This window comes from Triticum urartu, chromosome 5, assembly GCF_003073215.2.
Source record: "Triticum urartu cultivar G1812 chromosome 5, Tu2.1, whole genome shotgun sequence".
NCBI lineage: Eukaryota > Viridiplantae > Streptophyta > Magnoliopsida > Poales > Poaceae > Triticum > Triticum urartu.
Window position 1 is genome coordinate 476,845,269 of NC_053026.1, and position 72,089 is coordinate 476,917,357.

The following is a 72,089-nucleotide window of genomic DNA, read 5'->3' on the forward strand; positions in this document are numbered from 1 at the left end:
GATCAGCCGTATCATACGCTTCTTCCTCCAGTCGGGGTAGTAACCTGTGCCTTGGGTAACTCTTGGAGGGGCGCTCGAGTTTATATTCCTCGGCCGCGAGGACTTCAGTCCATTTGTCAGCTAGCAGATCTTGATCAGCTTGAAGCTGCTGCTGCTTTTTCTCCAGGCTATTTGTTGTGGCCATAAGCCGGCGCTTGAAGTGCTCTTGTTCGACGGGATCCTCTGGGACGGCGAACTCATCGTCGCCGGGACTTGCCTCGTCTTCGGAGGGGGGGATGTAATTGTCATCCTCCTCCTCTCCATCCGCCGCTCTCTCAGCAGAGCTGGCTCCTTCCTCCTCCTGCTCTAAATCTTGCTGGAGTGGATTATTGTTGTCCTCGGCACTGTCTGGAGTATTATTATCTCCTGTGCCGGTATCACCACTTTTGCTTTGGCGGGACTTAGAGCGGCGCCGCTGACGTCGGCTCTTGCGTTGCTTCTTGGAGGGGTCATCCTCCGCTATCTTGTCGCTATTGCCTTCATTGGGTGTATCCACCATGTATATGTCATATGACGAGGTGGCTTTCCAGTGCCCTATAGGTGCTGGTTCGTGTTCGTCTCCTACATCCTCGTCCATACTGTTAATGTCTTCGGAGTCGAAGTCGAGCAAGTCGGCTAAATCATCAACAGTGGCTACGAAGTAGGTGGTGGGTGGGCGTCGAATTTCTTTGTCTTCCGCATCCCAATCCTGTTGGCCATAATCTGGCCAGGGCTCTCCTGACAAAGAGAGAGTCCTTAGTGAATTCAGAATGTCGCCGAAGGGCGAGTGCTGAAAGATACCCGTGGCGGTGAATTCCATGATCGGCGCCCAATCGGATTCGATTGGCAGGGGCGCGGATGGTTCGGAGTCCGGGAAAGAGTCTGGCACCTTGGAGTCACGGGCTGCGCAGAGGATTATTCTGGTGTTTGGCTAGATCACCGTCGAGACTGCAGCCCCTGAGGCGGTGTCTAGCCACCCGTCCTCGATTGGCGCAGTTTGTTCCAAGCTAAGGGTTAGATTTGATGCGGGCGTGGCCTCTGGGGTACTGTTCGGTAGCAGATCTAGGTCATACCCATCGCGATAGTGCGGCGTGCCCGGCTGTGGCTTGAATCCGTCGAAGATCAAGTGTCCGCGGATGTCGGCCGTGTAGTTCAAACTTCCAAATCTGACCTGATGGCCAGGGGCGTAGCTTTCAGCCTGCAGTGCAAAGCCGCCGAATACGAAGTTCTGTCCGGGGAGAAAAGTCTCACCCTAGACCGCATCACTATTGATGATAATAGGAGCCATCAAGCCTAACGGCGACGACACAGAGGAACTCTCAATGAAAGCACCAATGTCGGTGTCAAAACCGGAGGATCTCGAGTAGGGGGTCCCGAACTGTGCGTCTAGGACGGATGGTAACAAGAGGCAGGGGACACGATGTTTTACCCAGGTTCGGGCCCTCTTGATGGAGGTAAAACCCTACGTCCTGCTTGATTAATATTGATGATATGGGTGTTACAAGAGTAGATCTACCAAGAGATCAGAGAGGCTAAACCCTAGAAGCTAGCCTATGGTATGATTGTATGTTGTGATTGTGGTCCTACGGACTAAAACCCTTCGGTTTATATAGACACCAGAGAGGGTTAGGGTTACACAAGGTCGGTTACAAAGGAGGAGATATCCATATCCGTATTGCCTAGGTTGCCTTCCACGCCAAGTAGAGTCCCATCCGGACACGAGATGAAGTCTTTAATCTTGTATCTTCATAGTCTAACAGTCCGGCCAATGGAAATAGTCCGGCTGTCCGGAGACCCCCTCATCCAGGACTCCCTCAGTGGCCCTTTCCGCTGACCGGACTTTGAGCCCCTAAACCCGGCATTAACTGCCGTATTTTCGATGTTTTCACCATATTTGCGGCACTTGTGTTTGTTGCGTCGTGGTTTGCCGTTGCTATCCCTAGCTTCGGATATGCCAGGTTTGCTTGTTGTATTGGTACTATGAGCCAACCAGCCATCTTCGCCTGCACAAAAGCGGGTCATAAGTGTCGTGAGGGCTGCCATGGATTTTGGCTTCTCTTGGCCGAGGTGCCGTGTGAGCCATTCGTCACGGATATTATGCTTAAATGCCGCTAAGGCCTCTGCATCCGGAGAGTTGACGATTTGGTTCTTCTTGGTTAGGAACCGGGTCCAGAATTTCCTGGCTGATTCCCCTGGCTGCTGAGTTATATGACTTAAATCGTCAGCATCCGGCGGTGCCACATAAGTGCCCTGGAAATTATCCAGGAATGCCTCTGCCAGGTTCTCCCAACTTCCGATGGAGTTTGCTGGCAGGCTATTTAGCCAATGCTGAGCCGGCCCTTTGAGTTTTAATGGGAGATACTTGATGGCATGTAGGTCGTCCCCGCGGGCCATGTGAATGTGGAGGAAGAAGTCTTCTATCATACCATGGGGTCTGTAGTACCATCGTATGATTCAATGTTTACAGGTTTAAACCCTTCTGGGAATTCGTGATCCATTACTTCATCAGTGAAGCATAAGGGGTGTGCGGCGCCTCTGTGCCGGGCTATATCACGACGCGGTTCATATGAGTCTTGTCTGCCGTGTTCAGCTCGACCGGATTTGCTTTTAGTGTATCCGGCATGACGATCATCGTCGCATGTTGGTGCGCGCCCCCGTGATCCGTAGATCGATCTTGCATGTTTTGCCTTGTTTTCCAATACGTCTCGTAGGTCCCGCGTGTTGCCCCGGGCCTTGGCATTGTTGTTTGATTGGCGGCAGGGTGTAGGCTGGACTTCGAGCTAAAATGCCTCTCTGTCTCGGCCACAAGGTGGCCCGTCAGCCGCATCATACGCTAGTGATGTAGGTTTCAATGCTTCCTCCTCGAGGTGAGGTAGCAACCTGCGCTTTGGCTAACTCTTGGAGGGGCACTCGAGTTCGTATTCCTCGGCCGCAAGGAATTTGGTCCATTTGTCTGCTAGCAAATCTTGATCAGCTTGAAGTTGTTGTTGCTTTTTCTTCAAGCTATTTGCTGTGGCCATAACCCGGCGATTGAAGCGCTCCTGCTCGACGGGATCCTCAGGCACGATAAATTCCTCGTCGACGAGGCTCACTCGTCTTCGGAGAGAGGCATTTAATTGTCCTCCTCCGATTCTCCATATGCTGCCCGCTCTGGAGGGCTAGCTTGTTCACCCTCTCGCTCTGAATCGTGCTGGAGGGGGTTGTTGTCGTCTTCGGCACTCTCCAGAGTGTTATTATCTCTTGTGCTGGTATCACTACTTTTGCTATGGCGGGACTTAGAGCGGCGCCACTGACGTCGGTGCTTGGGTTGCTTCTTGGAGGGGTCATCCTCCACTGTCTCATCGCCATTGCCTTCTTTGGGGGTGTCCACCATGTATATATCATATGATGAGGTGGCGGTCCAGCGCCCTGTGGGTGGTGGATCCTGTTCGTCTCTTGTATCGTCGTCCATACCATCGATGTCTTCGGAGTCGAAGTCGAGCATGTCGGTTAAATTGTCGATAGTGGCTACTAAGTGGGAGGTGAGTGGGGAGCGAATTTCTTCATCGTCCGCATCCCATTCTAGCCGGACATAGTTCGGCCAAGGTTCTCCTGACAAGGAGAGAGACCTTAATTAATTTAGCACGTCACCAAAAGTTGAGTGCTGAAAGATATCCGCAAAGGTGAACTCCATGATCGGCGCCCAATCGGATTCGATAGGCATGGACGTCGGCGGCTCGGAGTCCGTGTCCGGAGACGAATCTAGTGGTTCGACAACACGGCTCTCGTAAGGGGTGAAGTCAATATCCGGCTCTATCGCCACTCAGAGTGCAGCCTCCATGGAGGGGTCTATCCACCCGTCCTCGGATGGCGCAATTTGCTCCAGATTGAAGGCCGGATTAGTTGCAGGTGTGATTTCCCAAACACTGTCCAACGATAGAGCTAAATCATGCTTGTCGTGATCGTGCGGTGCACCTGACATGGGCTCGAATCCGTCGAAGATCAAGTCTCCGCGGATGTCAACAGTGTAGTTTAAGTTTCCGAACCTGACCTCATGGCCAGGGGTGTGGCTCTCGATCTGCTCCAGATGGCCAAGCGAGTTGGCCCGCAGTGTGAAGCCGCCATATACGAAGATCTGTCTGGGGAGGAAAACCTCACCCTGGACCGCATCGTTACCGATGATCAAAGGAGCCATCAAGACTTATGGTGACAACAAAGTGGAACTCTCAATGAAAGCACCAATGTCAGTGTCAAAACCGGCGGATCTTGGGTAGGGGGTCCCGAACTGTGCGTCTAAGGCGGATGGTAACAGGAGGCGGGGCACACGATCTTTACCCAGGTTTGGGCCCTCTTGATGGAGGTAATACCCTACGTCCTGCTTGATTGATCTTCTTGATATGAGTATTACAAGAGTTGATCTACCATGAGATCGTAGAGGCTAAACCCTAGAAGCTAGCCTATGGAATGATTGTATGTTATCCTATGGACTAAACCCCTCTGGTTTATATAGACACCGGAGGGTGCTAGGGTTACACAGAGTCGGTTACAAGGAAGGAGATCTACATATCCGTATTGCCAAGCTTGCCTTCCACACCAAGGAGAGTCCCATCCGGACACGGGACGAAGTCTTCAATCTTGTATCTTCATAGTCCAACAGTCCGGCCAAAGGATATAGTCCGGCTGTCCGGAGACCCCCTAATGCAGGACTCCCTCAGCAAGCATGTTTTACAAAGTTCAGTCGGACCATCACACAGAGGCAGAATCGACTTGGGAACGAGATGAATTTCTAAAGACACATTATCTAGAATGGTTTTCCCAAGCAATCGAATCTCGAGGACGAGATTCATCCTAAGTGGGGGAGGTTTGTGACAGCCTGGTTTTTGCCCTCTTCTCTTTGCCTGATTTTCAGTTGGTTTGGATTTGAATTTGAAATTTTTGAATCACTTCAGATGGACTTAAACACTTGGGTACCCCCTTGACTTTCACCCAAGTGACTTATTTCTCTCCCTAAGCCATCATTTATTCTCTGATCCATTTCAAAATAATATTATGAATATTTTTCTAATGAAAAATATTCATTTTCTCTCTAAAACCCTAACTAGCACCTTATGTTCCAAAGCAACCCCAATTTTTCTTGCCCACAAAAATCTGAGAAAATTCCCAAATATTCTTTGAACCCTAGGGCACCTTCCTGAGCAAAAATATTTCCTCACTTTTTGGAATATTTTTGCTAAAGAAAATATTTTCTGTTCTGGACAGAAATGGTAGTTTCTACAGCAACTACAATTTTACTTGCTCATTTGTGGCTGAATTTTCTTGTGCATCATCACCTTAGTAGATGATTGCTAACCTCCAAAGCCCAGCTCCCAACTCTCAATATTTTGACCACGGTAAGCTCTCAAAGTTACTGTCCAGAAACTTACCAGGAAGTTGAAATCCATGTTACTGCGCCTGAGCTCAAATCAAAGTGTGATAACCTCTCAATCTACCACGGACTACATGCCAGACATGTAGTTTAGGCTTAGCTCGGCCTGAGGTCAGAGTTCACGCGGTGACCGCGTTTGTCCAGGCGTGTTGGCATACGGCCGACGCGCTCTTCGTCGCACTCGCACCTCTATTGCTTGCGTGATCGCTTCCCCGCCTGCCAAACCTCGCCAAACTTTGCCCCGATCATCGTCCCGACCCTCATAACTCTCTCCTGGCGCTCGCCGACGCGGGAGCTCGCTACAGCGAGCACGGGCGCGGTCCAGCCAACCCAACAGTGCGCTGCGCACTATGTTCGTCGCCACCCCCTCGCTCATGTGCTCGTCTCCGCTCGCCCATAGTGCCCGCGTGAGCTGTGTCGCCTTCCCCCTCGCTCACTGATGCCGTTCGTCGCTGGGCGCCGTGTCCAGGTGTCCTCCGGCGGAGCCCGAGCCCCTCTCATCGCTCGGCTATAAATAGAGCTCTCCCTAGCCTCCTCGAAAATCATCCACTCCTCACACACACTCCACCAACTCGTACAAAGCCGTAGCCCGGCCGGGCAGGACGCGGGCTGCCGTCCCCGAGCTCGAGCTCGCCGGCGATCCCCTTGGGTCGTCTCCGCAGCTTCAGCCCCTCCCAAGCTCGGGCCACCCTTCCAGGGCCTCTGCCGTGCCTCGGTGGTACCGTTCCACTCGGTTGGAGCCCATGGTGCTGCCTCTTGTCGCCGTCGTCTCCAACTCCGGTGACTTCTGCTTTCTATTGCGGCTGGAGAGGCCGTTTCCAATGCTGTCCGACCACCCCTAGCTAACCTACGGGTACGAGCAGGTGCGCTTCCGTCTCCTCTTTCGATCCCTCCCTCTAGTTCTGGCCAAGGAGCCCTCCTCACCGGTGTTTGCTCCGGCGGAGCCTCGTCGCCCTCTATTTCCCTCTCCCGCTCCCTCTCACCTGACTAGCGGGGCCCGCTAGTCAGCCACTCTATACGCGCCCAAAGGGGTACGAGTGGTGGCACCTGCGAGGTTTATGCCTTCGACATCACACCCCTAGTTCTGTTTATTTGAATTCAAAATTCAATATTATCTAGAGAGCTTCAAACAGCCAAAACTTTTTAACCATAAGTCCAAATGAATTGATTCTTTTTGGATTGTGTTCTTTATGAAGAAATGTAGCAGCTCACCAAAAATGAGTTTTTTCTCTATTGTCTAGATTTTCTAGTGAATTTCAAAAGGGTTCTTGATGTTTTCTTTTTGTGTTTATAATTGTTTTCAGAAAGTGAAGCTTGTCTCGAGGATCACCAGGAGGATTGTAAACCTCATTTGCACTAAGGCAAGCCACATCAACATTTTCATGGTGCCATTACAATATTTGTGATTTTTCAACTTGAATTAATGGTTTAATCCATGCATTTAAATCACTAGAATAATATTTATATTCTGTTGTTGCTTGTTTGAGTTGATATGCTTAGTTTACAGAAGTTTGAAGCTAATTTGGTCGGTTAAGTAACTAGAAGTAATATTTGTTAGGAAGAAGTAATATGGTTATGGATAATTAATTATTTTGGGTTATTTTATTAAATGGGATAAATGATAAATTTGCTAAGTAATGATTCTATCTAAAGTGATGATAAATCATAACCAGAGGGGTGTTATGAGCTGTTGATTTCTATGCTTAGTGTGGATATGGTTGACCCAGTTATTTCCGTTGATATATGATGCATATGTTTGTGATGCGTTTTCATGGCATATCATGACACCGGTTATTTTCACCTTAAGTTGACCTTATAATAACTCATCTTGAACATATCGTTCATCAGGTCATGGTGCCACTGAATCGAGTTTTCCTAGTGCAACCACATTTTCCTTTATGGGAAGGCCTTTATTCGGTCCGTTGTCATGCCTCTGGTCGGTGCCTCCAAGAATGAAGGTTATGGGCGTGCCATACCCTGGCCTGGTAAGCAGACATAACCTTGTGTGCCCGTTGTTGTTGTTATGGTACCTTGTCCCCGTTTGGGACTGTTTATGTTTTGCCACGATGGTGGCCGTTGGTGTCTTTAGTAGACACGGGGCCACCCAGGACTAGCCCAATGGTGAGTGAGTCGGAGTGGCCAGGAGAGTGTCATGGCAATGGAGGGGTTTCGTCGGAACACCATTGCTCCACCTGAAATGGGAGTGTGAGGCAATGGGTTCCGTGGTGTGGGTACAATGCGCTACCTCTCCAGAGTGTATTAAATCTATCGATAGCAGAGTCCATGGTTACGGACACGCTCAAAAGTAGGTCACACCATGGGTCAATGTTTAAATTATTTTTCACACTAAGATATGAATTTTGCACCGTTGAGAAGCTGATGTTTGGGAAAACATTGTGTTGACGGAGACCAAGATGATGGTCTGTTTGTGATCTCGGTAAGATCACCGTTTGGTTACGAGGTAACCCGATCAAAGACCAAGAGGTTGGTCCGTTTGTGATCCGAGAGCGATCACCGTTTGGTAAGCAAATCCGAGGGACTTTTATCACAAGATCATGATCACTGCATGTATGATATGATGTTGCATTAGTAAAGAAATTGGTTTAATATCATGATATTTCTTGTCATTATGTTTATGTTTGTTGTGAGCTTGCAAGTACATTCAATGTACTGACCTGGCGTGTCATGCCAGCTTTTAGGAAAGTCTCATTGGAAAGGAGTGCTGTCCGAGTCAAGATCGTGTCCACATCGGTGTCCCTGTGCTATGGAGTTTCGCTACGACATTGTTCCGCTGCCGCGTAGTTGTTATGATCGAGGCCCCATTTATGTTCACTAAATAATGTACATGTTCTTCAGCCGCACCGTATGTGCCGCTTGGCCTCGCCACCTATTGTAATATGAACTAAGACCCACTAGCATCAATAAAGCGGTTCTTTTTTGTACCAAGATGTTGTGTGTTTGCAGAAGACATGGTCTTTGGGCTGGCAATGCATGGTAAACATATTGGTTCCTACATATTCTATGAAGATCTTTATCGGTCAAATCGCATAACAACATACGCTGTTCCCATTGTCATCGGTATGTTACTTGCCCGAGATTCGATCGTTGGTATCTCAATACCTAGTTCAATCTCGTTACCAGCAAGTCTCTTTACTCGTTCCGTAATGCATCATCCCGCAACTAACTCATTAGTCACATTGCTTGCAAGGCTTATAGTGATGTGCATTACCGAGAGGGCCCAGAGATACCTCTCTAATACTCAGAGTGACAAATCCTAATCTCGATCTATGCCAACCCAACAAACCCCATTGAGGACACCTGTAGAGCACCTTTATAATCACCCAGTTACGTTGTGACGTTTGGTAGCACACAAAGTGTTCCTTCGGTATTCGGGAGTTGCATAATCTCATAGTCATAGGAACATGTATAAGTCATGAAGATAGCAATAGCAATATACTAAACGATCAACTGCTAAGCTAACGAATGGGTCAACTTAATCATATCATGCTCTAATGACGTGATCCCATTAATCAAATGACAACTCATGTCTATGGCTAGGAAACTTAACCATCATTGATTCAACCAGCTAGTCAAATAGAGGCATACTACTGACACTATATTTGTCTATGTATTCACACATGTACTAAGTTTCCAGTTAATACAATTCTAGCATGAATAATAAACATTTATCATGATATAAGGAAATATAAATAACAATTTTATTATTGCCTCTAGGGCATATTTCCTTCAGTCTCCCACTTGCACTAGAGTCAATAATCTAGTTCACATCATCATGTGACTTTAACACCAATAGTCCACATCTTTATGTGATTAGTTCACATCTCCATGTGACTAACACCCAAAGGGTTTACTAGAGTCAATAATCTAGTTCACATCGCTATGTGATTAACACCCAAAGAGTGATCATGTTTTTCTTGTGAGAGAAATTTAGTCAACGGGACTGCCACATTCAGAGCCATATGTATTTTGCAAATTTTCTATGTCTACAATGCTTTGCATGGAGCTACTCTAGATAATTGCTCCCACTTTCAATATGTATCTAGATCGAGACTTAGAGTCATCCAGATCGGTGTCAAAGCTTGCATCAACATAACTCTTTACGACGAACTATTTGTCACCTCCATAACCGAGAAACATTTCCTTATTCCACCAAGGATATTTTTGACCGATGTCCAGTGATCCACTCTTGGATCACTATTGTACCCTCTTGCCAAACTTATGGTGAGGTACACAATAGGTCTGGTACACAACATAGCATACTTTAAAGAACCAATGACTGAGGCATAGGGAATGACTTTTCATTCTCTTTCTATTTTATGCCGTGGTCGGGTTTTGAGTCTTTACTCAACTGCACACCTTGCAACACAGGCAAGAGCTCCTTCTTTGACTGTTCCATTTTGAACTACTTCAAAATCTAGTCAAAGTATGTACTCATTGAAAATATATCAAGCATCTTGATCTATCTCTATAGATCTTGATGCTCAATATGTATGTAGCTTCACCGAGGTCTTCCTTTGAAAAACTCCTTTCAAGCACTTCTTTATGCTTTACAGAAAATTCTACATTATTTCTGATCAACAATATTTCATTCACATATACTTATCAGAAATGTTGTAGTGCACCCACTCACTTTCTTGTAAATACAGGCTTCACCGCAAGTCTGTATAAAACCATATGCTTTGATCACTTGATCAAAGCATATATTGCAACTCCGAGATGCTTGCACCAGTCCATAGATGGATCGCTGGAGCTTGCTCACTTTTGTAGCACCTTTAGGATCGACAAAACCTTCTAGTGGCATCATATACAACTCTTCTTTAAGAATTCCATTAAGGAATGCAGTTTTGACATCCATTTGCCAGATTTCATAAAATGCGGCAACTGCTAACATGATTCAGACAGACTTTTAAGCATTGATATGAGTGAGAAAATCTCATCGTAGTCAACACCTTGAACTTGTCGAAAACATTTTGCGGCAATTCGAGCTTTGTAGATACTAACACTACTATCAGCGTTCGTCTTCTTCTTGAAGATCCATTTATTCTCAATGGCTCACCGATCATCGGGCAAGTCAATCAAAGTCCATCCTTTGTTCTCATACATGGATCCCATCTCAGATTTCATGGACTCAAGCAATTTTGTGGAATCTAGGCTCATCACCGCTTCCTCATAGTTTGTAGGTTCGTCATGGTCTGGTAACATGACTTCCAGAACAGGATTACCGTACCAATCTGGTGCGGACTGTACTCTGGTTGACCTACGATGTTTGGTAGTAACTTGATCTGAAGTTTCAAGATCATCATCATTAGCTTCCTCACTAATTGGTGTAGGAATCACTGGAACTGATTTCTGTGATGAACTACTTTCCAATTTGGGAGAAGGTACAATTACCTTATAAAGTTCTACTTTCCTCCCACTCACTTCTTTCGAGAGAAACTGCTTCTCTAGAAAGGGTCCATTCTTAGAAACAAAATATCTTGCCTTCGGATCTGTGATAGAAGGTGTACCCAACAGTTTCTTTTTGGTATCCTATGAAGACACAGTTCTCCGTTTTGGGTTCGAGCTTATTAGGTTGAAACTTTCTCACATAAGCATTGCAACCCCAAACTTTAAGAAACGAGAACTTGGGTTTCTTGCCAAACCACAGTTCATAAGGTCTCATCTTAACAGCTTTAGATGGTGCCCTATTCAACGTGAATGCAGCTGTCTCTAATGCATAACCCCAAAACAATAGTGGTAAATCGGTAAGAGACATCATATATTGGACTATATCCAATAAAGTACGGTTATGATGTTCGAACACATCATTATGCTGTGATGTTCCAGGTGGGATGAGTTTGTGAAACTATTCCACATTGTTTTAATTGAAGGCCAAACTCGTAACTCAAATATTCGTCTCCGCGATCAGATCGTAGAAACTTTATTTTCTTGTTACAATGATTTTCCACTTCACTCTGAAATTCTTTGAACTTTTTAAATGTTTCAGACTTATGTTTCATCAAGTAGATATACCCATATATGCTCAAATCATCTGTGAAGGTCAGATAATAACGATACCAGCCGCAAGCCTCAACACTCATTGGACCGCATACATCAATATGTATTATTTCCAACAAGTTTGTTGCTCTCGCTCCATTGTTCCGGAGAATGGAGTCTTAGTCATCTTGCCCACGAGGCATGGTTCGCAAGGATCAAGTGATTCATAATCAAGTGATTCCAAAAGCCCATCAACATGGAGTTTCTTCATGCGCTTTTACACCAATATGACATAAACGGCAGTGCCACAAATATATTGCACTATCAGTATCAACTTTGCATCTTTTGGATTCAATATTATGAATATGTGTATCACTATGATCGATATTCAATAAACCATTTATATTGAGTGTATGACCATAGAAGGTTTTATTCATCTAAATAGAACAACAATTATTATTTGACTTAAATGAATAACCATATTGCAATAAACATGATCCAATCATATTTATGCTCAACGCAAACACCAAATAACATTTATTTTAGGTTCAACACTAATCCCGAAGGTAAAGGGAGTGTGCGATGGTGATCTTATCAACGTTGGAATCACCCAACTCACATCATCACCTCGCCCTGAACTAGTCTCTATTTATTTTGCAACTCCCGTTTCGAGTAACTACTCTTAGCAACTGAACCAGTACTAAATACTGAGGGGTTGCTATAAACACTAGTAAAGTACACATCATAACATGTACATCAAATATACCTTTGTTCACTTTGCCATCCTTCTTATCCGCCAAGTATCTAGGGAAGTTCCACTTCCGGTGACCATTTTCTTTGGAGCAGAAGCACTCAGTTTCAGGCTTGGGTATATCTTTGGGCTTCTTCATGGGAGTGGCAACTTGCTTGCCATTCTTCTCGAAGTTCCCTTTCTTTCCCTTGCCCTTTTACTTGAAACTAGTGGTTTTATCAACCATCAACATTTGAGGCTTTTCTTGATTTCTACCTTCGTCAATTTCAGCATCACAAACAGCTCGGGAATCGTTTTCGTCATCCCTTGCATATTATATATAGTTCATCATGAAGTTCTAGTAACTTGGTGATAGTGACTAGAGAACTCTGTCAATCACTATCTTATCTGGAAGATTAACTCCCACTTGATTCAAGCGATTTTAGTACTCAGACAACCTGAGCACATACTCACTGGTTGAGTTATTCTCCTCGATCTTGTAGGCAAAGTACTTGTCAGAGGTCTCATGCCTCTCGGCACGGGCATGCGTATGAAATACCAATTTCAAATCTTGGAACATCTTATATGATCCATGGCGTTCAAAACATTTTTGAATTCCCGGTTCTAAGCCATAAATCATGGTGCACTAAACTATCAAGTAGTCATCATATTGAGCTTTGCCAAACGTTCATAACATCTGCATCTGCTCCTGCAATAGGTCCGTCACCTAGCGGTGCATCAAGGACATAATTCTTCTGTGCAGTAATGAGGATAATCCTCAGATCACGGAGCTAGTCCGCATCATTGCTACTAACATCTTTCAACATAGTTTTCTCTAGGAACATATCATAAATAAAATGGGGAAGCTATACGCGAGCAATTGATCTACAACATAGATATGCAAATACTATCAGGACTAAGTTCATGATAATTTAAAGTTCAATTAATCATATTACTTAAGAAATCCCGCTTAGATAGACATCACTCTAGTCATCTAAATGATCACGTGATCCAAATCAACTAAACCATGTCCGATCATCACGTGAGATGGAGTAGTGTTTAATGGTGAACATCACTATGTTGATCATATCTACTATATGATTCACGCTCGACCTTTTAGTCTCCAGTGTTCCGAGGCCATATCTGCATATGCTAGGCTTGTCAAGTTTAACCCGAGTATTCTGCATGTGCAAAACTGGCTTGCACCCGTCGTATGTGAATGTAGAGCTTATCACACCTGATCATCACGTGGTGTCTCAGCACGAAGAACTGTCGCAACGGTGCATACTCAGGGAGAACACTAATACCTTGAAATTTTAGTAAGGGATCATCTCATAATGCTACTATGGTACTAAGCAAAATAAGATGCATAAAATATAAACATCACATGAAATCAAAATATGTGACATGACATGGCCATCATCATCTTGTGCATTTGATCTCCATCTCCAAAGTACCGTCATGATCTCTATCGTCACCAGCATGACACCATGATCTCCATCATCTTCATCTTTATCAACGTGTCTTCACATGGTCGTCTCGCCAACTATTGCTTTTGCAACTATTGCTATCGCATAGCGATGAAGTAAAACAATTATACGACGCTTGCATCTAATGCAATAAAGAGACAAACATAAGGCTCATACCAGTTGCCGATAACTATGTTACAAAACATGACCATCTCATACAATAAAATTTAGCATCGTATCTTGACCATATCACATAACAACATGCCCTACAAAAACAAGTTAGACATTCTCTACTTTGTTGTTGCAAGTTTTACGTGGCTGCTACGGGCTGAGCAAGAACCGTTCTTACCTACGTATCAAAAACCGCAACGCGGTATAGTGATTGCTTTTTGATATTCAGAAAGAACCCTGTTCATTGAATCCGATTCAACTAAAGCTGGAGAAACAGACACCCACTAGTCACCTGTGTGCGAAGCACGTCGGTAGAACCAGTCTTGGGTAAGCGTACGTGTAATGTCGGTCTGGGCTGCTTCATCCAACAATGACACTGAATCAAGAATCAACTAGTGACGGCACGCAATATGTGTATACCCACGCCCACAACTCCTTTGTGTTCTACTCATGCATATGACATCTACACATAAACCAGGCTCTGATGCCACTGTTGGGGAACACAGTAATTTCAAAAATTTCCTACGCACACACAAGATCATGGTGATGGATAGCAATGAGAGGGTAGAGTGTTGTCCATGTCCCCTTGTAGACCGTAAGTGGAAGCGTTATGACAACGCGGTTCATGTAGTCGTACGTCTTCACGTCGACCAATCCTAGCACCGAAAGTACGGCACCTCCGCGATCTACACACGTTCGGCTCGGTGATGTCCCACGAACTCACGATCCGGCAGAGTGTTGAGGGAGAGCTTCGTCAGCACGACGGTGTCACGACGGTGATGATGAAGCTACCGGCGCAGCTTCACCTAAGCACTACGACGATATGACCAAGGTGGATTATGGTGGAGGTGGGCACCGCACATGGCTAAGGGATCAATGATCAACTTGTGTGTCTATGGGGTGCCCCTGGCCACGTATATAAAGGATGGAGAGAAGAGGAGGCCGGCCCTCATAGGGCGTGCCCAAAGTGTGGAGTCCTACTTGGACTCCCTAGTCCTAGTAGGATTCCACATCCCACATGGAATAGGAAAAAGGGAAGGGAGAAGGAGAAGGAAGGAAGGGGGCGCCCCTTTCACTAGTCCAATTCGGACTAGTCCATGGGGAAGGGGCGCAGCCACCTTGAGGCCTTTCTCTCCTTTCTCGTATGGCCCATTAAGGCCCAATACGAATTCCCGTAACCCTCCGGTACTCCGAAAAATACCCGAATCACTTGGAACCTTTCCGATGTCTGAATATAGCCTTCCAATATATTGATCTTTACGTCTCGACCATTTCGAGACACCTCGTCATGGCCCCGATCTCATCCGGGACTCCGAACAAACTTCGGTCATCAAATCACATAACTCATAATACAAATCGTCACAGAACGTTAAGCGTGCGGACCCGACGGGTACGAGAACTATGTAGACATGAGTGTGGCGCAATTTCGGTCAATAACCAATAGCGGAACCTGGATGCTCATAATTGGTTCCTACATATCCTACGAAGATCTTTATCGGTGAAACCGCATAACAACATAAGTTCTTCCCTGTCACAGCCCTAGAATTGTTTGCAGATAGTTGCATCAGTGAGCATCATGCACCTGTTATTTTCAAGAAACTTGAAATGAGGAAATTGAAAGCCTCAGAAATCATTTTAAAAGAAGGGCAAGAACCCTTTAAATTGCATTCATTGTTTCCAAAATGACTTCATAAATGTTTGATAATTTTGGCAAGGCTTTGAGACCAAACCAAAAATAGTGAACATTTTTGAAGGAATTAATTTGGGACTTTGAAATTAAATCAATAAGTATTTGAGTTTAATTCAAAAGGCCCTGGAATTATTTATGTGCCTCTGGAAAATTCCATAATGGCAACATAAAAATATTCAGAAGGTTTTTCCCTGTTTGAATTTATTTTGAATTCTGAATCAGTGGCAAAATGAATAAATAAAAACAAAACAAAACAGAAATAAAATAGAACATAACGTACCTGGCCTTACCAGTAGCCCAACTAGGCAAAGCTGGCCCAGCCCACTAGCCGTCCCAGTCACCACCAACCTCTCGCAAGAAGGACGAGAGGTGCGTGGCTGCCACGCACCGGCACGCGCCCGAGCCACCTCCTGTTTTCGCCGACGTTGGGGGGCTGTCTGGAGACGCCATGCAACCCCCCGACCCCACTGGCCTGTCCACTCCTCCTATCCCCTCCTCTGTCTCTCTCGCACGCAACCACCGAATGCCATCGCCGTCGCGCTCACTGCCACTGCGGCCACAACCATCCCCGAACCTCTTCGACACAACCCCGAGGTCCGAAACGACGTCTTCGTCCCCCCCGTCGAGCCACATGACGCCGGACGCCCTGGAGCCCCTCTCATCGACGCCATGTTCGTCCTCTGCACCGACGGCCCCCGTCGACCGATTCGTTGTCACCAAGCCATCCCCGAGCACGCTGGGATCACCGACGACCTTGCTGTGAGCTCCACTCCGTTTCCCCTCCTTCGTTTTTCTTGCTCCCGTGCCGTAGCACCATCGCCCACGTGCCCGAGCACTGCCGTGCGCCATGGCTGCCTAGCTTCCTTGACCCAAGGCCCTCTGCTCGAACCCGTGGCACCAGCGTGCTTCTGGTGGCCTGCGGATGCCACCTAGCCCATCAGCTCCTCCCCTAGGGCATCACAGCCCCGAACCCATCTGCTCCCGAACTCCGGCCACCGCCTCGCTCGCCACCGCTGACGCCACAACTCACCCTGGCTCCTCTTGCTTGCTCCTTTGGATGTGCGTGAAGCCGAGGAACCCGTATGAGCTAACGGCGAGGCAAATGGTTGCCCGTAGCTCGATCCCGATGAGCATCTGTCGTCGGATGTGTTCGCCGGCGTTCAACTCCGGTGAGATGACATGGCGTCATTAGCTTGAGCTAATTACTGCGTTAATCTCGCCCTGTGCCACTAACAGACGGCCCCACACCCTAATTAACCACGGGGTAAACCCCTATTTAGATTTAACCTAACCACAGTGGCCCACACGTTTGCTTTGACCATGCTGACGTGGCCATTGACTGGGCCCACAAGTCAGCGACCCTAGCCAGTACCGTGACACTGACCTGTGGGACCCACAGGTCAGGTTTGAGCCGGACCAGCCCCGTTGACTTTCTGACATCACCCTAACATTAGGCTGACGCAGTAATTCCTTTCTGGAATTTTGAAATAAATCAGAAATGATTTATTATTTTCAGAAAATACCCAAAACTTCTAAAAATCATATAAAATCAACCGTAGCTCAGAACGAAATAAATTATATATGAAAAATGATCAGAAAAATCCAAAGAATATGTTTATGGCATTTGCATGCATGTTAGAGAAACTTATATCCTCTGTTTAGGACAATTCAATTAAATGGCATTTAAGAAAGCACATATGGGGTTTGCATTAGTTCAATCAACAGCATGTTGCCATGTCATGAGCATGCATCATATTGTTGCATTGCATTGATTGTGTTTCCTTCTTTATTGTCGGAAGTTGTCCCCTCTCGATAGACGAGGTTTCGATGATGAGTTCGATGGCACCGATGAAGAGCTATACTATCTTTAGAAGTGCCAGGCAAGCAAAAACCCCTTGGTTCATTCTGATACAATCCCACTCTCTCGCTCCTGCTCTCTTTTATTGCATTAGAACAACAACGATTCAACTGTTACATGTTGTGGTAGTTGAACTCCTTTCCTCTACATGACTTGTCATTGCCACAGTAAATAGATGAAACCCACTAGCATGAGTAGGAGTTGTTTGAGCCCTGATGTGCCTACTCATTCATGCTTGTTTTTCATGCCTGCTACTGCTTAGAGTTGAGTCAGGTCTGATTCATCATGGATGAATTGGAATGGCGATGAACATGTCCTACTGTGTGTGAGCTAAGTGTGTGAACACGATTTGGTAAAGGTAGCGGTGAGAGGCCATGTAGGAGTACATGGTGGGTTGTCTCATTGAAACCGTCCTCAGGAACTGAGTTTTGTGTTTGTGATCCATGAACAGCTACTACCACTCATTGGGATCCTTAATTGACCCTCTCGACTTATTAACTGCCCTAGTCCTCTATCCAGGAGTTGCAACTAGTTTCTAGTGTTTATAGGATATGTGTTGGCGGTCGTGCGTAGCGCTGTGTCGGTGTTCTGTGAACGGGGGTCCCCAGACTTGCCTGCCTGCGGCCTGCAGCGTGGCTCAAAGGAGGCCCAGCACGGCCCATCTTCATCAACACAAGACTCAAGACCCTCGCGAGGGGCCAAGCCTCGCGAGGCGGACGACACGGAGCTTCCTCAAGCACGGCCTCGTCAGGCTGGCTCACGAGGAGGCGGAGAAATCAAGGCGGGGTACCTCGCGAGGTGCCCGTGATGCAAGCCATGACGACTCAGGGCGCCAGGCGGGTGCCAGCGCGCGCAGCGTCCTTCTTTCCTCTTTGGTGCAAAGGGGGCAAGCGCAGCCGCGGAGTACTGAGGCGTCAGGCAAAGGTTGCCATTTCGGTGCAATGAGACCAAGACCAGGAGGACTACGAGACGGAGGTCACCGTGGAGCCCAAGACGGCGTCATCACCAGAGCTTTGCGCAGGCGAAGACTGCTTTTGTCAGGATAGTTGATACTTGCTGCCCCCCTTCAAATTAGCCCGCCATTGTTGGCTCCTTTCCCACTCGATATTTTTGAAGAGGACCAGGGCCTCTATAAATAGGACCAGCCACCCACTCAGCAGGGGGGGGGGGGTCGACGAGTGAGAGTAAGGGGAAGATAGACGGTCGACAAGTGAGAGCAAGGCAGTGAGTGAGTTAGAGAGAGAGAGAAGGGTGACTGAACTCCTCCTAGCAGTTCATCGCCCCAGCCAAGAACAGACCCTCGCGAGGCTGTTCTTCCTTGTATTGTTCATCATCATCAGCCCCAAGAGGCAATCCACCCACCACACACTGGAGTAGGGTATTACACCACAACGGTGGCCCGAACCAGTATAAACCTTGTGTCTCTTGTGCAGTTCTTTCAGTACTCTAGATCTTTGCGAGACGGGGAGGTAGAAGGCGTAATCTCCGCGCGCACCCCAGTGTTCGAACCTTAAGGGTCAGCCGGAACCCGAAATCCGACATTTGGCGCGCCAGGTAGGGGTGCGCCGGAATTCGTCTTCCACCGCTCCGTGCCCCGTCGCGTCGTCATCACCGTGCCCGGTGACCAGGAGGGCAACCCCGACCCATGGGCTGCGTGGCCCGCCCGCGCGGAACCGCCTGCCTCGGGCGACCCCGTGCCCCAGGCAGCTCGCGGTCCGCAGGGCACTGCGGGCCGTGGGCGACGCGGACAGACTTCGGCAACTCTTACGCCGCGGCAGGCATGGTCGGCAGCAAGGGCCTCCAATCACGCCGCGACCACGACACCCTACACCCGCCGGGAGCAGGCGAACTCGAGGGCCATGCTCACGGTGGCCCGAGAGCTGCTGCGGTGCAGATTGCTGGAGGGCGGCCACGACGTGCTACTAGAGCGAGTGGCAAAGCTCCTAGGCTTCGCTGCCTCGGGGGCTCACCCCTTCTCCACCCAGCTCCCATCTCAAGCCCAGGGCGACCCGCGCGGGGGCTCCGCGCGCGCCCGCGGGCTCCAAGGCTACTCCGACGCCAGCGAAGCTGTCAGCACCGGGCCGGCGGCAGCGCTGCCCCCGCCCCCGGCCCGTGAAGAAGGACTCAACGCGACCCGCGGCCCCGGTGGGCGGCCGCGTTGCCACCCCGCAGTGGGCATGACAGGTGGGACCGCGTGGCATGCGGGGTATCACGGCGTGGCACTCGGGATGACGGCGACGGAGGAATACGTGCCCCTCATGATGGACCAAGGACACCCTCACGAGAACGAACAAGGCTCGCTCCTCGGCCCAAGCTGGGGGGACGAGGCAATGGAAGCTGAGCCTTTCCAGGAGCCCCGGGACGGACCCGCTGGCCACGCTGGAGGCAACGATTATCGGGCACCACTAATTCTTCAGGAGCTGGTATACGCTAACCATGGATCGCAGGAGGTGCAGGTCGCCGCGGCAAGCAGCTGCCCCGCTCCCACAGTCTCCTACCCCTCGGGAGGAGGGCGCAGGGGGCTACGGGAGAGGGGCCGAGATCCGACATCACCACCGCGTCGTTCGGAGCAAGCCGTTCTCAGGAGGTAGGCCCTCTGCTAGGGAGGTGCCTCAGGGCCTGCCCCTAGCGGAGGACCCATGGTCGTCGGGGGAACCGCTGGCGACCGCTCTACCCCATCGGGCGGCGTCCTGGGTTCCGGTCATTGCTGATGGCACTAGAGTGTGGCGCAAGGCGGGGCCTCGTCTGGCGATATGAAGCAAGGCCAGTACCTGTGAAGAAGGCCCGGTGCCTGTGAAGCTCGCCGCCCCGTGACACTCTCACGTAATAATGAGTGGGGCTGTACACGCCCCGAAGTCTCAGGGGTGCCAGCCTCAGGCCCTGGGGCTCCCTCCCACGCCCAGTGGATAGCACTTAGCTCCGCGCTGGTGAGAAGACGTCCAAGACTAGACTAGGTGCCGGATGCGGCCTTTTGTCTGCTTTCATTGCCTTTCTCTTTGGCTGTAGCTTTCCCCTCGCTGGATTTAAGTTGGATTTGAATTTGAGATTTGCGTGTGTTCGGGGAAGGGGTGCTTATTCTCGCTCGAGCATTTTCTCGCGTTCTGGTTACCGCTTTGCCACAGCTGCCTCCCCTCGAGAGCCCCTCGCGAGTCGGGTCAGGCCTGGCTCGTGCGCAACCCAAACTGCCGCTGTTGCTCCCTCTCGGGAGGATTTTCGGGTGCCTGCGGAGGTTGTCCTGTTTGGAAAAGGCCCAGAGCCTGTGAAGCAAGGCGAGTGCCTGTGAAGCTATCGCGCTCAAGGAAAGGCCCAGAGCCTGTGAAGCAAGGCAAGTGCGTGTGAAGCTATCGCGCTCAAGGAAAGGCCCGGAGCCTGTGAAGCAAGGCGAGTGCCTGTGAAGCCCTCGCGTTCAGGAAAAGGCCTAGAGCCTGTGAAGCAAGGCAAGTGCCTGTGAAGCTCTCGCGCTCAAGGAAAGGCCCAGAGCCTGTGAAGCAAGGCGAGTGCCTGTGAAGCTCTCGCATTCAGGAAAAGGCCCAGAGCCTGTGAAGCAAGGCGAGTGCCTGTGAAGCTCTCGCGCTCAAGGAAAGGCCCAGAGCCTGTGAAGCAAGGCGAGTGTCTGTGAAGCGATCGCGCTCAAGGAAAGGCCCAGAGCCTGTGAAGCAAGGCGAGTGCCTATGAAGCCCTCGCGTTTAGGAAAAGGCCCAGAGCCTGTGAAGCAAGGCGAGTGCCTGTGAAGCTCTCGCGCTCAAGGAAAGGCCCAGAGCCTGTGAAGCAAGGCGAGTGCCTGTGAAGCTCTCGCGTTCAGGAAAAGGCCCAGAGCCTGTGAAGCAAGGCGAGTGCCTGTAAAGCTCTCGCGCTCACGGAAAGGCCCAGAGCCTGTGAAGCAAGGCGAGTGCCTGTGAAGCTCTCGCGTTCAGGAAAAGGCCCAGAGCCTGTGAAGCAAGGCGAGTGCCTGTGAAGCTCTCGTGCTCAAGGAAAGGCCCAGAGCCTTTGAAGCAAGGCGAGTGCGTGTGAAGCTCTCTCGTTCAGGAAAAAAAAGGCCCAGAGCCTGTGAAGCAAGGCGAGTGCCTGTGAAGCTCTCACGCTCAGGAAAAGGCCCAGAGCCTGTGAAGCAAGGCAAGTGCCTGTGAAGCTATCGCGCTCAAGGAAAGGCCTAGAGCCTGTCTAGCAAGGCGAGTGCCTGTGAAGCCCTCGTGTTCAGGAAAAGGCCCAGACCCTGTGAAGCAAGGCGAGTGCCTGTGAAGCTCTCGCGCTCAAGGAAAGGCCCAGAGCCTGTGAAGCAAGGCGAGTGCCTGTGAAGCTCTCGCGTTCAGGAAAAGCCCAGAGCCTGTGAAGCAAGGCGAGTGCCTGTGAAGCTCTCGCGCTCAGGAAAAGGCCCAGAGCCTGTGAAGCAAGGCGAGTGCCTGTGAAGCTCTCGCGTTCAGGAAAAGGCCCAGAGCCTGTGAAGAAGGCCAATGCTTGTGAAGCTCCCCGTCAGCGACACTCTCATATCCAACGGATTCAACTAAAGAACACCAAGGGCGTCACGCCCTCCCACAGGCTGCTTCGGGGCTTGCGCGAAACAAAGGTTAACCAGCCAACCGCCCGGCACGGGCGCTCGTGCAATATGACAACTACTGATACGATGAACACAGGTTCTACATGAGGGGCTTCCCCTCCCAAAATGCTCTCACAGCCATCAGGTCAAAAACCTGAGTTCTATTCATGCAGGGTAAAAACGACAGGAGCGATACACACTCAATCGGACCAATCCCCAATGCGTCCCCGGAAGCACCTCCCGAGCCTTCGCTCGCCGCGCCGCCCTCGTCAGCACCCACGATCACGTCGTGATCGTCCGAAGCGAAGGCCCTGACAAGGGCGTCCACGTTGTCTTCCACCCAGTGTGCCAGGTCGCCTCGGACGGCCAGGGGAACTAGGGCGATGACAGCGTCAAAATCGAAGCGGGAATCCATGTTCAGGAGATGGCTGAAGACACGAGAGAAGGCGCGCCCGAGCAGCGCGCGGCTCCTCTCTTCCACCAACCTATCGGCCCCTGCCGACCGCGCCTCCAGCTGCGTCACCATGGCAGTGAAGAACTGAAGGTTGCCAACATAGTTGGCTGTGTGCGGCTCGCCAACAGCCGCCTCACAGATGTTGCCCAAGGCCGTGCTAGCTCTCTCCCGGAGCGTGGCGAGCATGGGACCCTGCACGTGCTCCAGGACCTGCCGCTGACATATCTCGTCCGCGTTCTGGCGCGCGACGCCCTCAGCCTCCTCCACCCACTGACGAAGACGGAGCATCTCGGCCTGGGAGGCGGCTAACTCCCCTTGCGCTACCTCAAGGGCGGCCCAGGAGGCGTCGGCCAGCCGCGTCGCCTCCTCCCGCTTGACCCTCAAGGCTGCGGTCCTCCCTTCAGCTTCGACCCGGATCAACTCCAGCCTCCTCTCGAACTCGCGCTCGAGGTTCGCGCGCCATCGCCACCCGACGACCGACCTCCTCCAGGACACAAGCCTCCAGTGCGGTGACTTCGTCCTCCGCCTGCGTCACCAAGCGCTCCCTCGTCTCCAGCCGCTCGTACTCGCGAGTGCGTTCGGCGGCTTCCAGCGTCAACGCTTCTTCGCGCTTTGGGAGCTCGGCGGGTCGCCAGAGGCCACCCGCATCGACGCAAGGGCCAGCTCGCGCAGCTCCACTTGCTCCTCCAGCGAGTGGCACCGGGCCAGGAGCTCGAGCCCGCTCCTCCGCCGCCTCTCGCCGTCCGTCAGCTCTCCGGGCCTCCTCGGCGGCCTGGGATCGGGCCACTCCGCCGCCTCTCGCCGTCCGTCAGCTCTCCGGGCCTCCTCGGCGGCCTGGGATCGGGCCACCCGAGAGGCCTCCAGCGACGCCTTCGCCTCTTCATCGTCAAGATCACGCTGACGGCGCGCGAGGGCGATGGCGTCCTCCAGCTCGCGCCTCCCTGCAGCCAGGTGCAGGCCCTCGGCCTCCAGGCGCGCGTCTTCGTCAGCAAGCTCCTCCCCAAGCAAGTTCACCGCGTCGGTCGCCCTTCGAATGAACCCTTGGCGGCGAGCGCGGCGCTCCCGGGCGCGCTCAAGCACGTCTTCCACACCATCATCCGCCCCAAGCAAGCGCCGGGGGCTGTGAATCATCGTTCCTCCGGGCAGGGGGCTGGGGGCTAGCGCCCTCGCGACGGCCGGGCGCGCCGCACCAGAAGCCCAGCCTGGAGCCAGCCCGTCTCCAGATGAAGGGCGCAGGGGGCGCCTCAACCCGTCGCAGTCCACGACCAGACGAGAAGCCCACGGCAGACTGGCTATTCCCCGAGAGGGCCCGCGAAGGAAAATCGGGGGGAATGAAGGGCCACGGTGCACCTCGGGATGCTCCACCCCTTCAGTCACCCTGACCACAAGGGCAGAGCTGCTCGGAGCATTTGAGGACGGTAGAGGGGGCGAAGCCAAAGGAGGAGGCACCTCTGCTACTTCCGCGAGCTCGGCCAGAAGGGGCCTGTGGAGCAAGGATTAGTGAAAGCAATGAGAGGATCAGGAGTCGGAAAGGGAGAAGACTTACTCCTCAGTGGCGAAGTACTTCCTGCGCTTCAGCACGTGACAAGGGAAGTCATCGCCCAGGGCCTCCCTTTTCCTCCAGAGGGCCTCAAAGTCCATGTGGAAGCGGCCCAAGAGAAGAGCACAAGGATCAACCTGCGACGAAGACGGAGCATCAGAGCGATCCGCGTCAGGGGAGCCTTCCTGGCTCGTGCCGTCCATCACCTTGCCAGAAGACATGGCTGGGGCCTCCGAGGCCTCAGCCCCAGGCGCTGGGGGCGACTGCTTGCCACCTTCAGCCACAACAGCATGGGTCCCAGGAGTTGTCCCCTCGCGAGCATCACCCAGCACTGCCACCTCATCAGGAGCCCCCTCGGCCTCCGGCGCCTCCTGCCTCCCTGCTCCGCCACTTGAGGAGGAGTCGCCTTGGCCGATTGGAAGGGCAGTCACCACCATTGGATTCTCGCGAGGTCCCTGGAGGCCGGCAGGGCGCAGCCCCCACTCGTCAAAGACGGGCATCTGCTTCACAAAGTCGGCCCTGCTCTGGCAGAGATACAGCAAGGCCCCTCCCTGCCGGACGTTGCCGGGGTTAGGGTCCCCGGCCAAGGTCAAGAGTGTCAACTTCAGCACCGTGGGAGCCAGGTCCTCTTCCTGGAGCCTCATGCTATCCTCGCGCCCATGGAAGGCCCACATCCGGCGAGAGTGGCGTTGAAGGGGAGCAACACGGCATAACAGAAACTCCTTCACCACCTTGGGCGCTGTCACGCCGAGCTTCCTCAGGAGCGTGAAGCGGCTCCAGACGAAGACGAGCCGGGGGCTCTTGAGCGTCTCCTGGCCCCAACCCGAATTGGGGGTAGCAGGCGAGGTCAGCTCCGATAGCAGGGGGCTGGGCACCCCTGCGTCCACATATAACCACCGCTCGCGGAACCCAACCGCGGGCAGGGGGAGTTTGAAGTCAATCCCAGAGGCCTCGGCCTCAGGCTCGGCAGCGAAGCTCACGCTTGCCCAGCATTGGGAATGGTCGACAAGGTGCAGTGAGAAGAAGTGGCGCAGCAAGGCAACCGAAGGAGGGATGCCCACCATGGCTTCGCAAACGAAGGCGAAGACCGAAAGAAGGGTGATGGACTCAGGACTTAGATGCATCATGTGGATCTGATAATGGGAGAGCACGGCGTTGAAGAAATCAGAAAAGGGGGGAACCAGACCCGCCCACAGGGCGTCGGTAAAACATGGGACCTCGCCTGCTGTCCTGTCGATGGAGAAGTGGGACGTGGGTCAGGCCGTCGTCCTCCCGCACTCATTGAAGACGGTGGCCAGAGCCAAGCTGTCCCTGCCCAGGCACTCTTGATTGAGTACGGTCGACTGGCCGACGGCAGGGGCGACCGATGGCGGCACACAAGACGGAGGCATGGGTTTCTCCCCTCTCTCCTTCCTCGTCGGAGTCATGGCGATGGTAAGGAGGGGGAAGATTCGAGATTGGATTGGAGGCGGGAGCATGCGTTCGAAGGAAGGAAGAACAGGGGATGCTCGAGCAACAGGAAGGGGAGCGGCTGTGTGCAACTACAAGTCTGCCTAGCAAGGCGCGGGATAAGGGGGGCGTGAGGGAACAGTGCCGCCCACGTCCCATCAACCGCCATGCGGCGCCCAAGGCCGCAAGCTGTTAGGGCCCGTGGCGCTTCGCCCTTGCCCTTTCGACTCTCGGCACGGCCGAGTCCGGGCGCGCCTTGGGCCCGGGGCTACTGTCGGCGTTCTGGGAACGGGGGTCCCCAGACTTGCCTGCCTGCGGCCTGCAGCGTGGCTCAAAGGAGGCCCAGCACGGCCCATCTTCATCAACACAAGACTCAAGACCCTCGCGAGGGGCCAAGCCTCACGAGGCGGACGACACGGAGCTTCCACAGGCACTGCCTCGTCAGGCTGGCTCGTGAGGAGGCGGAGAAATCAAGGCGGGGTACCTCACGAGGTGCCCGTGACGCAAGCCATGACGACTCAGGGCGCCAGGCGGGTGCCAGCGCGCGCAGCGTCCTTCTTTCCTCTTTGGTGCAAAGGGGGCAAGCGCAGCCGCGGAGTATCGAGGCGTCAGGAAAAGGTTGCCATTTCGGTGCAACGAGACCAAGACAAGGAGGACTACGAGACGGAGGTCACTGTGGAGCCCAAGACGGTGTCATCACCAGAGCTTTGCGCAGGCGAAGACTGCTTTTGTCAGGATAGTTGATACTTGCTCTCCCCCTTCAAATTAGCCCACCATTGTTGGCTCCCTTCCCGCTCGATATTTGGGAAGAGGACCAGGGCCTCTATAAGTAGGACAAGCCACCCACTCAGCAGGGGGGGGTCAATGAGTGAGAGTAAGGGGAAGAAAGACGGTCGACAAGTGAGAGAGAGAAGGGTGACTGAACTCCTCCTAGTAGTTCATCGCCGCAGCCAAGAACAGACCCTCGCGAGGCTGTTCTTCCTTGTATTGCTCATCATCATCAGCCCCAAGAGGCATCCACCCACCACACACTGGAGTAGGGTATTACACCACAACGGTGGCCCAAACCAGTATAAACCTTGTGTCTCTTGTGCAGTTCTTTCAGTAGTTTAGATCTTTGCGAAACGGGGAGGTAGAAGGCGTAATCTCCGCGCGCACCCCAGTGTTCGAACCTTAAGGGTCAGCCGGAACCCGAAATCCGACACGCTGACCCTAGGGGTGGGCTATGATGCGGTAGATACACCGTGGCACGGTGTACCGGGCGCCCATTTGGTGTCTCGAGAACCCTGCACACATCGTTTGGAGCTGTGAGCGAAACTCCGGCCGGATCTCCTCGCGGATGGAACCCGAATAGGCGATAAACCTGGACTAGAGACTTGTGTGGTTAGACAGGTCGTGTCCGACACCCTCGCCAGGCTTCCGCTTGAAGGTTGCCGAGATACATGACGTGTATATGGTGATAAGTGGTGGGAGTGTGTGTGAAGAAGTACACCCCTGCAGGGTTATCATTATCTATTCGAATAGCCAGATTCCTCGGATATGGAAACTTGGACCCCTTGCACAGTTCATGGAAAAGTGAAAATGGATACTCTAAAATGCGCAAGATAAGCGTGAGTGCTACGGATGGCGTTCTCGTAGGGAGACGGGAGCGGATCCATAGTGGTGTATTGATATGGTGAATATGTGGACTCGTGTGCGCCACCTCAAAAGAGTTGCTTGCAGTCGTAGTTCAGGTTAGCCACTGAGTCAAAGCTGGCTTGCTGCAGTTAAACTCCACCACCCCCTTTATTGATACCAATGCATATGTAGATAGTTCTGATGTAAGTCTTGCTGGGTACATTTGTACTCACGTTTGCCTATTTATGTTTTGCAGAGAGACGTCAGTCTCGCTAGTACTTCCGTGTGGACTTCGACGTTTATCTTGTTACCTCAGCTACGATCTTGTGCCCTTGGCAGGATCTGGTAGATAGTCAGGTTTCTCTGCCTTTTTCATTTGTAGATGTCTGTACTCAGACATGTTAAGCTTCCGCATGTGCTTTGATTTTTATGCTATGATTTTTGGGTCATGAGACCCATGTTTGTAATATCTCGCTCCTCGGAGCCTAATGAATAAATACTTTGAGTCGTAGAGTCTTGTTGTGATGCCATTTTGTATTTGCACATATCGAGCAAATTGTGTGTATGTTATTGAAATGCTTGGTATCTGTGGGATCCGACAATTTAGTTGTTTATCCTTGGTAGCCTCTCTTATGGGGAAATGCTCGATGTTGATTCATGTATGCCTGTCCCCGTAAGTTAGTGCCACTTTGGGTTCACGACTAGTCATGTCGGCCCGGGTTCTCTGTCATATGGATGTTAGCGACACTATCATATACGTGAGCCAAAAGGCGCAAACGGTCCCGGGCCAGGTAAGGTGGCACCCATGGGAATACCATGCATGAGGCCGCAAAGTGATATGATGTGTTACATGCTAGATCAGTGTGACTTAGGATCGGGGTCCTGACAGCTTTGGTATCAGAGCCTGACTGCCTTTAGGATTACCAAGCCAAACTGGTCGAAGTCGAGTCTAGAAATGCTTTAGTTATGTAAGGGAATTGATTGTGGAACGAAACGTAAGGTTCTTTTTACTCCTTTACCTTATGCCCTTCTGATCTGGGTCACCCTCTTCCTTTCTACGGGGATTAAGAACTAGGCCTTCCCATCTATTTATTAGGATGACGAGTTACTGTGATAGAGACTTTTAGGATTGTTGGTTCCAGGCCTCAATTCAGTTTCTACTACTTTTAGTATGTTGTCAGTTGAATCAGTACCTTGATATGATGTTGCTAAGTGACTATGCAAATCCTTGTGAATGTCTCAAATCTTTTTCTGAGCATTTACAGCCGTTATGCTGTCCGAGTCATCCCAGGTCTCTAAATAGTCTGATGCATTTGCAAATCCTTTCTTTCTGTTCACGATGTCCTTTTTGGTCAGAATAAGCACACTAATTGGTGAGTTGAGGTACTTTGTTGCCTCGACATATATGTTGGAGCTATTATTATGACCCTAGGTGTTTTAGGGAGTCACCTAATAATCTAGCCATGTTTTGTGTTTCTGGTGTGATGATTCTGGCCACCATTCTCGAAAGCATTCCGTGATGCCATTTAGTAGTAGGTATTCTATCCCTGTGTTCTTGAACCCGAGATTCACCCTACTTACCTTCTGTTGATAGTGTTTGCTCGTTCCTTTAGGATATTAGTAACCTTGCGATAGTCCTCGAGGTCCGTGGTATTTCCTTCTTCCAAATACCATGAACCATTAAGGCAGAAGTTCTTTGAACCAAAATATCACAATCAGAGTACTCTTGAGGAGTTCTCCATTCATAATTGTGGTTCTGCCAGTTCTACCTTCTGCACGGGTTATCTGGAAGAAACCTGTTGAACTTGGTTCGACATATTAATGTATGCATCCACAACTCAGAAAGATATATGTCCTCTTGAGTTGTCCCTCTTCATTTGTATTCCGACCATCATCTATCAATTGATAGTCAGGAGTAATTGTGCATCCGTGTTTATCAGTGCTTATTATTCTTGTGGTCCATCAAGCCATTCTATTCTAGAATGACTAGGAGAAACAAGCTCCAGTATCTCATCCATTTCTAGGATTGGGTCAAAGCAGTTGTATTCCGCAGATCAAATGCAATCAAGCTTTTGATTCTGTTCTACCCTGAAGTATTACCCACTTTATGTCAAGAATATCATGGGAATTGCACCATCTCTTATGAATTCTTGTTGCAGTGATACTTCGCACCATCATCATTCATTTCTCGGTCCTCGTGTTGTTGTAACCAGAATGCCGACAAGTGATTGTCATGTGTGAAATAATACTCCTAGCAACTAGTTGCTTGGTAGTAAATGGACAATATTCTCATTCTTAGCGTGTTGGTTATTGAATCATCATCTCTAAGATAGATTGTGCTACCTAGTCCTTATTTATGGAGCACTCTTCGATCAAGGAGTCAGGATTGTGCCAATCATTGCTTATTTGATCATATCATCTTGCCTGAGAAGCAAGATTGTTCTCGAGCTTCGTAACATATCGGTGGTTCGTGATTTTCTGATTATCTTCTCAGAAGTATCACCAGGTGGTCCCCTGACTGTTATGTTGAGCTCGTGATCAACTTGGTTTCTTGTAAATCACCCCTTCTCCAAGAATCTGTGTTGGATACCCGAACTGGTTGGTTAAGCTAAACAACGACTTGGAGAGTTGGAAGATGAAAGCTTGTCTGACTTAGTTCATCTCTAAGGGACATCCTTTGTGTGTGTGTGTGTGTGTGTTGAAGAAAGATGATATCTTCATTGATTGATCCTCATGATCAGTTGTCGGTGCTATTGTCTTATCCAATCCTTGATTTGAGTATGGGCTATCATCAAATCAAGCCAGAACCAATGATGTTCGTAATGTTGTCTTACTCGTGGTTGATCCCTTGAGCATACACCATTACATCTTTTGGTCTGACCAATGCTATCGTCGTGTTCACATGATGGTGGAAGTCCAGTGATATGGAAATTCCGATGAGTTGCTATTGAGTCCATCAGCAGCATCTTGTCTCCTCCTTGAATCATGTTGAACATCAAGTTAGTGTTGGAAACTTTTGTAAGCATTATCTTCATGTCCCGTTTATGAAATATACGTTTGGATGAAAGAAGTGACTTCCTCTAATTCATGTGCATTCGATGTAAGTTGCCGCCGTGGATTCGAGAAAGCTTGTTTTGCGTCCTCTGGAGTCATCCCATGTCAGTCATGCACGTGCGAAGTATACTATGGCTTGAGAGATTAGCTACCTCCATCCCATCGGTATTCCCTAGCACACCAAGCCACTGATTCATTTGTCAAAGGAAAATAAGTTCTTAAGTGCTAATCCTTAAGGACCCAAAGGTACATGCGCAGAACTTCACTCTCCGCAATGCTGCTTCCCAATCGGAACTCGGTAGTGTTTTATCGTAAGACTTCTACGTGGTCATGCTTGTCTTGGACAGCGTGTTCACGTGTGTGTAGAAGAACCAGCTCATATTTTAAAGCTTACTACCATAGTTCATTTCCTGAGAATCTCGCAATGTCATCTCATTGGTTTGTGTTGCAAAACTTTCTTTTCCAGGCATGCTGTCTGAAATATTCCGTTATCAACCAGATCTGAGTCTCAGGCAGATATGATGGTTGGAACATTCCCAGCATTTGCATTCTGTTCCCAGCTTGCACCCACCTTTATGCCATTCTACTATGGTCTGCTTTCTTAGTAATTGGTATTCAAGGTCATCCTGAAAAGTGGGCTTACCCTGGGTCCCATCCATTTCTGATGATAAGCAAAAATCATCCATTGCGTTGTCTTCAACAAGGTAGTCCACATCATCCATTCTAGTTACGGTATGTCATTCTTTCGAACTCCTTCAAACGATTGCTAGAGATTTTCCCTAGGCTGGTATAGAGAATTTTATTGATCTCTGGATCAAAAGTAATTCTTTTTTCCACTTAAGGGATAATTCTAAGAGTCATCCTTCTCTAGGGAGTCTCGTTATGGTATCATGGCAACTCAAATCCTTGCTACGTTGACAACCGTTCACCACCCTCTTAGGTGTGGAATTGTTGTCTACCTGGTAAACCCTCGTCATATGTTCCACTCCACCCCTCTAGATGTGTACTCCGTGTCTCAGCTCGAGAAATGTTTCAACGTCTCACTCCATGAGTTGATCTTGAGTTGTTCGATCTTCGATATGATCGATCCTTCTAGAGTTTTCTCTTTCCTCTCGTTCTCATGTTTGTTGGAGTTCTCGGGGCAAGACATTGAGACAATGATGGTGATCGAATCAACGTTCTTATGAAATGCCACCTGGATCATGAAGATCGTGTTAGTTTGCGTTCCCCTTCTTTTTTCCCTATGCTTGAATCTCGGGACGAGATTCTTGTTTAGTGGGGGTCAGTTGTCACAACCCTAGAATTGTTTGCAGATAGTTGCATCAGTGAGCATCATGCATCCTGTTATTTTCAAGAAACTTGAAATGAGGAAATTGAAAGCCTCAGAAATCATTTTAAAAGAAGGGCAAGAACCCTTTAAATTACATTCATTATTTCCAAAATGACTTCCTAAATGTTTGATAATTTTGGCAAGGCTTTGAGACCAAACCAAAAATAGTGAACATTTTTTAAGGAATTAATTTGGGACTTTGAAATTAAATCAATAAGTATTTGAGTTTTGGATTATATTCATTTTTTATAGAATATAATTCAAAAGGCCCTGGAATTATTTATGTGCCTCTAGAAAAGTCCATAATGGCAACATAAAAATATTCAGAAGGTTTTGCCCTGTTTTGAATTTATTTCGAATTCTGAATTAGTGGCAAAATGAATAAATAAAAAAAAAACAAAACAGAAATAAAACAGAACAGAACATACCTGGCCTTACCTGCAGCCCAACTAGGCAAAGCTGGCTCGGCCCACTGGCCGTCCCAGTCACCACCAACCTCTTGCCAGAAGGACGAGAGGTCCGTGGCCACCGCGTGCCGGCACGCGCCCGAGCCACCTCCTATTTTCGCCGATGCTGGGGGCTGTCTGGAGCCGCCACGCAACCCCTCTGGCCTGTCCACTCCTCCTCTCCTCTCCAACGTCTCTCTCGCACGCAACAACCGAACACCATCGCCGCCGCGCTCACTAACACCGCGGCCACAGCCATCCCCGAACCTCTCCGACAGAACCCCGAGCTCCGAAACGACGTCTCCGTCCTCCCCGCCGAGCCACACGATGTCGGACGCCCTGGATCCCCTCTCATCGACGCCATCTTCGTCCTCTGCACCGACGGCCCCCGTCGACTGATTCGTCGTCACCAAGCCGTCTCCGAGCACGCTGGGATCACCGACGACCTTGCTGTGAGCTCCACTCTGTTTCCCCTCCTTCGTTTTTCTTGCTAACATATCATAGCACCATCGCCCATGTGCCCGAGCACCGCCGTGCACCATGGCCACCTAGCTTCCTTGACCCAAGCCCCTCTGCTCGAACCCGTGGCACTAGCATGCTTCTGGTGGCCTGCGGATGCCACCTAGCCCATCAGCTCCTCCCCTAGCGCATCACAGCCCGAACCCATCTGCTCCCGAACTCCGGCCGCCGCCTCGCTCGCCACCGCCGACGCCACAGCTCACCCCGGCTACTCTTGCTTGCTCCTTTGGATGCGCGCGAACCCGAAGAACCCGTAGGAGCTAACGGCGAGGCAAATGGTTGCCCGTAGCTCGATCCCGATAAGCATCCATCGTCGGATGTGCTCGCCGGCGTTCAACTCCTGTGAGATGACATGGCGTCATTAGCTTGAGCTAATTACTTCGTTAATCTCACCCTGAGCCACTAACAGACGGGCCCCACACCATAATTAACAACGAGGTAAACCCCTGTTTAGATTTAACCTAACCACAGTGGCCCACGCATGAGCTTTGACCATGCTGACGTGGCCGTTGACTGGGCCCACAAGGCAGCAACCCTAGCGAGTACCGTGACACTGACCTGTGGGACCCACAGGTTAGGTTTGACCCGGACCAGCACCGTTGACTTGCTGACATCACCCTGACGTCAGGCTGACGCAGTAATTACTTTCTGGAATTTTGAAATAAATCAGAAATGATTTATTATTTTTAGAAAATACCCAAAACTTCTAAAAATCATATAAAATCAACCGTAGCTCAGAATGAAATAAATTATATATGAAAAATGATCAGAAAAATCCAAAGAATATGTTTATGGCATTTGCATGCATGTTAGAGCAACTTATATCCTCTATTTAGGACAATTCAATTAAATGGCATTTAAGAAAGCACATATGGGGTTTGAATTTGAACCTAGGGTGCAAACCAACTTCATTTAATATGGTTGCTAGTTGCATTAGTTCAATCAACATCATATTGCCATGTCATGAGCATGCATCATATTGTTGCATTGCATTGATTGTGTTTCCTTCTTTATTGCCGGAAGTTGTCCCCTCTTGATAGACGAGGTTTCGACGATGAGTTCGATGACACCGATGAAGAGCTATACTATCTTCAGAAGTGCCAGGCAAGCAAAACCCCCTTTGTTCATTCCGATACAATCCCACTCTCTCGCTCCTGCTCTCTTTTACTGCATTAGGACAACAACGATTCAACTGTTACATGCTGTGGTAGTTGAACCCCTTTCCTCTGCATGACCTGTCATTGCCACAGTAAATAGATGAAACCCACTAGCATGAGTAGGAGTTGTTTGATCCCTGATGTGCCTTCTCATTCATGCTTGTTTGTCATTCCTGCTACTGCTTAGAGTTGAGTCAGGTCTGATTCATCGGGGATGAATTGGAATGCGATGAACATGTCCTACTGTGTGTGAGCTGAGTGTGTGAACACGATTTGGTAAAGGTAGCGGTGAGAGGCCATGTAGGAGTACATGGTGGGTTGTCTCATTGAAACCGTCCTCAGGAACTAGGTTCTGTGTTTATCCTTGGTAGCCTCTCTTATGGGGAAATGTAGTCTGGTGTTTCCATTGAGCCTTGGTAGTCTGCTACAGCCCGGTTTACTGGAGTCCTCCTAGCCCAGTACTACTGCTCCGGAACACTTAGACTGGCTGGCATGTGATTCACTTTGTTCCTGTGTCTGTCCCTTCGGGGAAATGTCACGCGGTGACATCCGGAGTCCTGCCTAGCCTGCTACAGCCCTGTTCACCGGAGTCCTATTAGCCTAGTGCTACAGCCCGGATTCGCACACTTCTGACCGACATGCTCGATGTTGATTCATGTATGCCTGTCCCCGTAAGTTAGTGCCACTTTGGGTTCACGACTAGTCATGTCGGCCCGGGTTCTTTGTCATATGGATGCTAGCGACACTATCATATACGTGAGACAAAAGGCGCAAACGGTCCTGGGCCAGGTAAGGTGGCACCCATGGGAATACCGTGCGTGAGGCCGCAAAGTGATATGATGTGTTACATGCTAGATCAGTGTGACTTATGATTGGGGTCCTAACATTCCCTTTGTCATCGGTATGTTACTTGCCCGAGATTTGATCATCGGTATCTCAATACCTAGTTCAATCTTGTTACCGGCAAGTCTCTTTACTCGTTCTGTAATGCATCATCCCACAACTAACTCATTAGTCACATCGCTTGCAAGGCTTATAGTGATGTGCATTACCGAGAGGGCCCAAAGATACCTCTCCGATACTCGAAGTGAGAAATCCTAATCTCGATCTATGCCAACCCAACAAACAACATCGGATACACCTGTAGTGCACCTTTATAATCACCCAATTATGTTGTGACGTTTGGTAGCACACAAAGTGTTCCTACGGTATTTGGGGTTGCATAATCTCATAGTCAGAGGAACATGTATAAGTCATGAAGAAAGCAATAGCAATATACTAAACGATCAAGTGCTAAGCTAACAGAATGATTCAAGTCAATCACATCATTCTCTAATGATGTGATCCCGTTAATCAAATGACAACTCATGTCTATTGCTAGGAAACTTAACCATCTTTGATTCAACGAGCTAGTCAAATAAAGGCATATTAGTGACACTCTGTTTGTCTACGTATTCACACATGTACTAAGTTTCCGGTTAATACAATTCTAGCATGAATAATAAACACTTATCATGATATTAGAAAATATAAATAACAATTTTATTATTGCCTCTATGGCATATTTCCTTCAGCATCTTGTGTGGAACTTTCACTTGGTTCAACATAAGACCGACGAACAGAACTGTCACTAGAAGATGCTCCCGAGGATCGTCTCCTCGAAGAACTCCTTCCAAATAGGTTCATCATGTCCGCATACAATTTTATGAAAATAAAATTTTGGATGTGACAAAAATTTGTCAATTTGTTTTTATGAAATTGATAGCAACTACTCATAGGGATACATAGAGGCCATAGCAAGTATTCAAACTACTTAGGACACTAAGAATTCAACATGCAAGCACATATACAGCTACACCAATAGTAGCTAATTATTCAAAGTATAAGCCTCTAAAACAAAAGCTAATTGGACAAATGGTGGAGTCACATACCAAGCAACAATCCCCCGAAACAGTTTTGGAAATGGAGCTTCGAGCAAAGAGATCGAAATCCGTGGGTTTGAGCTCGAGAACACGGGAGAGAGAGCAATGGGCATTTTTTCCTAGAGGTAAGTGATGATGTGGGATAAAGAGATACGTGAGGGGGCCCATGTGGGGACCACAACCCACCAGGGTGCGCCTGGGGGTGCTGGCACGCCCAGGTGGGTTGTGCCCACCTGGTGCACCTCCCTCTGGTATTTATTGCGCCAAAAATTCTCAAATATTCAGAAAAATCGTGTAAAATTTTTAGGGCATTCTGAGAACTTTTATTTTTGGGTCATTTTTTATTGCTCGGGAAATTCAGAAAACAGAACAAACATGGAATTTTATTTTATTTAACTTATAAAAACAAAGAATAAAAATTAGGGACAGAAAGTAGTGCTTACTAAATTCATCAAGTTCATACCGCTAAAAATGATCCATTAATAAGGTTGATGAAGTCTTATTAATAACCACTTTCGATTAGCATGAAACCGAAGAACTTCCATAAATCACTAAGTTACCTCAATGTGGATTTGAATGTCCCCAACAATAATCATTTCATATTTCTTTTTGGCAGTAGGTATAGGTATTGAAAAACTTCCAATAGTGATTGTCGGAGATTTTTCAATAACATTAATACCATTCACTTGAAATTGTTTCTTCGGAAAATGCACTGTATGCTCATTACCATTAATATGAAAAGTGACCTTCCTTTATTGCAATCAATAACAGCCCCTGAAGTATTCAAAAAGGGTTTACCAAGGATAATCGACATGTTGTCATCCTCGGGCATCTCAAGTATAACAAAATCAGTCAAAATAGTAACATTAGCAACAACAACGGGCACATCCTCACAGATACCGATAGGTATGGAAGTTGATTTGTCAGCCATTTGCAAAGATATTTTAGTAGGACTGAGTTTATTCAAGTCAAGTCTTTTATATAAAGAGAAAGGCATAACACTAACATTACCATAGTTGGTATTCCCGGATCTCCAAGTTTTTTAGGCACTCCATCTTTAAAAGTATAATTAGCAAGCATAGTGGAGATTTCAACTTCCAATATTTTTCTCTTATTTGTGATGATGTCTTTCATATACTTTGCATAAGGAGGCATTTTCAGGATATCAGTCAAGCGAGTACGCAAAAAGACTGGCCTCAGCATTTCAGCAAAGCATTCAAATTCTTCACCATCATTCTTTTTAGTTGACTTGGGTGGAAAAGGCATAGGTTTTTGAACCCACGGTTCTCTTTCTTTACCGTGTTTTCTAGCAATGAAGTCTCTTTTATCATATCTTTTATTCCTAGGTTGTGGGTTATCAAGATCAATAGGTGGTTCTATTTCAACATCATTATCTTGTTCTTTATCATTTGGTTGAGTGTCTTCATGAACATGAACATTATATTTTTCATTATCACTACGTGAATGTTCATTACCAGATTGAGTTTTAGCATCAGAGATAGAAGTTTCATTTGCATTATCTGGAGGTTTCTCTATTTCAGGTTCACTAGAAGTGTGCAAAGTCCTATCATTTTTCTTTTTATTTTTCCTTTTAGAAGGACTAGGTGCACTAGTGTTATTTCTTTTTGAATCTTGTTCAATTCTTTTTGGGTTTCCCTTAGGTAAAGTGGTTCCTGAGTCAATTTACCTCCTCTAGTTGCAACTCTAACAGGAAAGCCATGCATATTATGATTCATTTCATCAAGAAATTTCTTTTTGATTTAGCAACTTGTTCTAATTTAGTTTGAACCATAGAAGCATGTTTTCCAACACCTCTAGTATCATTTCAGATTCTAAATAACAAGTCACTCAAGCGAGCAATCATATCAGAATTATATTTCAATTGTTTCATAACATTTGCACTTAAGTGATCTTGTTTTCTAATGTAGTTTCCAAACTCATAAAGGCATTGGCTAGGATGCATATTATGAGGATTATCATTTTCATTGAACTTCATAAGAGAATTTACCTCTACCACCTTAGGCATTGGTGGTGTATTAAGCCCATGTATTTCTTCAATAGGAGGTAAAATTTTAACATCCTCAGCTTTAATCCTTCATAGATTTCTTTGCCTCTTGCATATCTTCAGGGCTGATATATAATATACCCTTTTTCTTCGGAGTGGGTTTAGGCGGTGGTTCAGGAATAGTCCAATCATCATAATTTTTTAGTATGTTATTCAATAATTCTTCAGCTTGAGCAATAGTTTGTTCCCTGAAAACACAACCAGCACAACTATCTAGGAGGTCCCTAGAAGCATCGGTTAGTCCATTATAGAAGATATCAAGTATTTCATTTTTCTTAAGAGGATGATTACGCAACTCATTAAGTAACTGCCAAAGTCTCCCCCAAGCTTGTGCGAGACTCTCTTCTTTAGTTTGCACAAATTTAAATATTTCCTGTAAGGCAGCTTGTTTCATATGAGCAGGAAAATATTTTTCATAGAAGTAATAAATCATATCCTCGGGACTACGCACACAATCAGGAGCAAGAGTATTGTACCAAGCTTTAGCACACCCTTTAATGAGAAAGGAAATAATTTGAGAATAAAGTAATACCGAGTCTTCTCATCATGAGTAAAAAGGGTGCCTATATCATTCAACTTATTAAGATGTGCCACAACAGTTTCAGTTTCATAACCATGGAAAGGATAAGATTCAGCCAAAGTAATTAACTCTGGGTCGATAGAGAATTCATAATCCTTATCATCAATAAAGATAGGTGAAGTAGCAAACTTAGGATCACGTTTCATTCTAGCATTCAGAGATTTTTCTTTATACTTGCATAGTAATTTCTCGAGATCATCTCCGTCCTTACGATCAAGAATATATCTAGTAGTCTCTTCACTCATAACATAACCTTCCAGTACCTTATGCAATTCATATCTTGGAAGGCTAGTTCTAGTAGGTGTTTCAGGAGTTTCGTTTTCAATCTCATCATCAGATGCAACAACATCATGTTGTATTACTCTAGCAATTTGTTTATCAAGAAATTCACCAATTGGCACATCATCATTAGCAAGCAAGTTACTAGCATCATCATAAGCATCATTCATAGTAGAAGTAGCATCACCAATAACTTGAGACATATTAGAATTGATAGCATGTGGTGGTGTTGCAAGTTTACTCATAATAGCAGGTGAATCTAAAGCAGAAATGGATGGCAGTTCCTTACCTCCCCTCATCTTTGAGGGAAATATCTTAGTCTTTGGATCCTTCAGATTCTTCATAGTGGTAATATGATAAAATCCCAAGTGACTCAACAAATATAGCTATGTTCCCCGGCAATGGCGCTGAAAAAGGTCTTGATAACCCACAAGTATAGGGGATCGCAACAGTTTTCGAGGGTAGAGTATTCAACCCAAATTTATAGATTCGACACAAGGGGAGCCAAATAATACTTGAAGGTATTAGCAGCTGAGTTGTCAATTCAACCACACCTGGAGATTAATTATCTCCAGCAACTAATCAGTAGCACAATAATATGATAGTTTTGATAGTAGTGACAGCAGCAATGGTAATAGTAACAGTGATAGTAGTAATTTTGTAGCATGTGTAACAGTGATGATAACAATAGTAACTTAGCAGAAACGATATAAGGTAAATTCGTAGGCATTGTATCCGTGACTTGTTGCATGATATTCATCATGTGACAGTTATAACCTAGGGCGATACGGAACTAGCTCCAGTTCATTGATATAATGTAGGCATTTATTCCATAAATAGTCATACGTACTTTTTTTAAAAGAACTTGCATGACATCTTTTGTCCTACCCTCCCGTGTCAGCGGGGTCCATATTGGAAACTAAGGGATATTAAGGCCTCCTTGTAAAAGAGAACTAGAACAAAGCATTAACACATAGTGAATACATGAACTCAAACTACGGTCATCACTAAGAGTGGGCCCAGTTGTTGTCACTCCAGGGTTGTCGGATCATAACCGTAGTTGGTGACTATAACTTGCAAGATCGGATCTAGAACATGAATATAATGATGATAACATAAATGGTTCAGATCCGAAATCATGGCACCCGGGCCGAAAGTGACAAGCATTAAGCATAGCAAAGTCATAACAGCATCAGTCTAAGAACATAGTGGATACTAGGGATCATGCCCTAACAAAACTAACTCAATTACATGATGAATCTCATCCAACTCCTCACCGACCATTGAGCCTACAAAGGAATTACTCATTCCCGGTGGGGAGCATCATGGAATTGGTGATGGAGAAGGGTTGGTGATGACGAAGAATGAAGACCCCCCTCTTCGGAGCCCCAAAGGGACTCTAGATCTGCCCTCCCGAGGAAGAATAGGGCTTGGCGGCGGCTCCGTCTCGTGGATCGTGATAATTCTTTCTCCCTGATTTTTTTTCTGGAAATATGTGATTTTATAGTATTAGGGGGTCGCCAGCGGAGCCACCAGGTGGGTACAACCCACCTGGGCGCGCCAGGAGAGGGGGCGCACCCTGGTGGGTTCTGCCCAACCAGGGCCCACTCTCCGGTGGGTCTTGGCTCCAGAAATTCTTATTATTAATATAAAAAATCCTCACAAAGTTTCATTCCATTCCGAGAACTTTTATTTCTGCACAAAAGCAACACCATGGTAGTTCTGCTGAAAACATCGTCAGTCCGGGGTTAGTTTCATTCAAATCATGCAAATTAGAGTCCAAAACAAGAGAAAAAGCGTGAGAAAAAGTAGATACGTTGGAGACGTATCAACTCCCCCAAGCTTAAACATTTGCTTGTCCTCAAGCAATTCAGTTGATAAACTGAAAGTGAGAAAGAAAAACTTTTATGAACTCTTTTGCTCTTGTTTGCATAAATAAGCTTAAACAACACCCAGGTATTCAGCCATCATTATAACTAACCATGTTGACAATAACTCTTAAAGATTATAGTGACTCATATCAATGCCATAATCAGCTAGCGAGCAATAATAAGATATCTCAAACAGCAACACGTTGTCAAAACAACCATGATAATATGACAATAGTGGTATCTCGCTAGCCCTTTCTAAGACCGCAAAACATAAATGCAGAGCACCTCCAAAGTTCAAGCAGCGGCTGAACATTGTATTTCATGGTAGAAAAGATCTAGTCATGATGCACCCAACATTGGCTACACACAATGCATAAATCATGACAACTGTGCTCTACTCAGTTTTTGGCGCTTGTTTTTAGAAGGTGGTGACACAACATAAAAGGAAATAGAAAGTCCCTTCACAGAGGGAAGCAGAGATTTGCAGAGGTGCCAGAGCTCAATTTTAAAAACAGAGATAAATGATTATTTTGAGACATGCACCCTTCTTATTCACTTCATGACCATCAGTTATCAACATCTTCCATGCTAAGCACGCTAGTGGCGGTTCCCAAGCGATAAAAGTAAAGGTTTTGACTCCATTGGGAGAATTTGTTTGATTATTCGAGCGACTAACACTTTTTGTATTTTGCTATTTGGGACTGGGAATCCCTATTACCGCCCATTTTCTCGTGCGACGGCGAGTGAATAAACATTCAACCTGAGAATAACATGCTTAGCACAGAAGATATCGACCACCTCCTGTCATTCCATGAACGATCCAGGCACACAAAAGGACAATTTTTAGAATTTTTTAGAGGTGGCACATGCAAATTTACTTAGGACGACAGAGTAATACCGTATGTAGGTAGGTATGGTGGATTCATCTGGAATAACTTTGGGTTCAAGGTTTTTGATGTACAAGCAGATTCCCACTTGGCACAGGCAAAGGCTAGAAATTAAAATTGAGAAGTGGCCAGCTAGAGAGCAACAACAATCATAACCATGCATTATGCATAAGTAACATTGGACACTAGCATGAGTAGGACATGAACACCATGAACATAAATATTATAGAGGCTATGTTGGTTTTGATTCAACTACATGGATGAACATGTACGATGTCAAGCCACTCGAACATTCAGAGGAGGATACCATATCATCATACTACATCACAATCATTTTAACGCTATGTTGATATCCAAGATAAATCATTATCCACTCCCAGCTACTTATGCATGGCATGAGAAACTATAATCTCTAATTGTCATTGCAAACATGTTTAATCATAATGGGCTGAATCATGGGCACTAGGTTAAACATATTTACACAAACAGAACAAGTCGAGTTCATACCAGTTTCTCTCTGCCACGGCCAGTTGATCGAATATCATCATTATGGCCTTTCACTTGCACGACCGAATGATATGAAAATAATAATAGTGCAAGAGTGCCGTGGACTAAGCTGGAATCTGCAAAACATTTCATTCAACAAGAGAAGACAAGGTAAAAAGGGCTCTTTATTAGTTCAATACACTACTAGGGAAAACCCTAGCAGTAGCATGGGTTTTAGGTATAGCAGTAGCACGGGGTACGGCGCTACTGATACGGCGCTACAGCTAACCTGTAGCAGCAGCGCGTGTGCACCCGCGCTACTGCTATACAAGCGTAGCAGCAGCAGGTAGCAAGCAAGCGCGCTACTGCTAATAGCTCTAACGCACTTTATTAGGCCACGCTACTGCTAGTGGCACACTGCTGCTAACTTTTCTCCACTCGCTACTGCTAATTTTATTAGTTTTTGTTTTTTTCTGCATATTTTTTTTGTATTCTGAACAGGATTTATACAAGAATCTTGAACACATGCACATGTCATCATCATACACATACAAATGGTTGCGTGAATACAAATGTAATCATAGCATATACATACAAATAGTCTCATCATAATCATCTCGAAAATAGCGATACATGCAAGTCTCGAATGTTTACAACTACAATGTCATCCATCTAAACAATGGTATTCATGAGAAGAGCTATCACTATGAGTGAGAGCGAAACTATGCAGTACATGCGGCGGCGATTACGAGTCCTGTCTCGCACTAGCGTCAACCTCAAGTAACTAGCTTCGACTTGTCTGGTTTTGAAGCCTTTATGGCTGGCGCCCGAGACCCCATTGTGACAGCCTGGTTTTTGCCCTCTCTTATTTGTTTGAGTTTTCATTTGACATTTTTTGAAACTTGGAGTTCTTGAGTCTTTTCATTTGGACTTAAACACTTGGGCATCCTTGGCTTTCACCCAAGTGCTTCATTTCTCTCCCAAACCATCATATCACTTTTGATCCACCTCAAAACAATCTTTGGAATAATTTTCTTAAATGAAAAATATTCATTTTCTCTCAAAAACCCTAAGCCAAATCTGTTTGCTCCAAAGCAACCCTAATTTCTATGGCTCGGAAAATTCTGAGATAATTCACAAATATTCTAGAGACCCTAGGGCACCGCCCTGAGCAAAAATATTTCATCACTTTCTGGAATATTTTTGCTACAAAAAATATTTTCTGTTCTGGACAGAAATGGTGGTTTCCACAGCAACTACCATTTTACTTACTCCTTTTGACCTGAACTTTCTTGTTCTTATTTACCTTAGTAACTCTAAGCTAGCCTCCAAAGCACAACTCCAAACACCCGGCCATTTGACCACAGTAACATCACAAAGTTACTGACCAGAAACTTACCTGGTTTGTAAAATCTTCTCTACTACACCTGGATCCAGACCAAACCATGGTAAACTTCAAAACCACCACGAACAACATGCCAGCCAAGATTTTTGGACGAAGGCTGGCCTGAGGAAAGAGTTCGCGCGTTGACCACGCGTGTCCACAATGCCAGGCATGCGTGTCGACGCGCTTTGGGTGCCGCCGAACGCTCTGTTCGCGCGTGCTCGCTTCCCGCGCCTGCCTAACCTTGCCAAACTTCGCCCCCATCCTCGTCTCGACGCCCTTAACTCCTTCCTGGCACTCGCCGACGCCGGAGCTCGCCGCAACGAGCACAGGCAAGGTCCGGCCAGCCCAACAGTGCGGAGCGCACTGTGCTCGTCGTCACCCCCTTGATCCTGTGCTCGTCTCCGCTCGCCCGCAGTGGTCGCGTGACCTCCATCGCCTTCTCCCCCTCTCACTGACGCCACTCGTCGCCAGGCGTCGTGGACAGGTGTCCACCGGCGGAGCCCGAAGCACCCTCGCTGCTCACCTATATATAGAGCCCCTCCCCAACCTCCTCGAGCATCCTCCAGCACTCACACACACTCCACGGTCGAGTAGGAAGCCGTAGCCCGGCCGGGCAGGCCTCGGGCCGCCGTCCCCAAGCTCGAGCTCGCCGCAGATCTCCTCTGGTCGCCGTGGCAGCACCAGCCCCTCCCAGGCCTGGGTGACCCTCCAGGGCCTCCACCTCTCTCCGGTGAGGCCGTCTCGCCCGCTTGGAGCCTCTAGAGTGGCCCCTGCTCGCCGTTTTCTTCAACTCCGGCGACCCCCTAGTTCTGTCGCCGCTCGTGAGCTAGATTTCGACGTCGTCCGACCACCCCTAGCCACGCTACAGGTACGGGCAGGTGCGCCTCGACCTCCTCTTGCCATCCCTCCCTCTCGTTTTGGTCAAAGAGCCCTCGTCACTGGCAAGAGCTCCGGCGAAGCCGCAGCCATCTCTGTTTTTCTCCCCCTCTTCCCCCACCTGACTATCGGGGCCCGCTAGTCAGCCACTCAGTACGCGCGCGAAGCGGTACGAGTGGTGGCGCCCCTCGGCTTTACGCCTTCGACGTCACCCCCCAGTCTTTTTTCTTTTAGTCAACTTCATTTGAATTTACAGAACACTTCAAACAGCTATAACTTTTTAACCATAAGTCCAAATGAATTGATTCTTTTTGCATTATGTTCTTTGAAAGAAAATCTAACAGCTCACCAAAGATGAGATTTTTCTGAGCTGTTTAGAATTTCTGGAGAATTTCAGAAGTGTTCTCGATATTTTCTTTTTGTGTTTGAAATTATTTTCAGAAGGTGAGGCTTGTCTTGAGGATCACCAGGAGGCTTGTGAACCTCATCTGCACTAACGCAAGCCACAACAACATTTTTAGGATGCCATTTCAATATTTGTGATTTTCTCACTTGAATGAAATGGTTAATCCTTGCATTTAAATAATTATGGAGTTATTTGCATTCTGTTAAATGTTGGATAGTTATGTTTGATTTACAAAATAGTTGAAACTAGTTTAGTGGAGAAAGCAAGTTAAGATTTATTTGATATGTTGTTAGAAATAATTTTGTTATGCATGTTAGTAGTTATTTAGCCTCCCTAAAATTGATAAAAAATTGTTAGAAAATATTTTGTTAAATGCTTGTTAAATCATATTACTTGTTTTACAGAATGTTTGAACCTAATTTAGTGATAAAGAAACTAAGGGTTGTTGATAGTGAAATCTTTTTTTATGCATATGGAGAAGTTATCGGAGTTACTTTCTTGCATAAGAAATTAATGAAACCTGTTGCTGAATATTTTGGTTAAGTTGTGTCTCATTTTGATCTAGTAGAGTAATTTGAGTTGTTGACGGTTAAGCTTGGTGTGTATATGGAATACATGGGTCATTTTATCAATATATGATGCATGTGTTGTTTTGCATTTCATGGCATGCTATGACACCGGTCATTTTTATTTGAATTTGAATATAACTCAACTTGAATATACCGTTGACTGGGTCATGGTGCCGCTAAATCGAGTTCTTTCTAGTGCAACCACATTTGCCTTTATGGGAAGGCCTTGATTCGGTCCATTGACACGGCCTCTGGTCGGTGCCTCCATCTAGGGAAGGTTATGTCGTGCTTGCCCTAGCCCGGTAAGCAGACATAATCTTGTGTGCTCATTGATGAGATTAAGGTACCGAGTCCCCGAGTGGGAGTGTCCCCGAGTGGGAGTGTCCCCTAGTGGGAGTTTGACCACGACGGTGGTCGGGGTGTCTTTGGTAGACACGGGGCCACACAGGACCAGCCCGTTGGGGATTTTGGGTCAGTGTGGCCGAGAGAGTGATGTGGCAATGGAGGGGTTTTGTCAGAATGCCGTTGGTCCACTCAAATGGGAGTGCGAGGCCATGGGTTCCGTGTTGTGGGTACAGTGTGCTACCTCAGCAGAGTGTATAATCTATCGATAGCCGCATCCACGGTCACGGACACCTCGTAGTAGGTCCCACCATGAGTCAACGATTAATAAAAATTGCACGCTAAGCTATAAACTATGCATTGTTGACGATGGCAGAAGGCCATCGAGGAGATTGGGATCAGATAATGATTTTGGTGGTGATCGTCGTAAGGATCACGAGTCATTTTGTTAAAGACCATGTTGGTGGTGTGTTTTACCATGTTGGTGGTGGTTGTGATCTGAGGATGATCACGGTTGGTAAGTTGTCCTGAGGGACGTTCGAGCATGATCACAGCATGTTGACATATAGTGTGCTTCATTAATAATTGGTTAAATATCATGATATTGTTTGTCATTATGATTATGCTTGTTGTGAGCTTGCAAGTACATTCAATGTACTGACCTGGTGTGTCATGCCAGATTTCAGGAAAGTCTCATTGGAAAGGAGCGCTGTTCGAGTCTAGATCGTGTCCACATCGGTGTCCCTGTGATATGGAGCTTCCGCTACGACGTTATTCCGCTGCCACATAGTTGTTCGGATCGAGGCCCCTTTATGTTCACTAAATAATGTACATATTGTTCAGCTTCACCGAGTGTGCCGCTTGGCCTCGACCGCTGTTGTGATATGAACCCTGTTCCGCTAGCATCAATAAAGCGGTTGTTTTCTGTACCAATATGTTGTGTGTGGCCAGAAGACATGGTCTCTGGGCTGGCAATGCGAGGTAAACCAGTCGCTCTAAGCCGGGGTGCCACAATGATTGGTATCAGAGCCGCGCTGACTGTAGGCCACGCTAGACTACGACGTGTTAAATAGATGCTAGGCGCGAGTAAATTTGAGTGCCGGTAGCAGTTATAGCTGGTTGTTGCATTCTAGTCATTTGATTATTATTGTTATGCTAACCTGCTAATGGTTGTGAGTGTAGATGGCTCCGGTGCTGTATCCATGCCAGTTGCAGCTGATGTCATACACGTCACCGCACCTTCTCTGCAACGTGTGGCGTCAGCTGTACCCACAAACCAGTCTACCGTGTGTACCGGGAGCGTCTAGCAGACTCAGTGTATGAGTATCACGCAATGGTTACTCTGTGCACCAGTTCCGATTCCGGCTCTTACACTCGCACTTCTCGGAGCGGTTATGCCTCCACCGCTTCTCAGGCTGTCCAGTTTGCCACATTTGAGGTCCTTGTCGAGCTTCGTTATATCGTGGTTCAAATGCAGCACCACCCAGGTTTCTATTACTACCCATCTCTACACGACAACTGTCGTGTCCGTTTTCCTCTCGTTGACCCGGAGCTCTGATAGTGTTGCTAGCCATCTTGCTCGCTATATCACTGCTAGCTATCTAATGATCCACGAGCTGGCTCGAGAGCTGACTCGTGCCCGTACTGCTTTAGCCACTACCTTGGTCACTACTAGATCCACCACTACTCCGTCCTCACTGGGATTTACCCCTTATGTCCCAGTTAGTTCTAACTCCCCTATTTCGCCGGTTACTCCCCCGAGTAGCACAGGCATCTCGGCCGTGAACCCTCTCAGTGCTCCTGCCGAGTGGGTCTCACTTCTTGCTACCCCTGCAGCCCTGATGCGTCATCCTACCTCTGCCCCTGAGGGAGAGCCCTCGAGGCAGCGTCGTTGTGTTACCTTTAACCCGGAGGTTTCTGTTACTCACGTCAGCTCGGGGTCCGACACCGCTTCAGGGGAGGACATCGCAGCACCAGCAGAGCCGTGGTGTCTTTGAGTATTCGCAGTCGTCTAGATGGTGTACGGATGTAGTTTTACGAGTCATGATGCTTCATGTATGAGAGTAGTGGAACCAGTCATGTTGTTTAATTTTCATGTATGAGCCTATGTATAATTATGTTGGGACTTTAATCATCGTATTTTCTTCGCTCTTTTGTATTTCTCGAGATTTGTTGCTGGCTTTTCCCCAATTTTATTCTTGGATGTCTCTCATCTCGATTGCGTTGTCTTGGGAAAAATCCTCAATAGGATGACGCGGGGAGGCAGCAGTAGCAATGTTCGTGAGGGAACTCCTGTTCGTCATTCCGCACGACAGGCAGGATATTCTCCCGAGCCGTACGTTCAGCCACCACCTCCACCGCTTGATCCTCCCTCGACCGAGCAAGTTCTGCGTATGTTTGAAGAGAAAAGGAACAATGATCTGATTGAAATATTGAGAAGTGTGCAAGCTATGGTTGAACAGAATGGAAATCAGAATGGTCATCACTCAAAGTTGTTAGATTTTCAGAGGACCAATCCACCCAGTTTCAGTCAGGTTGTTGACCCATTGGATGCAGACGATTGGTTGCGCACCTTGGAGAAAAAGCTTGAGATCGCCCGTACTGAAGGAAATGATGAAGTCCCATCTGCAACCCATTACCTTCAAGGTGCAGCTACCATATGGTGGGAAAATACAAAAGCCATGTGGCCGATTGATGAGGAAGTCACCTGGGAAAAAATTAAGGATAAGTTTCGCAAGTATCACATCCCCACTGGAGTTATGAAGGCCAAGCAGCATGAATTTCTCGCGCTCGTCCAAGGAAATCAGTCTGTGGCTGAGTATCTACAAAAATTCAATCATTTGGCCCGTTAATCTCTGTATGACATGGCCACTGAAGAAAGGAAGATTGACAGATTTCTTGGAGGTTATAATCCGCAACTTCGGTGTGCTCTCGGTATGTTTGATTTCACCGATTTCCAAACTCTGGTGGACAAGGCGTTCATTCCTAAATGGGAGCACAAGCTTATATCGGATAATAGGCCAGCTAACAACGACAACAAGCGCAAGTTTGAGCCAAAGAAGGATGGACAACCTGTGCAAAAGGCTCGTACCTGGCAGCAGACTCAGGTGGAATACAGGCCAAATTGGCAGCAGAATGTTAACAGGACCACCACTCAAGTCAAGAATATTGTAACCAGTCCAACACATGAGGAGCGCCAGCGGAGTAATACTTATTTCATTTGCGGGCAGCATGGACATTATGCCAAACAGTGCCCCAAGAACGACAAGGTGAATGCCCCAAGCAGGCCACAAGTCAACATTATGGAGTCTGGGCCAACCCAGCAAAACTTCACTGGGCACGTGAATCATATCTCCGCCGATGAAGCCCAAGAGAAGCCAGAAGTCGTCACTGGTATGTTTTCTGTTAATGACATACCTGCAGTAATTCTATTTGAATCTGGGGCTTCCCATTCTTTTATTTCTCGGAGTTTTTCCGCCCAAAACAATTTTTCTTGCACCATTTTGGGCAAAAATATGCTGGTACACACCACAGGATCTATAATCAAGAGCAATCTAGTCTGTCGTGATTTGGAGATCAATATCAACGGGGTCTACTTTCCAACATCTCTGATAATCATTGAGTCTGAACAGTTGGATATTATATTTGGTATGAATTGGCTGACCAAATATCAAGTTTGTATGAACTGCGCAACCCGAGAAATAAATTTGACCAGTCTGAATGGGCACCTCACCAAATTCCATGCTCGCAAGCATGTACCCAAGCCAGGACTAGTTTGCACCGCTATGGTTGAATTGGAATTTTTTCCTGTGGTCAGTGAGTACCCCGATGTGTTTCCAGAAGAACTGCAAGGCATGCCACCAGATCGGGAACTGGAGTTTGCCATAGATGTTGTGCCAGGAACTGCACCATTATAAAAGAAGTATTACCGGATGGCCTCATCAGAATTAGTGGAGCTAAAGAAACAGCTTGACGAATTACTCTAGAAGGGTTATATTCGTCCCAGCTCTTCACAGTGGGGGTCACCTGCAATTTTCGTGGGCAAAAAGGATGGCAGTCTCCGTATGTGCATAGATTACCGCCAGCTGAATGAGGTCACCATCAAAAATAAATACCCACTGCCAAGGATTGATGATCTGTTTGATCAGCTCAGTGGGGCTAAAGTATTCTCAAAAATTGATTTACGGACCGGATATCATCAGCTCAAGATTAAAAAGGAAGATATTCCTAAGACCGCATTCACTACACGATATACGGTCTTTACGAATATACCGTGATGTCCTTTGCTCTCACCAATGCCCCTCCCTTCTTCATGCATATGATGAACAAAGTGTTCATGGACTTCCTTGACAAATTCATGGTAGTCTTCATCAACGACATCCTCATTTACTCCGAGGATGAAGAAGAGCATAAGGATCACCTCTGAGCAGTGCTACAATGACTCCGCGACCATCAGTTATACGCCAAGTTCAGTAAGTGCGAATTTTGGCTCAAGCAAGTTGGGTTTCTCGGACATGTATTATCCACTGAAGGTATAGCCGTGGACCCAAGCAAAGTAAAGGATGTGCTCAATTGGGTACCACCCACGACCGTAACACAGATTCGGAGTTTCCTCAGATTAGCCGGGTACTATCACCGTTTTATTGAAGGGTTTTCCAAAATTGCTAAACCCATGATGGAGCTGCTCAAAAAGGATACAAAGTTTAAGTGGACCGAGGACTGTGAGAAGAGTTTTAATGAGCTAAAGACACGTCTGACCACTGCACCTGTATTGACTCTTCTAGACATCTATCGCAGCTTTGATGTGTACTACGATGCCTCCAGACAAGGTATTGATTGTGTGCTAATGCAAGACGGCAAGGTAGTAGCATATGCATCACGCCAGCTATGACCACATGAGGGAAATTATCCTACTCATGACTTGGAATTGGCTGCAGTGGTTCATGCATTAAAAATTTGGAGACACTATCTCATTGGAAAAAGGTGCCAAATTTTTACCGACCACAAAAGCCTCAAGTACATCTTCACTCAGCCAGATTTAAATCTCCGTCAGCGAAGATGGTTAGAGTTGGTCAAGGATTATGACCTTGGAATAAATTACCATCCCGGCAAGGCCAACGTCGTTGTCGATGCGCTCAGTCGAAAGCCCGTCAGCTTAAATGTCATATTAACATCATTGCCCACCGAACTTCAAGAGGAGATTGGTCAGCTCAACTTGGTCATCATGGATTCTGGACTCGCTAATATTTTGGAAGTTACCCCCACACTGGATATGGAAATCCGCAAGGCCCAGCCAGGTGGCACCGAGCTGCAAAAACATGTCAAGGGCCAGATGGCAAGGCAGCCCCCAGATTTCTTCAAGGACAAATTCGGTACCCTTCGGTTCCGTGGACGAATTTGTGTACCAAATCAACCGAACTTGAAGAAGAAAATCTTGTCAGAAGCACACGAATCCTCGTATTCCATTCATCCGGGAGGTACGAAAATGTATGAAGACCTTAAACAAATATTCTAGTGGGATGGAATGAATAAAGACATTGCCTATTTTGTAGCCTGTTGCAACATATGCAACAAAGTGAAAGGAGATCATTAGAAGCCAGCCGGACTTCTCCAACCGCCGTCAGTTTCACAGTGGAAGTGGGATGATGTTTGCATGGATTTCATCACAGGATTGCCTAGGACTCAGCGAGGCAAAGATGCAATCTAGGTTATAGTAGACACTCTTACCAAGGTTGCTCATTTCATCCCAATCAGTGCCAGAAACAGAGCAGATGAACTTGCACAACTGTATGTATCCAAAATCGTTAGTCTGCATGGGGTACCCCGGACTATCACTTCTGACCGAGGTTCTCTGTTTACCTCCGCTTTCTGGTCCCATCTCCATCAAGCCTTGGGGACAGCACTGAAATATAGTACTGCTTATCACCCTCAGACAGATGGTCAGACAGAGCGAGTAAATCAAATACTCGAAGATATGTTGCGAGCCTATGTGCTAGCCAACGGAGCTAAATGGGAAGATTGCTTGCCATACGCCGAGTTCTCATATAACAACAGTTTTCAGACCAGCCTAAAGATGTCGCAATATGAAGCTCTATATGGTCGTAAGTGCCGCACTCCTCTAAATTGGTCTCAAGCTGGAGATAGCCGTATCTTCGGAACCGATCTCATGATGGAAGCTAAGAGACAAGTCAGGGAAATCCGAGACTGACTGCAATTGGCCAAATCCCATCAGAAGAGTTATTATGATGCAAAGCATCGGCAGGTGAGTTTTGAACCCGGAAAACACGTGCACCTCCGAGTCACTCCTATGAAAGGAGTTAAGGGATTTCAGACTCGTGGAAAGCTGGCACCTAGATTCATTGGTCCATTCCCGATTATGTCTCGAGTGGGTATAGTTGCATATCAACCAGAACTACCCCCGGAGTTGGCAGACATACACAACGTGTTCCATGTTTCGCAATTGAGACGATGCATATCCCCGCCTTAGAAAAGGACTGCAATGGCTGAGATAGAATTGGCAAAAGATTTAACTTATGCAGAAAGACCGTTCAAAATTTTGGATCAAGTGGAAAGGGTCACTCGCAGCAAAGTCGGAAAATTTCACAAAGTTCAGTGGGAGCATCACACAGAGTCAGAAGCAACTTGGGAATAGGAAGAATTCCTTAAGGGTCAGTATCCGGAGTGGTTTTCCCAAGCAACCGAATCTCCAGGACGAGATTCATTCTAAGTGGGGGAGGTTTGTTACAACCTGGTTTTTGCCTTCTCTTATTTGTTTGAGTTTTCATTTGAATTTTTTTGAAACTTGGAGTTCTTGAGTCTTTTCATTTGGACTTAAACACTTGGGCATCCTTGGCTTTCACCCAAGTGCTTCATTTCTCTCCCAAACCATCATATCACTTCTGATCCACCTCAAAACAATCTTTGGAATATTTTTCTTAAATGAAAAATATTCATTTTCTTTCAAAAACCCTAAGCCAAATATGTTTGCTCCAAAGCAACCCTAATTTTTATGGCTCAAAAAATTCTGAAATAATTCACAAATATTCTATAGACCCTTGGGCACCTCCCTGAGCAAAAATATTTCATCACTTTTTGGAATATTTTTGCTACAGAAAATCTTTTCTGTTCTAGACAAAAATGGTGGTTTCTACAGCAACTACCATTTTACTTACTCCTTTTGACCTGAACTTTCTTGTGCTTATTTACCTTAGTAACTCGAAGCTAGCCTCCAAAGCACAGCTCCAAACACCCAACCATTTGACCACAGTAACATCACAAAGTTACTGACCAGAAACTTACCTAGTTTGTAAAATCTTCACTACTGCACCTGGATCCAAACCAAACCATGGAAAACTTCAAAACCACCACAAACAACATGCTAGACATGCTTTTTGGACGAAGGCTAGCCTGAGGAGAGAGTTCGTGTGGTGACCACGCGTGTCCATGATGCCAGGCATGCGTGTGGACGCGCTTTGGGTGCCACCGAACGCTCTGTTCGCGCGTGCTCGCTTCCCCCACCTGCCCAACCTTGCCAAACTTCGCCCCCATCATCATCTCGACGCCCTTAACTCCTCCCTGGCACTCGGCGACGCCGGAGCTCACCGCAGCGAGCACGGGCAAGGTCTGGCCTGCCCAACATTGCGGAGCGCACTGTGCTCGTCGTCACCCCCTTGATCTTGTGCTCGTCTCTGCTCGCCCATAGTGGCCGCGTGACCTCTGTCGCCTTCTCCCCCTCTCACTGACGCCGATTGTCACCGGGCGTCGTGCACAGGTGTCCACCGGCGGAGCCCGAAGCACCCTCGCCGCTCGCCTATATATAGAGCCCCTCCCCAACCTACTCGAGCATCCTCCAACACTCACACACACTCCACCGTCGAGTAGGACACTGTAGCCCGGCCGGGCAGGCCTCGGGCCGCCGTCCCCGAGCTCGAGCTCGCTGGCGATCCCCTCTGGTCGCTGTGGCAGCTCCAGCCCCTCCCAGGCCTGGGCGACCCCTCCAGGGCCTCCGCCTCTCTCCGGTGAGGCCGTCTCGCCCGCTTGGAGCCTCTGGAGTGGCCCCTGCTCGCCGTCTTCTTCAACTCCAGCGACCCCCTCGTTCTATCGCCGCTCACGAGCTAGATTTCGATGCTGTCCGACCACCCCTAGCCATGCTACGGGTACGGGCAGGTGCGCCTCGACCTCCTCTTTCCATCCCTCCCTCTCGTTTTGGCCAAAGAGCCCTCATCGCTGGCAAGAGCTCTGGCGAAGCCGCGACCATCTCTGTTTCTCTCCCCCTCTTCCCCCACTTGACTAGCGGGGCCCGCTAGTCAGCCACTGAGTACGCGCGCGAAGCGGTACGAGTGGTGGCGCCCCTGGGCTTTACGCCTTCGATGTCACCCCGAGTCTTTTTCTTTTAATCAAATTCATTTGAATTTACAGAACACTTCAAACAACTATAAATTTTTAACCATAAGTCCAAATGAATTGATTCTTTTTGCATTATGTTCTTTGAAAGAAAATCTAACAGCTCACCAAAGATGAGATTTTTCTAAGCTGCTTAGAATTTCTGGTGAATTTCATAAGTGTTCTTGATATTTTCTTTTTGTCTTTGAAATTATTTTTAGAAGGTGCGGCTTGTCTTGAGGATCACCAGGAGGCTTGTGAACCTCATCTGCAGTAAGGCAAGCCACAGCAACATTTTTACGATGCCATTTCAATATTTGTGATTTTCTCACTTGAATGAAATGGTTAATCCTTGCATTTAAATAATTATTGAGTTATTTGCATTCTGTTAAATGTTGGATAGTTGTTATGTTTGATTTACAGAATAGTTGATACTAGTTTAGTGGAGAAAGCAAGTTAAGATTTATTTGATTTGATGTTAGAAATAATTTTGTTATGCATGTTAGTAGTTATTTAGCTATGTTTTACCTCCCTAAACTTGATAAAAATTTGTTAGAAAATATTATGTTAAATGCTTGTTAAATCTTATTACTTGTTTTATAGAATGTTTGAACCTAATTTAGTGATAAAGAAACTAAGGGTTGTTGATAGTGAAATCTTTTGTTATGCATATGGAAAAGTTATCAGAGTTACTTTCTTGCGTAAGAAATTGATGGAACTTGTTGCTGAATATTTTGGTTAAGTTGTGAGTCATTTTGAGCTAGTAGAGTAATGTGAGTTGTTGATGGTTAACACTAGTGTGTATATGGAAGACATGGGTCATTTTATCATTATATGATGCATGTGTTGTTTTGCATTTCATGGCATGCTATGACACCGGTCATTTTTATTTGAATTTGAATATAACTCAACTGGAATATACCGTTGACTGGGTCATGGTGCCGCTGAATCGAGTTCTTTCCAGTGCAACCACATTTTCCTTATGGGAAGGCCTTGATTCGGTCCATTGACACGGCCTCTGGTCGGTGCCTCCATCTAGGGAAGGTTATGTCGTGCTTGCCCTGGCCCGGTAAGCAGACATAATCTTGTGTGTTCGTTGATGAGATTATGGTACCGATTCCCTGAGTGGTAGTTTGGCCACGACGGTGGTCGGGTGTCTTTGGTAGACACGGGGCCACCCAGGACCAGCCCGTTGGGGATTTGGGTCGGAGTGGCCGGGAGATTGCTGTGGCAATGGAGGGGTTTTGTCGGAATGCCGTTGGTCCACCCGAATGGGAGTGCGAGGCCATGGGTTCCGTGGTGTGGGTACAGTGTGCTACCTCTGCAGAGTGTATAATCTATCGATAGCCGCGTCCACGGTCAAGGACACCTCGTAGTAGGTCCCACCATGAGTCAATGATTAATAAAAATTGCACACTAAGCTGTAAACTATGCATTGTTGACGATGGCAGAAGGCCGTCGAGGAGATTGGGATCGGATAATGATCGTGGTGGTGATCGCCCTTAGGATCACGAGTCATTTTGTTAAAGACCACATTGGTGGTGTGTTTTACCACGTTGGTGGTGTTTGTGATCTGAGGATGATCACGGTTGGTAAATTGTCCTAAGGGACGTTCGAGCATGATCACAGCATGTTGACATATAGTGTGCTTCATTAATAATTGGTTAAATATCATGATATTGTTTGTCATTATGATTATGCTTGTTTTGAGCTTGCAAGTACATTCAATGTACTGACCTTGCGTGTCATGCCAGATTTCAGGAAAGTCTCGTTGGAAAGGAGCGCTGTTCGAGTCTAGTTCGTGTCCACATCGGTGTCCCTGTGATATGGAGCTTCGGCTACGACGTTATTCCGCTGCCACGTAGTTGTTCGGATCGAGGCCCCTTTATGTTCACTAAATAATGTACATATTGTTCAATTGCACCGAGTGTGCCGCTTGGCCTCGACCGCTGTTGTAATATGAACTCTGTTCCGCTAGCATCAATAAAGCGGTTGTTTTCTGTACCAAAATGTTGTGTGTTGCCAGAAGACATGGTCTCTGGCCTGGCAATGCAAGGTAAACCGGTCGCTCTGATCCGGGGTGCCACACCCATTCACTTGCGCCTGACACTCATGGCACTCGTTGTACACCCCGGAACCTTCCCTTTGTACACGACATAGCACTGCCATCTCGTCATCAAGAAACTAGGTACCTGCTAGAGATGCAACTTCATCAAGAGGATGTACAATCATATGCAACAAAATATACTAGAGGAACACGAAAAAGAAAGGGTTAGCAACTAGATGCAACATACAATATGCAAACTAATTAATAACTAGAGGTACGCTAGTCATCGTACCCAAACTAACAAAGTAGCATTACACAAGTTCGGCAGGGACCATGGACATCACAAAGTTTCATCGCAACAGAAAGTATACAAGTTCAACCGACACATATCATCATCATCGACATCGTAAATCACTAGAAGTTCCATCCTTCCATATCATCGAGGATGGACCCTAGCTTCTTGAATGATGTGTGGTCCTGACGTTGCATGCCTATGCGAGTTCGGACGTCAGCTCGCGATATAGGGCCGTGGTGGAACATCCCCTTCTCATCGACGACTTCTTTCATGATGATCATTGCAATGTACCTTTGGATGCGAAAGAAGTCATCTCTAAGTTTATAATCTGCTTCTCCATGAGATTCTACCCACTTGCGGATATGATCATCGTTTCTGATTGTCATACGTAGCTTTATGTGATCTATGTTGAACTCAATCATGAGATGGAGGATGTAGAATCCATCTTTCTTGTTTGGTTTTGGGACATGGATGCAGGAGAAGTTAGTTTTATGCACGAAACCCATCTTCTTGTTCCTTTGTTTCCTGATCTGCACATGGCCACCTCTAACGCTGAAGCCTTGGAGAGCATCATCTAGAATATTCATTATGTGGGTGTAGTCCTTCTTCTCGTAGTCTCTGGAAGTGTCGAAATACATGGCGTGGGAGACTCATAGGTAAAGAACGATAAGGACAGCGTGCCCGTTGCTGCGGGGAAAAGGCACCTCAAATTATTGTCCTTATGAGCGAGAAGGAATGATTGAAATGTACGAAAGGGTTGTCTGGAACTGACTTACTTTGGATGATAAGGCAGGAGGAAAATTTCCTGGTCCTTATTCTGTACCATGAAGTTTTGGAGGTAGTCCCTAGCAGTTTCACGCTCAAAGTCGCCGAGACTCAAGAAAGACTCGTGCATGTAGTATGGATCGGCCACACAGATATGTGAGACTTCTTGTCTCTTCATGATGGAGCTCATATGTAGCGCAAAAAGGCGGACGATTGTAAAATCGAGCCGCCTTGTCAGAAACATGTCAAAGATATGGTCAAACCGCAGGAAGAACAACTCCGCGGGCCGTGCGTCAACATAGCACTTCCCCTCAGGCACATGAGCCGCGTATGTCAGATATCCTGGATCCTTCGAGGCTAGTAGGCTTTTCATAGTCGACAACATATGGTCGTGCAGTCTCCTGAGATCCCCTGGTAGTGCCTCCACCGGTTTCGGCCATAGCATCGGATCGCCCGTGAGATGGAACATGGCCGCACCCTTCACGGGTACACGCTCTTCAGAATCCATCGTCTGGCTGCTATGTGCTCCGTCTTGTTTGGAGGCAGCTATCTTCCCCGATCTCTTCCTGTCCTTTTTCTTGGGCACACCTTCCAGATCCTTCCTTAACCCCTGCCCCAGTGTTCCCGGGATAAGCACTGTACGACCCCCGGCTAGTTGCGCATGTGTTGAGGCGGCATCTTCAGGTGTGTCCTCTGAGGATTTCATGAAGAGAGAATGTTTGCAATCCCAGCTATGACCTTCCTGCCTGGGCAGATCATCCATATCCTCATTAGCATCCTGATAGCCTGATTCGTCATATGGTTGACTCATCATATGTAAGTGACACTCATACGCGTTTGTATTGAGGAAACCCATTGGGTCGACCTCCGTCTCATCATCCATTGTCTATTCTACAGGACCGATTACATCAGCCAGTACTATTGCACCCCCTTCATCACGTCGTCCGCCGCTCTCACCCGGCAATACAGGAGCTGGTAATTGCGTAGGCGGGGTGATGGTCTCCGCACATGCTTGTTGATGTGTGGTTATTGGTGTGCTCTCGGCCGGCTCCCGACGAATAAGATTCTTCGGCCATAGCACCACCTAACCCTTGCAGCTTCCAATCCGTGGTGGGGTCTCGTTATCCTCTCCCACATGCTGTACTAGAGGAGGCAAATCCTCGTGCCCTGATTTCACACTGGATAAGTTAACCCTGAAGTGCCCAACGGGGATCGGCTGGTTGTGGAACGTGGGTTGCGAGGGGTTCATTATCATCCCCTTTCCCACGTCCACCTTCTGGCCTTTGATCAAGTAGATTATGGTGCCCGGGGTTTCTTCGGCCTGCAAACACATGTGTGTGGCGTAAAACATCCAAAAGGTAACGAAAATGGAATAGTCTATATATATATATATATATTGGTGCGACATGTAATTACCGTGAGGGCGTCGAGCTCAGCCAAAGATGAAGGCCCACCTAGCGCGCCAGAGACTGAGGACGGGCTGCTATGAGCGGGAGCGACTGTGAGAGGAGGCCCAGTTGTGTGACCAAGTGATGGTGCGGTGGTGTTGTTGCTCACGGAGTTGCTCCCGACGAAACTGGGCAACGGGAAATCATGTACCGTCTGGTCTGGATTTTCCTTCGTCCAGTTGATGATAGCTGGAACCAAGTCAGTAGCGAAATCATTTCTGCAGGCAGTTACAGCTGCATTGATTGCCTGCTGTAGCAACTCATTTTTCTCCTCGGCTGTTTTTTTCGCTTCCTCAGCTGCTTTTTTCTCGACCGCAAGCTTCACCTTCTCGTTGATGTCCGCCTGACTAAACTTCTTTTTCTGCTTCTTGGCCTCCGGGCCCTCGTTGTAAAACACCTTCCACGTGGCGCCGTCTCCAGCGCCGTGCACACGAACATATTGCGGCTGCTAGCCCAAAGGGAGTCCCTTAAGTTCGTTCAAGGCCCGGTTGAGAGGGGTGTCCCACTTGGGCCTCATCAAAGAAGTAGGGCTTTCGGCTACAAGCTGGTGTTGCTTCTCCTGCAGAAGGAGTGTGAACCGTTTAGGAATGTGTAGTCGACTAGATCTGGAGCTAAATGTAAGGTGGTAAAAGAATAATTACCAGCAGTCTAATCAATTTCCTCGTGATCTGGTCCGTGTAAAAAACCTTCTTTTCCTTGTCCCACTTGTAGCAGGCCCAGATGAAGTCATGCTCCAAGGGGTTGGTGAACTTCGCGAAGGGGTCTGGGATACCCGCGGATTCATGTTCCGCGTCCTCCTTATCCCATATGGGCCTTTTAGCGAGGTAGCCACGGCTTCTGAGGTGATGCTTCCCCGTGCTCCTTTGCTGAAGGCTCTTGAATTTCGCAGCCTTAACCTTGGCTACCTCGGTAGCACAAGTGTCCTTGAACTTTTCTAACCCCTCTTCCGTAAGTGTCGGATTTTCCTCCAGAATCTTGGACAGGGGTTCTTCAGCCTCAATAGCTCGTTTCACCCTCCCTTTCCAGGAGGCCAAATCATTGCTGAACATGCCCATGGCGTGATTGTTAATCTTTTTCATCTTTGGATCATCCCACGGTTGTTCTATGTCATCATCCCGATCGGGGAACTTGAATCTCTTGTGCAACTTCGTTAGGAGCAACTGTGTCAAATGTTCTTTAATCCTTAAGTCATCGTCATTGATGCTCGCACATTCCCGTAGGATGCATCCTACTTGGTTCCCATAGCACTTGCGAGGTTCTTCCGGCTCAAATGGGTCAAACTTGCCAGGTGCCATCTTTGTGATCACCCTCGTCCAACCCCTAGTTTGTTAGGTTTTTGTATACTCTGCTTCTTCTGCTTCTTCTTATCGGTAGTGGCATCGGCGCTGGTACCTTCCTCACCGGTATCTTCCCTGCCGGTACCTTCCCCGCCGGTCTCGGCGCCGCCATCGGTGCCGACGCCGTCGGTGTCGGTGTCGGCGTCAGTACCATCATCGAGGCCGACATGCAAACCTTGACTTTGCAACAATCCCGTCTTAGCAGTCAAATAGTCGAGATACTCTTGTTCACCTTCATAATCCATCTCTTCTGCATCTTGGTCACAAGGCCCAGTTTCTGCGTTGTTCGACATGTTTCCTATGATTAAGTCTCCTCGTTTTATTGTAAAACTATGAAAAAAAATCAGAAATGACATAAAAAGGAAATCTATCTAGCACAAATCATGCCAAAATTCACGGAAAATTTTGGCATGACCTTTGCTAAAAAAATGGACATATCGAGCGCTTGAAATTCACCGGAACGGAAATGAATCAACATTCCGGCGTAACATAGGCCACTCGGATCATTTATCCTGCACATAGTCATCATGTCCAAATGACATGTCCAAATTCCAAATATGACACGTCCAAAACATCACATGTCCAGATATCACATCTGCCCCAACTAAATATATAACCTAATTAACCATCTTCCCTAACTAAAACCTACGTAAATTAACCAAGGTTGGGAGGGGTCGGGGTCGAGCGCCGGTACCGGGGTCAGTCGGGGTCGGGGTCGGGGCCAGGGTCAGGGTCGGGGTCGGCGCCGGTCGGGGTCCGGGGCTGGGGCCGGAGTCGACGCCGGTGTCGGTCGGGGGCTGGGGCCGGAGCCGGCGCCGGGGTCGGTCGAGGGCGAGCGCAGAGGCCCGGCGAGGGCAGGGCTCAGGCGGCGCGACGAGGAGGAGAGCGTGGGGATTTGGGGGAAAAGAGGCGGGATGAAGGGAGGATCAGGGATTTTGGGGATTAAGTGGGCATAGGAGTAGCGCGTTTAGGCAAAATGCGCTATAGCTACTTCAGGTAGCTATAGTGCTTTCGTGTAGAAATCGCTACTGCTATATTGACTAGCTATAGCTCTTTTCTCACAAAAGCGCTGATGCTATAACCGGTACCTATATATATAACAATTTTCCTGTTTGTTTCCTTCTATTTTCTTTTCCTTATTTTCTCTCACTTTTCTTTTATTTTTTTCTGAGAGCAATGAACGAAGGTAAGGCAACATATATTGCATCATTTGACGGTTAAATATGTATACAAAATGGGAACATATATATTTGTCGGAGTAATGGGCCACGGGTAGGATAACCCGAGGCCCAGAACCTTTCAAGGCATCGGGGCTGACTGCGCCCCTCAAGACACCAGAATGGAGAGCCGCCTTCCAGAGGCCGGCTAAAGGAACAGTCGACTGCCCGCATACGGCCGAGTCCTGGAGGCGAGGTCAAGACGGGCCGACCTCCACCTAGCGGCTCCCAGAGAAGCCGGCCATGGGGAGTCGACCCACGACACCAACAAAGCCCATATCCTTATCAGGGGGGATGGGACGGGGAGTGGCAACAGTAAAGCCCACTCCCTCCCCTTTTCCATGGGATGGCTAGGCCACAGTGCGTCGTACCAACGGAGATCTCCGTCCGGCGAGGCACTGTTGTCGTGCCATCCCTGACATCAGCAACAGTGGGCGGAGTCCTGCACCCACGACGGCCTGTCGGTACGGCCCATGGACGATGGGCCCTACCGGTCAGTGACAGTCCAGGAGACGGCAAGAGCGCCACCAGTCGGACCCGAAGGAAGCCGGCCCCCAGAAGTCGGCCTGCCCCTCCCAGGGGTCCCACACGCCATTAACCAGACGAGACGGGGAGTGGCTACAGTGATCGCCCGCCAGGTGGCGGAGCTGTAGCCATGACCCCATGACCAAGCCTGCATCATTAGAGGCACGGCTACAGTAATCAGTAGCCGGCAGGACCCGCAAGCGGCGGGTACGGCCTGTCAGCTCCGTACCAGACCAGTCGGCGGGGCCCACCAGCCGATGGGCCCCAGCAGTCGGCAGAGAAGCCGGCGGGCGAAGAGACTGACGGCTAGGCCCTGAACCCAGTCGGTTTACCATTGTACCCCTGGGGGTAGTCCTATATAAACCCCCCAGGGCACCCATGCAAAGGGTTCCGATCCATTAGAACTAGACCAGACCTTAGAGAAGAAGGAGAGCTGGCCTAGTCTCCTCCTGTCCACAGATACAGCTCGAGGAGCACCATTGTACTCACTTTGCCTTAGTGATCATGCGGAGATCCCGCAGAGCAGGACTAGGGGTGTTATCTCCTAGGAGAGCCCCAAACATGGGTAAAGTTCGCCGGCGTTCGTATCTACGCCTCATCCCGTTTCCAGGCACCGGCGACGTTCTACTCGCCCCCACCATGATAAGCCATCCATTGGCGTATGTCGCACCCAACCCCCGACATTTGGCGCCCACCGTGGGGCCTGGTGCACCGTCGTCCGGAGACCTGTTCTGGACGGGAATCCTTTTCCTCCCTGGCAAGCGCAGCCAGCCTGGCACGCCAGATAGAGTCTGCGCCGACGCGCTGCATGGTGCTAAAATCGCCTGCGCGGCCAGTTGCCTCGCCGATCTTGTAGGCGAGGTCTGCCTCTTCGACGAGCCCGCATCTGACACGGGCACGGGCGGCCCCGAGAGCCTCCTCGCGGGCCTCCTTGATCAACTTCACGTTGCCAGCGAGCCAGCTGGGGACTTGGAGTCCGTAGGCTCCACTGATCTGATGTTGGTCGACTCCAACACCGTGTCGCTTGACACATTCCCCACCAACGTGGCTGTCTACGACGAGCCGCTTCCTCGCGCAGAGAGCGGCGGAAGCACCGTCACAGAGGTGCTTGTCATCGATCATGGCGAGCACTCCGGCGGGGGTGATTACGACCCACTCCACGCGGCGCTGCAAGACATAGTAGCGCCCATCCCTGAAGATGCCGACGCCGAGACGCTAGAGGCACGCCGCCTTCAGCTAGTCGAAGGCGCCAAAAAGCTGGCCAGCATGAGATGCCTGTCAGAAGCCTACCAGCGCGAGATGGACCGCGCGGTGGGTGGCACGCCGGCTCCTGCTGGGCCTAGCCGCCTTGGCATGGTCCAGCAGCACGGTGCGGCTATCGCCGATCTGTTCAGGGTGAATCGCCTCGTCTATGCCACACCCATAGAGAATATTCAAGCCGCCCAGGCGGCGGCGGACGAGTTGGATAAGTTCGGGGGCAAAGAGAGTTGCTTGATGACGGAGCGCGTCCAGCAACTCCTTGATGTGGCTGCTGAGCAGAACGAGGCCGGCTGCCACACTGATGTGCCGCGCCGATGGAATGACAACCTGCTTCCGCGCCGAGACCAAGGCGCGGAGTCTCGGACGCCGACTGGCGGCGTTCGCGGAAGAAAAGACAAGGAGCCGGCTGCCAGCTGCAGTCAGACTCGCATCACCATAGAGCGCTACCAAGACGGCCGCCCAAGAACAGTGGAGCGACGGGACGACTGTCCACCTCCTCCCCCTCGGAGGGAAAGGCGAGTCTCCTCGCCACCTGTTGATCACCCGATGCTCGGCGACCGCCTTGGTCGCCGGGAGGGAGTCGGTGAGAATGACGCCCGCCATCAGATCGACCATCTCCATCGATCCCTGGCGCTTGAAGAAGAAGACAAGTTGGGTCCGCCGTGTTTTGGCCCCCGCATCCGAGACGAGCCCTTCCCCAAAGGGTTCATGCTCCCAGAGACACACCCAAGTACACAGGCTCTGTGAAGCCGGAGGAATGGCTGGTCGACTACTCCATGGCCGTCAGCATAGCAAACGGCAATAAGCGTGTTGTCGTGAAGTACGTTCCACTCATGCTCCAGGGCACGGCCCGGACATGGCTGAACAGCTTAAGGCCCCGCAGCATCAACAGTTGGGTCGACTTCACCGACGCCTTCGTCCGCAACTTCACCAGCACATACAAGCGACCTCCCAAACCCTGCCACCTCTCCTTGTGCGTGCAGGACCCCAGCGAGTCAACTCGCGACTACCTCACGCGCTGGGCCGAGCTCCTCAACTCTTGCGAGGGCATGCACGAGATGCAGGCTATTGAGTACTTCACTGCAGGATGCCGAGAGGGCACCCTTCTCAAGCACAAGCTTCTCTGCGATGAGCCGGAAACCCTTGATGAGCTGCTGATCATAGCAGACAAATACGCCACGGCCGACTCCTCCATGAAGACGAAATTCAAGTCAGCGCCGCCGGCAAAGTGGCTCCTTAGGCTCCCCGAACCCCAGACGGAGACATCAGTTGGCGTCAACAGCGGAACGACCACAAGCGTAAAGCCCCCCCGACGACTTCCACCAGTCGACAGGTGGCAACAGTTGAAGACCAACAGCCGGAAGGGCAGCCTCTGCCCAGACGTCAGAAGGGCGGCAAGTCCAACTGGCAGCCGACTTTCTCATATGAGTAGACTCTGGATGGACCCTGCAAGTTCCACAGTGGCACGAAGCCATCCAACCACACCACTCGGAAATGCCACTGGCTCACCAGGATCGCCAAGGGAGACGGCCTTGTGCCTCCCCCACCTGCTGGGTAGCCGCCTCCCCCTCCACCCAAGCAGCCGGCGGTCAGACCAGTCGGCGCAGTGCAAGACGAGTACCCAGAAGAGCAGGGAGCATACGTCGTGTTCGCCAGTGTGGCCGGCGATCAACACAGCAGACGGCTGCAGCAGCAGGAGGTGAATGCAGTAGCATCTGACGCCCCAGAGTTCATGCACTAGTCTGAGAAGCCCATCAGCTGGAGTCGGGCTGACCACCCCGAAGTAATGCCCAGACCCGGCTCCTATGCTTTGCTTTTGGATGCCACCTTTGCCACAGACAAGCGAGCTGCTCGTTTTTCCAGAGTCCTGATAGACGGCGGCAGCAGCATCAACATCTTGTACAAAGACACCATGGAGAAGTTGGGAATCAGGCAGAGGCAACTGCAGTCCAGCCGGATGGTGTTCCACGGCATAGTCCCTGGCCTTTCCTGCTCGCCAATCGGCAAGATCTTGATCGACGTCCTCTTCGGAGACAAATATCATTTCCGCCGTGAGTCAATATGGTTCGAGGTGGTGGACCTAGAGAGCCCATACCATGCACTGCTTGGTCGGCCAGCCCTGGCCAAGTTCATGGCCATCCCCCACTATGCCTACCTCAAGAAGAAGATGCCGAGTTCTAAAGGGATTCTGACCATAACTGGCGACTACAAGAAGTCGTCCGCCTGCGCATCAGAGAGCAGTCGGTTGGTCGAGTCCCTCGTGATCGCAGCTGAGAAGCGGCTGCTAGATCGAGTTGTGGCAATGGCGGGCAAGCAGCCAGAGATGTCACCTGATCCCAAAGAGTCGGAAGCTAAGGGCTCGTTCAAGCCGGCCAAGGAGACAAAGAAGATACCTTTGGACCCGGAGCACCCAGAGAGGTATGCTGTCGTAGGAGCCCACCTCGACAGCAAATCGGAAGGCGAGCTCGTCGATTTCCTCCATGAGAATCGAGACATCTTCGCATGGTCCCCCAAGGACATGCCAGGTGTCCCGACGGAATTCGCCGAGCACAAATTACACGTCCGATCTTATGCCAAACCAGTCAGATAGCCTTTACACCGCTTGTCAAAGGAGAAGAGGAGAGTTGTTGGGGAAGAGATAGCCCGGCTGCTTGCAGCCGTCTTCATCATGGAACTATTCTTCCCAGAACGGCTGGCCAACCCGGTCTTGGTACTGAAGAAGAACAAGCAATGGCGAATGTGTATTGACTACACAAGCCTCACCAAAGCATGCCCCAAGGACCCGTTTGCCTTGCCAAGGATCGACCAACTGATAGACTCCACAGCCGGATGCGAGCTGTTGAGTTTCTGGGATGCAAATTCAGGGTATCACCAGATCAAGTTAAACCCAGCCGATAGGCTGAAGACTGCCTTCATCACGCCGTTTTGAGCTCTCTGCTACCTAACCATGACGTTCGGCTTGAGGAACGCCGGCCACTTTCCAACGATGCATGCAGAAGTGTCTCCTCAAGCAGCTCGGCAAAAATGCTCATGTCTACGTGGATGATGTGGTGGTAAAGACAGAGAAGCGTGGAACACTGCTGGAAGACCTCAAGGAGACCTTTGAGAACTTGCGCTGATTTCAGATCAAGCTCAACCCAGAGAAGTGCGTCTTCAGAGTACTAGCCGTCCAGCTCCTTGGTTTCCTGGTCTCCGAACGCGGCATAGAGTGCAACCCTATGAAGATCAAGGCAATTGAGAGGATGGAGGTACCCAGCCGACTGCTGGACGTACAAAAATTCACCGGCTGTTTGGCGTCCATCAGCCGATTCATCAGTCGGCTGGGCGAGAAGGCTCTTCCCCTATACCAACTCATGAAGAAGACCACATTTTTCGAGAGGAACCAGAAGGCGGACGAACCATTTGTCCAACTAAAGAAGATGCTGACAACTCCACCTGTTCTGGCGGCTCTGACTCCTAAGGAGCCCATGCTCCTCTACATCGCCGCGACCAGCCGAGTGGTCAGCACGGTCATTGTAGTAGAACGCAAGGAGGAAGGCAAAGCACTACAAGTTCAGAGACTGATATATTATTTGAGTGAAGTACTGTCGACCTCAAAGCAAAACTACCCCCACTACCAGAAGGTGTGCTATGGTGTGCATTTTGCCGCCAAGAAATTGAAGCCTTACTTCCAAGAACATCCAATCACTGTGGTCTACACGACTCCTCTAGCCGAGATCATCGGCAGATGAGACGCTTCGGGACGAGTGGCCAAGTGGGCCATAGAGTTGGCCCCCTACACCATCTACTACCAGCCTCGCACCGCCATCAAGTCACAAGCGCTGGCCGACTTCCTCATCGGCTGGGCCGAAACCCAGTATCTACCACCAGCGCCCGACTCCACCCATTGGCGAATGCACTTCGACGGCTCCAAGATGCGCACCGGCTTGGGAGCCGGCATCGTCCTCACCTCTCCCAAGGGCACTCATTCGCGGACTCCGGCTAGCTAAAGAACTCGGCATTCGCCAGATCCTGTGCTATGGTGACTCCAACTTGGTGGTCCAGCAGTCGTCAAGCGATTGGGACGCCAAAGACGCAAACATGGCGAGCTACCGCTTCCTCGTACAGCAACTCAGCGGGTATTTCGAGGGATGCGAGATTCTCCATGTGCCAAGAAACGACAACGACCAAGCAGACACCCTGACGCGAATTGGCTCCACCAGTCAGGAAATACCGTCCGGCGTCGCCCTCCAGCACCTCCTCAAGCCGTCAGTCAAGCCATCACCGGAGTCAGACTCCATTTTTGTGTCGTCTCCTCCTGAAGTAGTCGGATCCGACTCGAGGGCCCCCACAGACGGCGCGAGTATTCCTGCAGGTGGCGTAGGGATCATGGTAATCGCACCCGGCCCGGAGACTTCGAAGCCCGGCCCGGGGACTGCGCCATTCTGCCTGGGGACTTCATCGACACAGCAAGCGGCTGTCGACTCCAACTCGCCACCTCCCGGCCCAGCCACCCTCGTCCAAATCGCAGTCTTGGCGGTTGCAGAAATTGCAGCACCTTCATGGGCCCAGCCCATCCTCATCTTCATGGTGGACAAAGAACTGCCAGCCGTTGGGATCTCGGCTCGGCAAGTACAATGCTGGGCGGCTGCGTACGCCATCATCAATAGAGTGCTCGTAAGGCGCAGTGTCACTGGTATTCACCAGTGGTGTGTGGAGCCATAGCAAGGCCAGGCAATCTTCAAAGACATCCATCAAGGCGAATGTGGCCATCACGCGGCTTCAAGAGCACTCGTCGCCAAAGCTTTCCGCCATGGCTTCTTCTGGCCGACTGCTCTTGAAGACGCCAAGTCTCTAGTCCAAAAATGCAAGGGGTGCCAGAAGTTCCGCTCTAGGCCTCATCAGCCGGCTTCAGCACTCAAGACTATTCTATTGCCTGGCCCTTTGCTGTTTGGGGCCTGGACATGGTCGGACCATTCAAGACAGCATGAGGTGGTTTGACTCACTTACTTGTTGCAGTGGACAAGTTCACCAAATGGATAGAGGCAAAGACAATCTAGAGTTTGAATGGTCCGACTGCTGTGACCTTCATCTCGGACATCACAATTCGGTACGGCATACCGCACACCATCATCACCGACAACGGCACAAACTTTGCCAAAGGTGCCTTGGCCCGTTTCTGCGCGACATAGGGCATCCGACTGGACTTAGCGTCCATTGCCCATCTGCAGTCCAACGGCCAGGTAGAGCGAGCAAATGACCTAATCCTGTCCAGCATCAAGCCCCGGCTGGTCGAGCCTCTGGAGCGCTCGGCAGGCTGCTGGCTTGATGAGTTGCCAGCCATCCTCTGGAGCCTGCGCACGACTCCAAACAAATCAACCGGCTTCACACCCTTCTTCCTCGTCTACAGTGCCGAAGCCGTCATCCCAACGGACATAGAGTTCGACTCCCCACGAGTCACCATGTACACTGAGGAGGAAGCAGAGGAAGCATGTCAAGACGGCGTCGATCTGCTGAAAGAGGGCCGGCTGTTGGCACTCAGCTAGTCCAGTATCTACCAGCAGAGTCTACGCCGATAGTACAATCAAAAGGTCAAGCCGCGATCTTTCCAAGAAGAAGACCTTGTGCTTTGGCTGATTCAGCGAATAGCCGTCCAGCACAAGCTCTCAGCACCTTGGGAAGGCCCCTTCATCATCAGCAAGGTGTTGGGAAATGACTCCTACTACCTGATCGACGCTCAGAAGCCCCGAGCGCGCAAAAGGGACGACTCCGGCAAAGAGACGGAGCGGCCATGGAAAGCAAATCTCCTCCGAAGATTTTACAGTTAATGCAGTATGTATCATGCTACCTTTTGTATTAAAGTACGAAGACTTCGGGCCCCTTGAGAAGGTCTCGGGGACTGCCTTCTTTTATCTATATGATAATAAGTTATGCTTATGAGTATGTTATTCTTTACCGCTTGGCACCAGGTTCGACTAGTCGGCCCAAGGACTTGCCGTCTTGAGTTATGAAATGACTTCTTGCAGCCGGACAAGTAGTGTGTGGCACTCAATCCGTCTCCTGTTAGAAGCCGCAGATCGCAGAGCGACTGACTGGCAAGCAGGAGTAAGGTAGAATGGGTGTCCATATGAAAAATGGCTAAGGACTCAAACCATGCACATAGCTTAAGCCGGTTTCCAGCCTTTTTGCAACCGACTCTCGAGCAGCCGGCTCGCCGTTTTCTAGATTAACTTGCTAAAAACTCTAAATGGCTAAGTACTTGCCTCCCAAAGAAGCCAAGTATTTGATCTTGCGGCAGTCCGCAGAGCGGCTGTCCGACTAGCCAAACGGCAACCAAGGGAAGGCAGCGAAGGAAAAAGCCAAAGAGCAATAAACAAGAAGCGATAGAACGCAGATAAAATATTTACATAGAAAGGCCCTTGGCCGAATCATCAAATAGGAGTTCAAGATACACCCACACCCAGTGGGTGGAATTGTGCAAAATAACAAGTTCATTGAGACTGCTAAGCAGGAAAAACAAAGATAAAGTGGCAGCCTAGGAAGCCGCGGACGGACTCGGAGGACCAGAGGGGTAGGCGGTGTCAGTTGGCAGGGCAATCGGCTCTACGCCTGTTCACCCCTGGCGACAGCTGGCTCAGTTATGCGTGGCTCGTTGCTAGAGGTGCGGTCGGGATGGGGCTGGCCGTCTGCCTCGACCTCTGGCGCCTCCTCCTCGTCTCCTTCCTCCTCCTCGCCTTCCTCTTCGCCACTAGAGTCGATCACCTCCGCCGAGTCCTCGCAGTCGTCCGGGTTCAGCCCGAACCACTCCGGTGACGCCTCCTCGCCGTTCTCAGCATGCTCTGGGACGAAGACACTGCTGTCGGTGTACTCAGTAATCGATGCGGCGTGCCTGACGAGATCGTCCTCCACCGTTGCCAGATCTGCCTGAGCTTCCAACCAGAACGTGGCTAGCTGGGCTAAGCTCAGCCCAAGATACCACGCCTTGGCGAATTCCAAGGCCCAGCGGGCTCCAGGCCGGGCTGCAGAACCCTTCCAGGCCTCAAGACGGCCGGCTGCCACCTCCAACCAGTTGGCAGTCCGACTGGGGGTGCATGGCGCCTGCATGTCTGGCCACAGGGTGGCAATCGCCTCGGCGCCGACACGTTGAAGCCGGCGCAGCATCCGGTTTGCTAAGGACCTGCTCGCCAAGAGTCCAGGGGGCGTTGGCGGCGGTCTATGCACCATCCGCCCTCTGTGCTTCACGATCAGCCTCGATGGCTTGATTGGCAGCATACGAGTGGCCAGGGAAGAAGTCTGCTAAAGAAGAAGACCGAAGGAACAAGGTTAAAAGTTTAAGGCCGACTCGACTAGCAGTCGGCAGCCTAGAAAAGGAAACAAGGGGAAGCTCACCATCGACGAGATCTTCGATTGCTTGGAAATCGGAGACCAGCGTCACCTCTTTGTCGGTCCAGGAGGAGCGTTCGGACGCAAATTCGGCGAGAAGGGCGGCCTCCTTGTCCTCCGCCTCCCTCTGGGCCCTCTGGAGCAGCTCCTTCTGCTCCGCCAGCTGCGCAGCCAGCCGGTCACGCTCCTCCATCAGCCGGCCGCACTCCTCCTCCCTGATGAGCAGCTCGGTGTTGACTTCGCCCAGCTGCTGCTGAAGGGCGGCGTTGGCCTCTGAAAAAGGAGGGGGAAGGATGACAGTCGTCAGCAAAAAGAAAGGTCGCTAGGGAGATCTGGCCCGACTGCTCAGCAGTCGGCCCGAATCTCTGGGACTACAACCTGCGAGTGCGCCAGCGCCCCCCCCCCCCCCCCCCCCCCCCCCGTTGAGAAAGAAGAGGTCTTACCCCAGTTGTCCGACAAGTCGGCGGTCCGCTTGGCCAGCTCCTCGACGTTGGCGTTGAAGGAGGTCACGCGAAGATTATGGTAATCCTGCATCAAATTTCAGAAAAAGCGTTGGTACTTGGAACTTGCTGATTAGAGTTCCGAGCCGCCTGCTCAGTAGCCGGCCCGAGACTCGGGGACTACACCCAGAGGGTGCGCTGGCGTGCCCCCACAAAGAAAAAAACAAGGAAGCAAAGCAAAAGGAAGGCTACGTACCCGAATGGCCCTTCGTGATGCCAGGTATGCCTTGGTGCACTCCTTGATGGCGTGGCCCTCAGCCCGGAGCTTGGCTTGGACGTCTAGGAGCGCGCGGTTCAACGGGCCCGTCCCGCCTCCCCACACCCACCCGGTGGGCGCGGTGCTCGACACGTCGGTGTCCGGGATCGAGGAGCTCGCAGCGCTGGTCTCCAGAGGACGCGGCGCTGAGGCCGCCTTCGCGAAACGGCGGCGCGTTGGCGTACTGACCTTAAGGGCCAAGCCCGTCGCCGCCGCACCTCCGGTTGGCGGCACTGATGGATCCGCTGGTTGTCCGCCTGGCGCGCCTCCGGAAGGTGGCGCTGGTGGCACAATGACCTCCGGCGTAGCGGTGATGTCGGCGTCCCTCTCCATGACCGGGCTCTCCTCGCCGGCTTCCCCAGTCTGCACCGAGAACTCCAGTGGCGGCGGTGCGGAGTTCAAGGGGACGACGAACACCGCCGACTGACAGCGTGCGGCTTCCTCGACACGCTTCTTCTCCGCATCTGCGGCCTCGGCCTCGGCCTCTGCCAGCTTCTTCAGGGCGGCGGCCTCCGCCTTGTCGACTTCCGCCTTCTTTAGACGGGCGGCTTCCCGCTCCTCGCGCGCCTCCCACGCATTCCGCTCCATCGCCTCTCGGAGGTCGGCGATGGGGTCACCCCGCCGGTGGTGGAGGAGGTCTCCGTCGACTTCACGACGGAGCCGGCGGACGACTTCTCAAGAGAGAGAGAAGGGCCATGAAGCCAGAAAACAAAGTAAGGAAATTTCAGACAGACTCAATAAACAAATACGAAGGTACGAAGGGAGGTGGTGCTTACGCTGAAATAAGTTGCGGTGTCTTCACCACCTTGCGGAAGCGGTTGGCCTTTGCGGGTGCTTCGTCCCGCTTGGTCGCCGCGGACGAGCCCTTGGGCTTCTTCGGCCGACTGCCGAACAGGCTCACCCCGGCCCTGCGCTTCTTGCCACCGCAATGGGCGTCCGGCGAAGCTGACAAGCCCGCACCCGACTGGCCGGCTCCTGGCTAGTGGCGTGGGACGACCAGCTCGTCGTCATCGGGCTAGTCCTCAAGACTGGCCCCAAGTCTCGGGTCGCCCGCTGCGCCGCCTCCTCCCTCGGCGTCGTCCTCCAAGGCCGCCGCCCCCAGGTCGGGGTCGTCAACATCACTCTCCGCCCGGTCGGGGAGGAATTCGCGGTCCGGCCCCACGGTGCCGTCTGCTGGCTGGAGGGGGGGTTCTAACCAAAGTCGGCTGGTCAGATCGGACTAAGCGGACTCGGCAACGAAGAAGTCAAAGAGAAAAAGAAAACAACTCACCAGAGGCGGAGGGGCGGCACGTGAATACGGCTCCTTGCCGAACTGCCACTCTTCTCTGAGGTCGCAGCTCGCCAGATAACTCACCATGTAGGCCACCTCCTCGTGTGGCATCTCCTTGGTACACATCCGACTCGGGTCCTGGTGCCCGCTCATCTGGTAGATCATATGGGGGTGACTTTGAAGAGGGAGTACTCGGCGTGCCACGAAGGGGGCCAGCAAGTCCGGCCCGGTCAGGCCCTCCGACTGCGCCAGTACTCGAAGCAGCGCAACGGCACTGGCTCCCGCGGGCGTCAATGTCCGGGCCCGGTGTGACCAGTT